At 39.3% G+C, this 72,089-nt stretch overlaps 3 protein-coding genes across 3 annotated transcripts; all 3 read right to left on the bottom strand.

Moving 5' to 3' along the window:
* Positions 1-4,672: 4,672 nt before the first annotated feature.
* On the bottom strand, positions 4,673-5,395 carry LOC132904205 (uncharacterized). Its single transcript, XM_060954120.1, has one exon. It carries the CDS (start codon positions 5,393-5,395, stop codon positions 4,673-4,675), a length of 723 nt encoding a protein of 240 aa, XP_060810103.1.
* Positions 5,396-21,334: 15,939 nt separating this feature from the next.
* LOC132904206 (uncharacterized) lies at positions 21,335-21,748 on the bottom strand. The gene has a single exon (XM_060954121.1). The coding sequence runs from the start codon at positions 21,746-21,748 to the stop codon at positions 21,335-21,337; it is 414 nt and encodes a 137-aa protein (XP_060810104.1).
* A 13,763-nt stretch (positions 21,749-35,511) lies between these two features.
* LOC132904207 (uncharacterized) lies at positions 35,512-36,975 on the bottom strand. The gene has a single exon (XM_060954123.1). The coding sequence runs from the start codon at positions 36,973-36,975 to the stop codon at positions 35,512-35,514; it is 1,464 nt and encodes a 487-aa protein (XP_060810106.1).
* Positions 36,976-72,089: the final 35,114 nt, after the last annotated feature.

The raw sequence follows: 72,089 nt of genomic DNA on the forward strand, positions 1-72,089 counted from the left end.
ATCTTCAAAATCAATATATGAAATTTCTCTTTCCTTGTCAATCAATGAATTTTCTGTTGTGGTCTATAATAGTTCTGGTGGATTCAGTCACACGAGTACAGTATTTTTTACTTATTTTATTAAGAACTTTTAAGTTATTTTCTTTGAGTGTGTCTTTATATTTTCGGGTGTCATTATCTGGTGTAAGAAGATCAAAATTGAAGTCGCCAAAAACAATTGCTCTCCTCCTTTTCTGTAGCTGAAGAGAGTACGTCTCAAGGAAACTATTCACATTCTTTTTGTTGGGATTATAAATGGCACCAATATCTAAGGAGAATTTTTCAAGATGTATCCAAAGGAAATGTCTATCATTATCTGTGCAATGTTCTTCGATGAAACTGTGTTTTAAATTGTTGTGGATAAAGATCGAAACTCCTCCTCCCTTACGATTTTGTCTAAAGTTATTGTAGTGTGTGTAACATGGAATGTTGAGTTTTAAGATGACGTGTACTGTCTCTTGAAATGACGCAATTATGCATTTCAGCTCGTCAAACTTGCCTGACTTGAGGATACTGCATGTATTAGCGTAGAAAAATTTTAATGATTTTTTTGTACTACTTAGGTATATCATTATAGTTATTTGCGATTTTGTAACTTATTTTTGATGATTGATTGGGGATATTTAGTTTTTTGACCCTGCTGCATTTTCTTTTTGTTTTTCGTCAACTTTCTCAACAATTTTGGGTAAGCCTTTCAAATATTTGATGATCAAATTAGTTTCTCCGTTTTCGGTACGTCTCTTCAACTCTTCTATTAGGTTTTGCATATGTTTTCTTTGACAGGGAGTTTGATCAGAGTAAATCTTGATGCTATCTATTTTGACATTATTCTTGTTTTTAAGAATAGATTTGGCTGTATCATTAGACTCGAAACACACCTTAATAGGGCGATTTTTACCAGGTTTGTATTTTCCAAGGCGAAAGATTTTTTCAGGTTCCGGGCAATCGGCACAGATCATTTTTGGGATTTTTGTAACTTCATGTTTATTGTAGGTGTGTAGATCGCCTGCATTCTTCATTTCTGGAATGCCTATTATAATAATATTTTTTGTTCTCATATTACGGTCTTGGATCTCATTAACCATTTCATCATAGTTTGCAGGTAGTCGAGCAGAAGAAGTTGCTGGTGAATTACTTTTAAGTAGATTTATATCTGATTCCAGCACCTGAATTCTTTTCTCCACGCTATCTATCGTAGTTTCAAGATAACTCAAATTAGTTGTGAAATTACGTTGTTCCATTATTAATTTATTTTTTATTTCATTTTTATTTCAAGCATCTGGACTCATACAAATTTTGTTAGTATACATATTACAGTAGTTTAAAATCTAGGGTTAGTAATTACAATATCTCACTGTACCCACATGTAGTCCACAGCAGTGGTTAATGTAGGTACAGTCCAGCCGGCTCGCTATCATGGCCAGGATGCTGTTGGAGCTGGCTCGGACGCGACGCATCAGGCTGGCGCCCCGCTTGCGCATGGTTGCATAAAAGCAGTCAATCCGCGCCCCCACAAACATGCCTGACGCGCTGCAAAATCGAGGCAGCCCAAACAACACTCGAAACGCATTATTATATTGGATGCGAAAAGAGTCGTACGATTTTTTCGAATAATCAGCCCACAGTGTGCTTGTGTAGAATGATGTGCAGAATGCTCTGAACAACGTTTTCTTTACATCCTCTGAACATCGCGAAAATCTGCGAGCTATCATATTCGATCTAACCGACAACGCTCTTCGCTCCCTATCTATATCGACATCGTCCTTGAGGTCATGCGTCAAGACATGTCCTAGATATTTAAATTGAGATACTCTTTTCAGTGAGACACCATTTAATGAAATAGAGGGTACGGACATATCTTTCCCCCCGGCTCCAAAGACCATGACCTCGCTCTTTTTTACATTATATATAAGACCATGTGTAGCCGCAAATGCCTCACAGATACCGAGGAGCCTTCTGATCCCGCAGACCGACGCGCTCAGCAGGGCCATGTCATCCGCGTAGCTAATATTGTTGACGCACACTCCGTCTATGTGACATCCGACACGCTCCCTGCTGAGCGCCTCGATCAACGCATTCACATACAGGTTAAATAGAGACGGAGAGCTTAGCCCCCCCTGTCTTACACCACATTCCATCTTGTACGGCTCAGAAAAGGTAGACATCCATTTAACAGTGTTAATTTGATTTGCGTACCAAAACTTAAATAAGTTTGTAAGTTCCTTAGGGGCTTTTGTGTCCTCCAGTTTCTGCCATAGCAGGTCATAAGACACCAAATCAAAAGCCTTGGACAGATCAAGGAAACACCCAAACACTGCAGTTCTGCGACGCGTGTAGTACGACACGGTATGCTTTAGACTCAGTATTGCACTTTCTGTGGACAGGTGTGGTCGAAATCCGAACTGATTGTCGTGCAATTTCAGATATTTATTAAGCTGAGCATTAAGCAGGCCGTCCAATACCTTCGCCGCAATAGTTGCCACCGAAATGGGTCTGTAGTTTGCCCTATCTGCTAGATCACCGGTCTTATTTTTCACAATTGGTATTACAATCGTACGCATAAGACCCCCCGGCAAGTATGAGTGGCTAACACACAGCGAAAACAAAAGAGACAGCACTCTGCAAATGTGGGAGCCCGCGTGTTGAAGATGCTCAATGCTGAGCCCATCGTGACCTGGTGACTTTCCACGTGACATTGACCCTAACACATAGTTTACGTCTTTTGCACTAAACTGTATGTCTACTTTCTCACCGATAGGCACAGCACTGCGCTCATTCTGCGAGGGGCCCAACTGACGTAACAGGAAAAGATTCTCTGAAAAGATCAGCAATCTCTTTCGGGTCGCTCACCCCCTCTACACTGACTGGTTGGCCAGGCCACGGCGACAATTTTTTGGTTTCCTTCCAAAAAGAACCAAAGTCTTTCTTATTATGTTGAGTCGCGAGTTTCTCCATATTTATTAAATCCTGATGGTTCTGACACCACTTAAGACGCGATTTAAAAATTTTTCGGGTCACATACATGTCATTATAAATTTTTCCTGATTCCGGTTTGCCATTAAGTAGCCAAATTTGAAACCGCAGTCTGGCCTCCCGGTGCGCCGGCTTAACATGTTTGTTCCACCCTGTTACTGACTGACGTCCCTTACCCTTACACTGATAACTACGAGTCACTGCGGCCGCCCTACTTAGAGAGCCTACGATTTCGCTGTACAAGTTATCGATAGCCTGTTTATGACTATGTTCATCACAATAACAGCCCGCGCAATGTATAAATATGTCAGGAAAATTGACTAACTTAAGCATTTTATTACATTCATTTTGGTACAATATTTTTTCATTATCGGTTCTATGACCCCATCCAACTTTATTCTTCACAGTGTTTGTTTGTGAAAGGCTCAGTTTTTTGGTAACTATATTGAGATTACATTGTAATATTAGGGGGAAATGATCTGACCATAAGACATCATACCTGACATACACATTTAGAATAGAACTACGGACCGATTCCGAAACTAAACAATGATCGAGCCAGCGCTTAGACCCGTTGGCCTCACTAATAAACGTGTAAGTGCCTGAAGTCAAACTCAACTTATCAATATCTACATATGTCCATTGTTGATCAGAACAAAAATTTAGGAGTTCGTAGTAAAATAACTCGTTTGGATGAGCGTTAAAATCCCCCAAAATGTAAACACAATCCACACCATATTCATCTACAATAGCACTCACCGTACTCAAACAATCCGTAAACTCGGGCAAGTTTTCCTTCGAGTCGGTAGGCATGTACACACACACAACGATTATAGGCCGATCACTTGTTATTATTTTAATGGCACACACTCGCGGACTATCACACAGTAACACTGACACATTGTCGAACACGCTGCTCCGCCACAGCAGGGCCACCCCTCCATAGGGCCGCCCGCGCAGCATTCCAGCTGACAAATCCACCGCCGACGTCCCTGTGTACCCGAAGTTGGGGTCAATGTTACTAAGATATATGATTTCATTCGGCAACAACCATGTCTCCTGAAGCGCTACTATGTCTTAGTTAGCACACAAATCTTTGATGTATTCAACCGACCTTTTAACATTTTTACAATTGAATGTTGTCATTGTATAAACACATTTATCCATTAACTGACATTGATACGGCCGACATTCAAATTAGGGTTATTTGTATTATGGCGATTCTTATAATGAACAAAGCGCCTAAAAATAATACCTCGCGGCCATAATTTGTCATCTAAAAATAATGACAACTTATTTTGCGGCACTATGAACTTCTAAGCCAAGTGATGCGTATGTTTCTTAATGGTAATCTTCTCTAACGAAACCTTTTCATGAGTTTTCTTGTAAATGTACTCAGTGATATCCGTCTCAGTTGTCTCATTATGTATGTTGCTGATAAAAAGGTAGAAACCTTTCAGCCGCCTTGAATTTGTCATCATCACAAGCTTGCCCAGTCATTCCCGAGAAGCGCATTGTTTTATTCTTTTTCTGTCTCGTAACAGTTTGCCAATCGGCCGCCTCGTCCCTGTTATCACTCTCGCTTTGCACTATCGTCTCGATCAGCTGTTCAGAGCGCATACCCCGTTGCGGGTCGTTAGCTGCCGCCGGCGCATGAGTCATCATATCGGTCTCCTCGTTTTGAATCGGCACTCGTCACAGCGCTTGTTGCACTTTGCAGACAATTTTTTATTTAAGTGATCCGTGCTACCCTCATTAATACTTCGATATTGCCGAATATCATTATTAGCATCACATCTAGATGTATTTAAGCTATGAGATTCATTCAATGTTGAGTTCTGAAATTGCGATAAACCCATAGGACCACTATTTCTTCCCCAAGCACCGCGTTTCATATTTACATTGAAACACGGAGTGGCGGGTATAGACATCGACTTAAAACGATTGACATCTAGCTTCATTTCCTCTAACTGGCTTAACGTTGCATATCTACTTTTAATGTTTTCAATCTCCGCTGACATTCGTGTAAGATCTTTCAACAGTTTAGTGCAGTCCAGATGATCAAATGTGACCGGCGGGAGTTTTTCCAGTTGTCTCGCAACAAACACCGGCAGATTTTCAGGATCTGTTGACTTGAACAGCATAATTATGTCATCCATATCACGGGATTCTTTTCCTTTTCTTTTTCGCTGTATTTTGCGTCGCTCCGTAGGTATTGCACTAAATAGCAACGACTTTGAGTTTTTTATTTCTTCTCCCGTAAAAGCCGACACACAAATTCTCACTAGAGACTCCTCATCTATTACCGATATTTTATTTTGAATATACGATAACATTTCGTCAATCACTATATTACAAACGTTACACTTAACTATGTCCGTCATTTTTACGTAAATTACGATAGCTCCGTACAAAAACACGACACACACCGAAGCGCGCGCGCGTGCGACTGATGTTTCGATATCAGCACTAGTATTATTAACTTGTTTTTTAATATCACTTACATCTTGGCTGATCCTAGAAAAAATTTCCGTTTGAGCACTGCAATTGCATTTCATTACTGACATCATTTCTGACATTTTATTTTTTAAGTCAGATAGTTCGTTTCTTATCCAAGCGTTATCATCTCGGTCTCTCTCTCATCAATCATCTGTGTCCTTTCGCTTATTGCGAAGGCTTATATTAGGTGTTATGTCGGAATCCATTTCTGTCAGGTTTGGCTGGGATCCGCCAAGTTTAACCCTTAACTGGTATCGTGGGGGCCGCGCAGACCCCACGCGTTATATTTTTTTGAATTTCTTTAAAACTATGCATAGTACGCGGCTGCCATTTTGAGTAATCTCATTACGTCTCGACACGCGGCGGGTACCGGACATTCGGCGCTGAAGCTTTTACCAGAGCGGAGCTACGGGGGCCGTGCGGACCTCACTATATATATAATTTTGTGTTATTTTTTTTATAATAATAAAGAACTTGTCTCTTTTACCCGAGGTGGTGAGGGGCTGTCACTGCTTTGACACTCAGATGATATTGGTCGTAATTGATGCACTCCACTTTATGAGATCTCGCTTTTATGTTTGAGGTAGTTAAGTTCAAATTTAAATAGACACTATTTATGGGATTTAAAAATAAAATTGCAACACGTCTGTCCGCACGCGCACCGCACAGATCTCCAAATAATACTGTCTGCAATTCCTCATAAGTGAGTAATTGAGTACCTATCACTCTATATAAATGAGTTTTCAAGCTTTTTATGTTACTTTCCCATTATCCTCCATAATGGGGGCTTTTAGGTGCTAACATTTTCCACTCAATACGACGGGTGGAAAGCTCTGCCTTTAATGCATTTTGGAAATTAGAATTTAATAAAAAAAGTGTATAAATTGTCCAATTGAGCTTTAGCTCCAATAAAGTTAGTGCCATTGTCTGAGTATAGATAGGACACTGGACCGCGACGGGAAATAAAACGCTTGAAAGCGGATAAAAATGATTCTGACGTCAAATCAGAAACGAGTTAGTCAAGTGGTGGCCAGTGGGTTGGTTTAAAAAAAACCAACTTTAACTTCGACCGGCAGAGTAACTGCACTGTTTATTGATTAACACAATATTCAACTTATTCTATCTTAATACTACTTATATATGAAAATTCTGCTGATTTAGTTACCTACTTTATTGTTTCGCAACATTATTTAATAACGCCGACTATTTTATTTATTATTGCATAGTAATCTAAATTGAGGGGGTTTACTACCCTTAACTCCTCCCTCCCTAAGAGCGAAATCATCTGAGGTTTTTACAGCAGGTGATTGGGGATGATTTCGTTTTGAGACGATGAAGTCGTTGAATATTTTTAAAGAAACAATAATTCCTATTAAAATTAATACAGCTATTACGGTTAATGTCCATACACTTATATTTGTTGTAATGTCTATCTGTCCACTATCATTATTACTTTCAATGGTATACTTTGCACTATTTAGTAAACTTTTGATATCCGTTAAGTCTATGTTGCGAAGATCTGATTGTTTTATTTCTTTCTTGATTTCAGCGTGGCTTTCAGGAATCTGGATCGCTCTCATTCTTAAAACATCTAATGTGGGTGTTTTAGTTTGAAATGGTTTTATAATTTCTTCTCTGATGCGAGTAGTACAGTTTCGACTTGGTGTGACGATGTAAGTTCCTTTTACGAAGTGTTGTTGGATTTCTGCTCCACAGCTCTCAGTCAAGGGAATGTCAATCGTAGAGTATAACAACCAGGTATCATCAGCTACTTTTTGTATCTTCGTGCTTTCCAGTATGATTGGCTTCTTGAAGCATTCTGAATAGTCGTCTTTTGTTAGCATTATTTGTTCAATGCATGTTGTAGGAGAATAGGGTACCGTGCTTGTATCTTTGCAGAGGTATTGGTTATCTTGTATTTCTTCACAGGAGCTAGCTACGGGTATGTATTTTAATCCATTCACTAAAAGGTATGGGTATTGTGGAATAATAGCATAGGTATGGTGGTTAACTGGATCTAGGACAGGTATTGGGATTATATGTAATATATATATGTGTCTGTATCTATTAAAGGAATTTCTAAAACAAAAATTAATCTATTATTATCTAAGTAGGATTTTAAAACTATATTTCTCTCAAGCTTAACTAAATTATCTCTACTAACTGGGTATATTAAACGTTCTTGTTTTTCTACTTCAGTTAAAATGTGAACTAACTCCGTAGAGTTTATTATTGATGCATGTAATGTGTGAAGTTTGCTAAAAGAAATTGCTGTTTCTAATTCTTGTACAACATTATAGATGGTTCGAAAGTTATTTAGAATTTAATACAGAGTGTTCATTTGACTTAGAACTATATGAGTTTTATTCTCTAAACTATCTATATGTAAAGTTTTATAATTTAAATGGATGGTGTTATACTTTAAATCATCAGATATATTTACTAATTTATCAAAAGCTTTTTGCATTAATGATATTTTTCTTTCCATTGAATGTTCTCTATTTTTGAGATAACTTATTTCAGCGTTATATCTTATAACATCTTCATGATCTAAATTACCAGAAATGGTTTTAATAAGCGAACCTAACGGGTTTAGTAATCCTCTCTTTATCCGCCTATTCGGTACTAATTGATGTAACCTATCTTCAGTTAGTTCCATAAATGATTCTATTTGTATTAATAACCCAGCGAACTCATTATTTAAAGACCTATCTGAACTAAGTATATTTTTAAGTTTAAAGTACTCATTACTATTATTATATAAATGGCTTACTATAGTATCTAAATCTATTGTCTTAATTATGGTCCAGTGATTATTCTGAATCACTGCTGATCCCATCCGAATTGGTGCTATCTATTTATTTATTCTTTATTGTAACAATTACAATTTGTAAAGTATAATAGGCGGACTTAATGCTAATAGCATTATTTAACAGTCTACCATTGGGTTAAGCGGAGAACCTTTGTGTGGGTGATAATAATAATGTATAACAAACACACTTACTATACGATATACATATACTAAAAACCTATACATAATATATACCTATATACTACACTAAACATACATATATATATATATTTGCAGCAGATTACATACAGAGATTATTTACTCTCTCACGACTGGGTCAGAAACAACTGGACCACGTGCGACTTAAAACTGGCGCGGCTCGGAGAAGCTTGAACGGAATCGGGAAGTGCATTCCAAAGTCTAACAGCTGTAGCAGCGAAAGAATTCGAATAAAAACCTGTACGGTGAAAAGGTGTTGCAAGGGTCAACCTGTTAGAGGAACGTAGGATTCTTTCATGAGTGGAACTTAAAAGTTGAAATTCAGATCTAAGATAACCTGGAGCTAGGGGATTATTAAGAATATTATAAAGTTGGCAAAGAATATGAAGATTCCTACGTTGTCGGATGGGCAGCCACTTAAGCTGAGAACGGAATTCAGAGACATGGTCATACTTACGAAGACAGAAAATAAATCTGATACAATTATTGAGAAGACGTTCAAGCTTATTAAGTTGTTCCTCAGTTAGATCCAGACAACACACATCAGCATAATCAATAATGGGTATAACAAGTGCTTGAGCCAACATAACTTTAGTTTTGATGGGAAGAAAATGTTTCAGACGTTGCAGGTAATGTAGAGACCCGTAGACCTTTCGACTGAGCTCAACGACATATGGGTTCCAACAAAGGTTTGAATCGATGAGAAGACCGAGGTCTTTGACAGTAGGACTAAAAGGTATTAGAATCCCGTCGAACATCAGAGGCAGCGTACTATTGAGGTCTAAATTATTAATTTGATACGTACTTCCAACCACAACCGCCTGACACTTTTTAACATTAACCTGGATCCCAAAGTTTTTAAACCACCCAATATCCCCAATATCCGTAATAAATAACAATATTTAAATTGTTATTTATTACGGATATTGATTTATCTATGACGTCTATATTAGTATGTGTATAAAGCTGCAAGTCGTCTGCATAAAAGTGATAAGAGCATGTAATATGAGACGAGAGAAGATTAATAAAAATAGAAAAAAGGATAGGAGATAAAATGCCGCCTTGCGGTACGCCGGCTTTCAGATCACACCAGTCGGATGACTCCGCGCCGTTGCGAACCTGCTGCCGACGACCGCGAAGATAACTCGAGAACCAATCAATCACCGAAGGGGAGACGTTGCAACGGGTTAGGATAGTTAATAAAATATCGATATCGACAGTATTAAACGAGTTACTAAAATCAATTAACACCAATATGGTAACTTTTTGGTTTTCCATGCCCTTTCTTAAGTCATCAGTAACACGAAGCAGAGCAGTAGTTGTGCTGTGACCGGGCCTAAAACCAGACTGATATTGATTGAGAAGATTGTTGTCAATCAAGTGTTTTAAAAACTGATTAAAGGCAGAGGCTTCGAGGATTTTAGACAGGAAGGAAAGGATGGAAATAGGACGCACATCATTTAAACGGATAGGATCAGGAATTTTAGGGAGAGGACGAACAAAAGCATTAAGCCATGAGGTAGGAAAACGATGTTCTATAAAACTGGTATTTATAATGTGCGTGATGACAGGGAGAATAAAACTGAGAATTGGGATCAGCATCCCGCGACTGATTTCATCCGGCCCGACAGCATTAGAAGTTATGGATCGGATGGTTTTTGAAACGTCGTCCTCGGTGACTGTGGAAAATTCGAATAAACTACCATCAGGAACAGGCAAATCAAAAATATAAGAAATAGTACAGTTTTTAACTGTGTGATCCAAGAGTGGGACAGTTGTAAAATGATTGTTGAGGGCATTTAAGGAAAAAGGTATTTTTAAAGATTCATTTTTTATTTTGCCTATGCCCTGAGAATTGAGAAATTTCCAGAGATTGGCAGAAGAAACATTTTCAATGTTGTCAGTGAAATAGCGGCGTTTAGCGTTACGACAAAATTGGTTGCATCGATTCCTTGCAGCTTTATACAATGACTAATTTTCATCACTACGCTGCCGTTTAAACCTACGAAAAGCATTGTTCCGTCGTCTCATGGCTATACGAACTGCATTAGTTATCCACGGTGCGGGAGGACGCTTTATTTTGACTGCTCTCACTGGAGCATGCGCATCATACAGAGCCAAGATTTTATTGTTAAACAGAGAAATTTTCTCGTCGACTGTATTCGCTGCTGCCACCGGAGACCAGTCAATATTAGAGGCGTCAGTTATTAAGGCCTTGTGGTCTATTTTTGAGAAGCAGCGCAGTTGGAGGATTGTAGGCTTTATTTTGGGAACTCTATGCTTGTAAGAGACATAAATTAAGTCATGATGAGAAAATCCCGGGGCCGGTATTTGACCATGACTGGCGACAAGCTTTTCTGAGGAGGTGATAATCAAGTCAAGCAAGGTAGGTCCATGTTCTGTGAAGTGTGTTGGCCCAGATGGGAGAATAAAGAAATTAACCGACTTGACAATATTTAGTAATTTAGAAGTTTTAGAATTTCCCTTCAAAAGGCACGTGTTAAAATCCCCAAGGATCAGATGATGAGCATAGTCTGAACAAACCGATTCCAGAAGCGACTCAAAGGTAGAAAAATAATCTATACTTAAAGAAGGGGAATAAAAGATGCCAAGAATAGATTTACAACCTTTAACTGTGACCTCTAACAAGATATACTCCATTGAAGCTGAATATTCAGAAGGTGACATGGAGATTACGCGGTAAGGAATGTCACTACGCAAATATATAGCAACACCTCCCGACCCCTTATCAACTCGATCATTTCGTATCAGTACGAAACCAGGCAGCGAGTACTAGCTACTCGCTGCCTAGAAGGAAGACTGGGCTTAAACCAACTTTTCAGAGACAAGAACTGCACTCAATACATCAAAAGAAAATGCTTCAAAGAGGTCAGAGTAATGAGCGGGAATGCTTTGTGCATTTATGTGGCACACATTGAAATTTTGTGGAAAGTGGTGGAAAGCGTCCCTGACAAATTCTCCCAATGTCCCTGAAGAGCCATGAGAGACAAAACTGGAGGCACCGGAGTCCTCTACTGTGCATAAGGAATCATTACTGTTATTAAATGAATGTTGCTGTTGCTGCATAATTAATAAACACAATATATATATATGGTTCTTACAAACCAACTAATAATATATGGGTGTATTCAATTTGACGAACTAAAGTAGAAGTTCTCGCCAAACCCGCCAGCTGGACCTTACAACCGAAGAAAAAAACAAAAAAAAAAAAATTAAATAAAAACACAACATATCACAAACCGAAGAAAAACATCATGGCTGTATGCAATAAACAACCAAGCCTACAATTAAATGAAATTGACAGTTAAATCTTGACGTAGAATAAAGTTGATTGACACTGACATTCACGAAATGAACTGAATGCAAACAAAAAAAAACACTCAATTATCGCCTGCCTGCAAAGTGCTATTACAAAACAAACTTTCAAATTATTAAACTCTCTACCCGTTAGTGAATAAAATAAACTAAGCATAAAATAGTTCTGCATATAATACCTACGGTTTACAATTAAAAATAGCCTACAAAGCACTCGATACTAAATAGTATATAATGAGACACAAATACATCTTCACTTGAACTTGCCTGCTTGTATCTGACGACGAGTCATATTTTTAGTAGCCACGGTGGCAGTCTTTTTGGAAGGCTGCGTTTGCGACGAGGTGCTCCGCGGTCCATCGGGACGCTGCTTGTTTTCCAGTGGCGAGACTCGTTTGTTACCAGCATCTACAGCAGGGAACCTCTTCGTCAAAACATCCAACTCAGCAGCTGTGGTCAACTTCACACGGTCACCCGCCGGAGTTCTGACACAAATAACGCCATCCACAGTCCAACACCGCCTCATACCAAAGTGCAATCGAGCAGCCATGAACACCTCCTGCCTGGTACGAGTGAGGAACTCCGAGACACTTATTGGAGATCCTTTTAAAATAGTTTTCTTATTCCACACAGTGGTTCTGGCATCTATTGATTTGAATCGGACAAGAACTGGTCTTGCACGATCCGGCTTAGTATTTCCTAAGCGGTGACATACCTTGATATGACTACTTACATCAGTGAAACCGAATTGATCAGAAAGAATGCTACTGAGTGTATGTGTGATATTTTCATGAGAGTCCTCCTGTATGCCATTAAACAGCAAAATCTTCCTACGAGCCCTCATCTCAACTGAGTCAATTCTGCTGCTCAAATTATGGATTTGCTGTTGTAGCAGAAGGAAGATTGAATGCACAATATTCTTGAAATCGGAGTACTCTTCCTGCAACTGACTAACCTCCGCTGCAGGAGTGATGGTGAGCCGCTTCTCAAAATTGGCCATGCGATCAGCTAGTGACTTCTCCAATTGCTTCTGTGTCATCTGTATTTGCTCCAATTCAAAATTATTTGATGTCTCCATTATGATAAGTTGTGTTGTAATGCGGGAGTCCAGATACGCAGGCTAGCGCAGAATTAATTATATGTACATAAACTCAAAGTTATTGATTATATGTAAATGTCAAAATTATATATTATTATTATTGTTTATTATTTTTAATCTTTTTAATAAACGGAACAGCTGATTTTTAGGTCTGTTATTTGCAACTACCCCCTAGAGCTACTATCCCTGGATTGTGGCTGAGATTTTGCAGATTTAGGCTGCATACTCTTCCCGCTAGTCCCACAAGTATTCCGACTGCAACCTGCCACCTGCGGAGTCGTTTAATATTCTTAATAGCTACTTTAGTTTTTCTTTTCTTAAAATCTACTGGTACTATATTCCTAGTAACTTTTCCTGAAACTTTAGCTTTTTCGTAACGCGGTAATTCTTTTGCTTTTCTAGTTCTAGTGGTTTTCATATAAACGTCATCTTCGTCCTTTATTTCTAGTATTGGTATTTCTCCACCTTTCTTTTCTCTAACTTTAATTTTGTCCGTTTCTAATTTTTCGCTTATATACTCGTATAAAACTTTTAACCTTTTTCTATGATCTTGTACTAGTTTTTGTAAGAAATGTTTATCTCTGTCTATATTAAATACGTTTCCTGAGTCTGTATGACCAAAGATTATTTCGAATTTGTGTTTGGGTTAATTGTATGTGTGGTTTTATAGGTTTTCTTTCATACTTCATCTTTCGGCACGGTTCGCAACCATTAATTATATCTGAAACAGTTTCTTTCATATTTGGCCACCAATATTCTCGCTTAAGCCTAGTAAGAGTTTCCCTAATTCCTCTGTGGCAAGTTTTACCTTCATGATATTTTAAAATAGCTTCCCTCTGATCGTTTTCGTCTGTAATATTTACTATTCTTTCTGTACATTCTACCAAATTTTGTGTACCCTTTTTATATAGGTTAGTGACTACTTTGCTAAATGACTGTCTAAAAATGGGTGATTCGTAATAAATGAAATATTTGTGTTTAAAATCAACATATTCTTTTAAGAATTTCTTCACTAAATGTTCATTGTTAGTTGCTGGCATGTGGACTTCTAATATTCTTTGTTTATTATTAGATATGTCTTTGACACAAATATCATTTTTAAACCAAGTGTAAACTAATATTTGTTTAGGCTTTGTATCCACAGCTTCGTTTAATATTGGGATACCTTCATGTTCTCTATTGGAAATGGAATGAGCTGTAGCTCCATCATCCGAATCTGAAATGTCTATCGGTTCTGGTGATAAGTCTTGTCCTAAATTAATTGTTTTGTATGATGATTCAGAATCTGAAAGTTCTATTATTTCTATTTCTTCCTCATTTTCATGATCTACTTACTAATATTTCCCTATTATTATTTCCTAACAATTCTTCTGCTACGTTTCGAACGAATTCATCTAACTCTTCTTTATTTCTGTCTACGTTAACTATCATAGATACATCGTCGTTATCAGTTAATTCTAATCTTTTTTAATATTTTTCCGTTAGATTTAAATATAATGGATTTATTTATTTCATCTATACAATTTATTTTTATCCTTGATAGTGCATCTGCGTTGGTATTTTGTGCTCCTTTTTTATAGTATATTTCAAAGTCATACTCTTCTAATCTTAACCTCCACCTTGTTAATTTGCTATTTGGCTCATTAAGTGAATATAACCAAGCAAGTGGACGATGGTCAGTATAGATATAAAATTTATTTCCCCATATACTGCCCATATTACTGCTAGCAACTCTTTTTCAATAGTGCTGTATCTAGTTTCCGTGTCACTTAATGTACGGCTAGCATAGGCTATTGGTTTGTCAGAACCTATTGTTCCTTGTGACAAAACTGCACCAATTGCATGATTTGATGCATCGGTTGTTAAAATAAATGGTTTTTTAAAGTCTGGAAATTGTAACAATGGAGCATTGGTTAGTAATTTTTTACACGTTTCAAAACTATTTACGTATTCTTCATCTAAAATTATCTTTTTGCCTTTCTTTAGACATGACGTAAGGGGTTTTGTTATCTTAGCAAAATCTTTAATAAATTATCTATAATAGCCTATTAAACCTAAAAAACTTTTGATTTCTGTAGTTGTTTTTGGTATTGGGTACTTAAGTACAGCATCTATCTTGTCATTATTAGGTTTTAATCCTTCGTCTGTTATTGTATGACCTAAGTAAAGTACTTCTTTTCTTAAAAAATTAGATTTATCGAGTTGTACTTTTAAATTTGTTTCTCGAAATCTGTCAAAAACTGCTCTAAGTTTATCTGCATGTTCCTGAAGGCTTTTTGAAAATATAATGACGTCATCAAGATACACAAGGCAGTGTATACCTTGCAGACCTCTCAAGACATTGTCCATGGCTCGCTGAAATGTTGCAGGAGCTGTCTTGAGACCAAAGGGCATACGGTTAAACTGATAATGTCCAAAAGGTGTACTGAACGCTGTTTTCATTTTATCAGCTTCTTCTACTTCTAGTTGGTGGTACCCACTAGCTAAATCAAGAGTGGTAAAGTACATGCTGTTACCTAACATATCAAATAAATCATTAATATTCGGTAATGGATATTTGTCATCAACTGTTATATCATTTAACCGCCTATAGTCAATGACCATACGCCATTTTTGCTTTCCTGAGTTATCTATTTTCTTGGGTACTAAATGTACTGGTGCACTCCAAGGTGAGAATGATTTTTCAATAACATTATCTTTTAACAATTTTTCTACTTGATTTCTAATTTCGGCTGTTTGAGCAGGAGGTGCTCTTCGTGCTTTTATGTGAATAGGATTTTCGTTTTTAGTTCTAATTTGGTGTTTAACCTCGTTTGTGAATGACAGTGGAATATCCTCACAATAAAATATATCTTTATACATACATACATACATAAAATCACGCCTCTTTCCCGGAGGGGTAGGCAGAGACTACCTCTTTCCACTTGCCACGATCTCTGCATACTTCTTTCGCTTCGTCCACATACCTTTATACTCTTTATACTCCACGTATCTTTATACTCTTTGCAAATACTACCTATAATTTCTTTTTCTTCCTGATTCATATGATCTAAATTTTGTTTATTTAAATTTTTTGTTAATAGTTCATTTATCTGTTTATTACTAAAGCTACTGATATTATTTATTTTAATTGTATTATCATTATACAGCTGAACATTAAAAGGTGCTGTAATAACTAATTCCATTTTTTCTGGTCTAGTGTTTTGTATGACTGTTGTAGCAAAATTATTTACTACACTACGCGGGGGTAATTCATATATTTTTTTCATTGGTGGTGTATACTTAATTGGAATACGAGTGTTTCTTGTAAATAATATTTGATTTTTCATATCTATTTTCGCATCTAATTGTTTTAGTAGGTCACTACCAATCAATCCATCGTAACGCTCATCCACACTATAGACGTAAAATTTACGTTTTCTGGACTTTTAAATATTATTGGGAGTGGTATATTCACGACTTCCCCGTGTGTACTGCTAACGTGAGTACTTACAACTTCAAATTTTTCAGGCCTTGTAAACTTGGAAAAATGTCTATTTGCTAAATCTGGACTAACAAATGAGCGTGTACTTCCTGTATCTATCATAAAGATTGAATTTAATTCTGGTATAAAAATATGTGGTAAATTTAATTTGTCACAATTTAATACTATTTGTTCTGGTGTGTAGGCACCCTTATGTAAAAATGTTGTACATTGTTGTTATCAGAAGTACTAGGTGTAGGTTGAATATCGGTAAAATCTGATTCATTAAAATTACAATTATTTTCCGTGTAATTTACGCGTCTAGAACTGGCGGTGCGCATTGTGACATCGGTGTTGCAACCCGACGCGCTTGGCGACGGCGGCGCCTGTGATGCGTCATTTGATCCGCGCTGTACATTATTAGCATAATTCTGATTGTAATTATTTTGTCGTGGTTGATAGTTATTAAAAGAATTTTGCGATCTATAATTAGAATTAAAATTTCGCATCTGGAATGAATTATTAGTCGAATGATGATTACTATTAAAATTAATATTATTCCTAAATCTAGGTTGCATAGGTAAATTAGGTAGGTTGCAACTGTAGATTTCCTGAAAATCCTGAACGTCCTGGTTCAAAAGAATTATGCATAGCCTGATTATTAATATTGTTGTTATTTTGAAAATTATTAGTACTCTGAAAATTGTTACTATTATGAAAATTATCGTTTGAGTTACTACTCGTAGTTTGGAAAGTTCGCATATTAAATCTATTTCCTGAATTTTGAAAATTGTTCCGTCCCTGGAATTTATAATTAGTATTAACTTGTATTGAATTTTTTTGATTATATACAGTTTGGAAATTCTGTTCTTCTAATACCACTCTAAGGGCTGCTTCCAAAGTCGCGACATTTCTCAATCGAATTAATCTTACTAAATATTGCGGTAAATTGAATAAGAAAACATTCAATGAAGTATTAGTATAAATGCTTTGTTTCGTTATTCTAAGCGATATGTCTGCTGTAGTTTCGTTGATTTTCGCTATAAGAATACTACGCATATGCTGCACTCTATGACAAAAATCATAATAACTTTCTCCCTTTTGAATTTTCATGGATTCTAACTCTAGAACTAGGCAGTCTTCTGTCCTGGGATCCCCGAAATGTTCTTGCAATAGAGTTTTTAATTCGTCCCATGACGTAATATGCTCTCTCTCTCCATAAATTGCCGCTGCTTCCCCTTTTAATCTACTTGTGATAGCGTGAAATAAGTACTCATTTTGCAATTCATTTCCCTGAAACTGTCTAATGATATACTCAGCTTTTTGAATGAAGAATGGCAAGGTTCTTGCCTCTCCTTCGAAAACAGGGATGAGTTTTAGCATCCCGGTTGGTAAGGTCACTACCCTATTGTTAAGTTCAACCCTATCTTGACCTTGACCTGTCATTTTAATTTTAATTTGATACAATTTAAAATAAAAATCTAAAAGCTATTATTTTAGTAAGAATTTAACTAATTATTGTATAACGAGTAAAATAAGGCTTTGTTAATCCCTATTAAGACACGAAACACATATAAATATCACCAGGACGAGAAAGGAAAACAACAAGGAAAGTGAAAAAGATCTACTCACATGTCCCGTAGTACTCCGTAGTCCTTCTGTGACACTGGAATATTGACAGCACTTAGTCTCTGCGATATCGTGTTTCACACTTGACGAATTTATAAGATTTGTAGGTTCGGTACCCTGTTAAATCGGTAAGACGAACGTCGAGTCCAGGAACCACGAAAAAGTCTATTCGCGAACACACAGTAGCCCGACGACAGGACACAAAGAGGCTGCGCCAGTCAAGTGGTGGCCAGTGGGTTGGTGGTGGCCAGTGGGTTGGTTTAAAAAAAAACCAACTTTAACTTCGACCGGCAGAGTAACTGCACTGTTTATTGATTAACACAATATTCAACTTATTCTATCTTAATACTACTTATATATAAAAATTCTGCTGCTAAATCAGCCTACTTACCTATCCTACTTCATCACCTACTTTATTGTTTCGCAACATTATTTAATAACGCCGACTATTTTATTTATTATTGCATAGTAATCTAGGGGTTTACTACCCTTAACTAGTTCGATATGAACTGCCTTCACAACAAGACATACGAAACGGATAGGACCGGCATAGTCCACTCCGGTATGCACGAAAGCTTTCGCTTCAGTGATGCGAAAAGGCGGCAAATCTGCCATTTTAGGAGTTGGATGAATAGGATTCGACCTGAAACAGGTATTACATTCTCTAAGTCTAGATCTTACGACAGTTCTAGCGTCTAATATCCAAAACTTTTGTCGTACAATAGAAATAAGTAAACCAGGACCAGTATGACAATTGGTCTGATGGTAGTGGGTGATAATAAGATCAACCACATGATCCTTTTTAGGCAAAAGCGCAGGATGCTTCACCTTAAAAGACAGATCAGAATTCTTGAGTCTTCCTCCAATACGAAGGACATTTTCCTCGTCAAGAAAAACTGATAAGTTTTGTAATTTTTTACAAGGACGTTTATTAGATTTGACTAACTTTATATCGTCATGAAAATGAACACGGCACGTAATAAAAATGTTTCAGAAACTAAATATGCCTCAATATTTATAACTGGGATTTTCTTTATAAAACGCAATACATAAATCGTAGTACCTACTCAAAAGTTTCTCCCAGGAAGAAAAACGTTTCGTCAACTCATACAGTACGGGTGACTCAATTTGATAAGTTTTATTAGTTAAAACATTAACTTTGAGTTCAGGTTAAGAATCCATATTCATTAAAGAAAACGGTTTTATTGGCCATGTAGTTGGTGGGTTGATTAACCATGGAGGGCCATTCCATGATAGTAATGATGTGCTGGCAAATTCTCTTGGCACTGAGCGATACGATTACTGACAAAAACCGACCACCTGTGCGGTGAGGAATGTATCCAAGAAAGAGCAATAGTCGAATCTGAGTGAGCATAAATACCGTTGAGATGTATTCGAAGACTATAAGCATCGTGTACAATTTTTACCAGTTTAGACATCAAAACAGCAGTACATAATTCTAAAAAACGAGCCAATGTAGTGACTTTGACAGGAGACCTTTTTTTTTTTTTTTTTGTTACCAACGAAGGGGAAATCCATTTACGGACGACCCCCCGGGTCTTCACCCGGGAGAGTGTGGGACTCCTGGCACCAAGTGTGCTAGACTACCGCACTAAAACCCCTCCGGCGCTTCCTTCCTGCCATTTCGAAGGCATCATGGGATCGGCTATGCATTCTACCATGATGCCCTCTAGCTCCTCGGTGCGGCTTTACCGAGGATCTTGCTTTATTGGGCGACTAGTAAGTTGCTAGTCGCCCATTCTGCCCAAGATTAGTGGTCCTGTTGGGGGAGTAGGTGAGCACGGTAACGTGCTCGCCTTCTGCCACCCCGTCCACGTCTATGTGAGGGCGCGTTTGGATCTTCCTCCCGCGCCCTCTCAGCAGCCTCCTTCTGCGAGATGACGGTCTCACAGAAGGAAGCAACCGCCACCCAGTTCCTCTCGCTGCATAACATCCTTGACAGGGGAGACCTTGGATTTCGGACATAGCAATCTAACCGTAATTAATTGATTTTGATCAGTGCAATGCAAATATATAACGCATCCATAACCATTCATACTTGCATCGCAGAAAGCCACAAGATTGACTTCATATACATCGGAAGCTCCAACATGACGTGGAATCTTCACGCCTCTCAATAAGGGAAGTTCCTGGGTGAGCAAGGCAAAACGACGGATTATACTCTCAGGAGGAGTTTCATCCCAATCTACTTTACAGAGCCATAACTCTTTAATCAGTAATTTAGCATATAGTATGACTGGGGAAATTACACCCAGGACATCAAATAAGCGAGCTACAATAGAGAGGATGTTCCTCTTGGTACATTTATCATGTACATCGCAAATAGTAACAAACAACTTGTCATCAGTAGGCTCCCAGGCGAGACCTAACACCTTGGAAACATTACCTCCTTTGGAAATATCCACCGTGCTTCGGTGAGACTCGCGTAACTGTGACAACACCTCAGAATAATTGCTAGTCCACTTGACAAGATCGAGGGATCCCGCCTTAAACAGGGAAACCAATTGCTTGGACAAAGAAACTGCAATTTTCGCATTAGGCACTGAATAAACTAAATCGTCCATATAAAGCCTACTCTTAGCGACAGCGGCTGCTTCAGGATACTCATGAGACATATCCTCAGCCAACTGCTTAACAGTTCAGGTAATCATGAATTACAGAATTGTAATTCTCCCTTAACCCGGGAGTATGTTTAAATTTTCGCTCTAAAGCCATAAATCGACGAAGAGCAAAAGCCCTTGAGTTACCTAATTCTGAAGGGGTGCGACAGAACGGCAGAGAAACGGAATAGCGACTAAACTCGTCACGTGACACTGAAGATGTGAATAAATTCTCACATTCTGTTTCTTCCGGACTTAAATATTTCATCTGCGGTATCTCCTCGAACTCCCAGAATTTCTGAAGGACATCGTTAAGAGCGAACCCAGTGAATGAAGGAACAGAGGATGTTTTGGGTACATCACCCATCAAAATATATCCAAATGTAGTCAATATAGCGGGTGGCGCGCTAGTACTTGATTCAACTCTGTCACCTTTTTTTTTTTTTTTGTTACGAAGGGGAAATCCATTTACGGACGACCCCCCGGGTCTTCACCCGGGAGAGTGTGGGACTCCTGGCACCGAGTGTGCCAGACTACCGCACTAAAACCCCTCCGGCGCTTCCTTCCTGCCATTTAGAAGGCATCATGGGATCGGCAATGCATTCTACCATGATGCCCTCTGGCTCCTCGGTGCGGCTTTACCGAGGATCTTGCTTTCTTGGACGACTAGTAAGTTGCTAGTCGCCCATACTGCCCAGGATTAGTGGTCCTGATGGGGGAGTAGGTGAGCACGGTAACGTGCTCGCCTTCTGCCACCCCGTCCACGTCTATTGAGGGCGCGTTTGGGTCTTCCTCCCGCACCCTCTCAGCAGCCTCCTTCTGCGAGATGACGGTCTCACAGAAGGAAGCAACCGCCGCCCAGTTCCTCTCGCTGCATAACATCCTGTCAACGACGTTATGCAGCGAGAGGTCGCCATCCCCCAAAACTTCCACCAGCTCTTGCCGCTGCGCCGACCACCTTGAGCAGTCTGCCAGAGTGTGTTGGGCCGTGTCGTCCGACTCTCCACACTCATGGCAGACCTCGCTCCCTTCTTTCCCAATACGGTACAGGTAATGACCGAAGCAGCCATGCCCGGTCATTACCAAAATTCAAATTCAAATTCAAAATTCAAAAATATTTATTGTGGTACACAGGTATAAAAGATATAAAAATGATAAACATGTAAGGTGTCACTGTGGCCTGTCTATAATAGACGTACAATAATTAAGGTACTTAGTCGCTAAATTAAAAAAAAAAAACAAAAAAATACCAATTGCTTCCAAACCATTAAAAAAGAAAGAAAAAAAAACACATACAAATATATCCCAAAGCAATTCGTCAAAGTGGCTAATTCCAGTCCTTTAAATCGTCATTTAGAAAGTCATTTATATTATAATAGCATCTGTCTGTCAAAAATGATTTCAATTTATTTTTAAATGTCACAAAATCGAGAATTTTAATGTTGTCGGGTATTTTATTAAAAATTATGGGAGCCATTCCGATAACATTTTTATTCATCATGGCAGTTTTAAATCCACCAGTTACCAACTTATATTTGTGTTGGGGTCTGATGTGATCTACCCTCATCCTAATGTCGGAAAGTTTTTTGAATAAATTCGAATTCAATTTCACAAATATACATAATTCTAATATAAAAATACATGGAAGTGTCAATAATTTCAGTGATTTAAATATCGGTACACAACTGACTGTACTTTGCAAATTGTACATCGATCTTAAACACCTTTTTTGTGCCTTAAAAACTTTGTCATTACCACTCGAGATACCCCAAAAAATAACGCCGTATCGTAAATGAGGTGTAACTAAACCATGGTAAGCAGTTAATACCACTTCAATGTTAACTTTTTTTGACAATTTGAACAAAGCATATACTGCTTTATAAAGTTTTTTGCATACTTGCTCAGTGTGAGAGGACCATGTTAATTTGCTGTCAATCGAAAGTCCTAGAAATTTTGTTGATTGTACCTCCTCCAGCCTGTAGCCATTATAATTTATATTCAGATTAGGTGGTAATTTTCTTTGATGAAACTGCATTAATTTAGTTTTTTGCAAATTAATTTTCAGATTGTTTGAGTCTAACCACATTATAATATCATTTAAAACTGTATTTATGTCACATTCGTATTCATTCGTATCGTCACATTTGATTATGGCCGTACTGTCGTCAGCAAATAAAACCATTTTATGTCGTATATATTTTGGAAGATCATTGATATAAATTAGAAACAGCAGTGGCCCCAGTACACTTCCTTGAGGTACTCCGAATCTATTTATTCTAGATTCAGATCTGTGAACCTCTTCATTCTTTGATTTTGAACATAAACTTTTTACTTCTACATATTGACTCCTATTTAGAAGGTATGATTCAATTAAATTTAAAACATTTCCTCTAATACCATAAATACTCATTTTATTCAATAATCTTTTGTGATTGACATAATCAAATGCTTGTGTCATATCTGTATATAGTGCACACACGGGTGTCTTATTATCTACGTTTCTCATAACAATATCAAATAAATCATAAATTGCCATATTAATTGTTCTATTTTTCCTAAATCCCTGTTGTTCGTCACATAAAATGTTATATTTTGTCAAGTAATTAAAAATACATTCAAATAAATACTTTTCAAAAATTTTTGTGAAAATTGAACCCAAAGCTATTGGTCTAAAATTAGACATGTCTTTTTTGTCTCCTTTTTTATGTAGTGGTTTTATAACCGTAGTTTTCAAGCTATTTGGGTAGATTCCAGCAGTGATGCACAAATTTATTAAATGACATAAATGGCCCGATATATCATCAGAAACAAATTTTATAACTTTTGTAGAAATATTATCATAACCTGTGCTAGTTTTATTTTTAAGTGATTTTATAATTTTAACAACATCCTCAGTCAGTATAGGCATCAGAAACATAGTTTGTGGCTGTAACGGTAAATCCACTCTGTCACTTAACATGTTTGATGATTTTTCTATTTTATCAATAAAATGTGTATTAAAAGCATTTGCAATTGTTTTTGGGTCTGAAATTACTTCTCCATTTTTTTCAATTTTTGTAATATATTCATTATTTTTATTTCTGTCGTTTATAATTTGCCAAGCTGCTTTTGATTTATTTTGTGATTTGGTGATATTGTAAAGGTGGTGTGTTAGGAGACTAATTGATAGACCGAATGATGAGTTAATACTGAATTATATTTCATACAAATCACTTATAAATAGGGTTACATTGTCTTACCTCTACATCTCCCTCGCAGGAGAAATTAAAATAAAATACAGTTTTATTTTAATTTTATCGAAATATGAATTAATAGAAGTTTACAATCCACTGTATTAAAACTACTTATTTGTAGGTACCGTGCACGGTTTGGTACAAGAATTAAAATTAGTTAATATTAATTATTGACATATTTTTTTTTTTTTTTTTTTTTTTTTTTACATAATATTTTGTTATAGTTACTTATTTATTTTATTAATGGAACTCTTTTTTTTTTTTTTTTTTTTTTTAAAAAAAAAAACAACACTAATGTTACAAGTGCAGGCTAAAAATAGATTAAGCTTATACGACATTACAGTATACAATGCAATTGCAAATATTTCTAAGTACTTGTTAAATCATATGGTTGATTTTCTATAACAAAGAAAATAAAATAAAAATGTTACTTATGTTCTTTTAATTATAATACTAATAAAAGTATAAATGGGTAATATTTCCTTTTATTTTTACTTAAAGTTATATCTTACTACACGTACCCAATACACAAACTATGCTCTACAATACAAGTACAGGCTAAAAATAACTTTCGCTGACCTGACACATTCTTTATACAATGCAATCACTAAGTATTTTATGAATCATTCTGACTGTTACTCATCTCTGTAGGCTCATGATAAAGTTTAGTTCTATTTTTATGTACTATATCTATTTTATTATTTTTTATAATTTCAACATTTGGAGGAATTTCCTTTACAACCTTATAAGGGCCAGAATAAATACTTTGGAGTTTATTACCTGTTTCGTTCTTTAATAAAATAAGATCGTTTTCTTTATAAATAATAGAATTGCTATTTCGATCATATTTTTCCTTCCTTCTATTTTTACTTAATATTAAATTATCCCGCGCTTCTTTCTGAGAAGTTTGTATCCTGTATCTTAATTCTAAGGGATAGCTATCTACATTATACAATGGGTCTACGTAATCCTTTGTGAGGTTTGACGGTAAAACACATCTCTTACCGAATACGAGCTCAAACGGTGTAAATTTAGTCTCACTGTGAACGGAAGTGTTGTGTGAAAAACACCAAAATGGTAACCATGTACTCCAAATCTCAGGATGTTTTTCACATTGGATACGTAGATAATTACCTAAACCCTTGTGAGTGTTTTCCAAGCTACCCAGTGTCTGATGATGATAGGCTGTTGACTGCAACTGGTCTATATTCATAAGTTTACAAACCTCTTTGAATATTGATGATAAAAACTCTGTTCCTCTATCTGTGGCTATCACCTTGGGAATGCCATACCTCAATATAAAATTATTTACGAACTTTTGAGCTATTTCAACACTACTTTTTGTTACCATAGGATACGCTTCAACATATTTTGTTAATTCACACTGAATCGTGATTATATATGAATAATTGTTTTCATCCCTATCTATAGGTCCTACAGTATCAAGGAAAATTTTTTCGAACGCTGAATTAGCAGTTGTCGTCACTACCATGGGCTCTTTTATATAATGTGAAGAATGCTTCATTCTCTGACACTTATCACAACGTTTTACGAATTCCTTTACGTCATTTTCAAGCCCTGGCCAATAGTAATATTTTTTAATATTTGTGAACATCCTTCTAACGCCTGCATGGCCACTTGTAGGCAAAAGGTGGAAATCATTTAAAATAATTCGTTTTTCATCTTTATCTTCTATCCTTTTTATATCATTTAAAACACACAAACGTGGTCCGGACCAATTCTTTATGTCTTTTATAGCGCTTACTAATTTCTCAATAAATAAACAATAATTCTTCTTCTTAATAAAACATACTTCACTTATGTCATTACTTTTACATAAAACACACAGTTCTCTCGCAAATTCGCCTGACGAAATTTGTGATTGAGAATCTGGATTAATAAAAATACATTTTTTCTCTTCAACATATAATAATGTGTTCGTTTTACTACTCTTATATCTCATTCTTCTTAAAAATTGCATGTCTGTAACACTCGCAAATCTTAACTCTATAGATCTCTTGGGTTTAATATGTGTTTCTATGACTCTCGGGTGATCAGTCCAATCGTCAGTAGGTACCATATTATTCCCAGTATCTTTATTTTTCTCATTCTCACGTCTTTTCTGTGCCCGTGTCATAACATTCACCATTTGTTCATTCATCTCCTTCAATTCATCCGATGATATACATAAGCGAGACAATGCATCTGCAGCTGCATTATCAGCTCCTCTTATATACTCTATCACAAAATCATACTCTTCCAAAGCCATTCTGAACTTCATCAATCTACTAGACGGATCCTTCATATTAAACAGATAGACAAGCGGTTTATGATCTGTTTGTATAATAAATTTCCGACCGTATAAGTATGGGCGAAAATGTTTTACGGCCCAAACTATTGCTAATAACTCTTTTTCAATAGTTGGATAGTTCTTTTCCGCTTTGTTAAGACTCCTACTTGCATAGGCTACTGGCCTGCCATCGTTGTTATTTAAAACTGCACCTATAGCATATCCCGATGCGTCTGTCTGAATTATAAATGTATTTTCCTGAGATAAATTGGGATATTGTAATACAGGGTGAGAAATTATTGCATTTTTAAGAGTTTCAAATGATTTTTGACAAGCATCATCCCACACAAATGTTACATTTTTCCTGCATAATTGATTTAATGGATGAGCCTTTTCAGCAAAATTTGGAACAAATCGCCGATAATAGTTAACAAATGCTACAAATCTTTTTGCCTCATCTGTTGTTTTTGGAACATGATAATTTTGAACTATTTTAATTTTTTCTGGGTCTGGTAAAACACCAGCTGCCGAAACTACATGACCTAAATATAAAATATCTTTTTTCAAAAATTCACATTTATTTGGATTCAATTTAAGGTTCACTTCTCGGAGTCGCTGAAAAATGTCCTGTAAGTTTTTATTGTGACTTTCTAAATCTCGTCCCATACATATTAAATCATCTTGATACACCATACATTTTTCATACGTAAGACCTGCCATAGCTATATTCATCATCCTGGAAAATGAGCTAGGACTAGTTTTTAGACCCATAGGCATCCTAGTCATTTGAAACTGACCTGAACAGAACGCAGTATATTTTCGGCTACTTTTTTCTAAGCTTACATTGTAATATCCTTGGTGAAGATCTAAATGTGTATAATATACACAACCCGATAACGAATCTAATATTTCATGAATATTTGGAAGGGGAAACTTATCTTCCTTAATAACATTATTAATTTTCCTATAATCTACTACCAACCTCCACTTTTTCTCACCTGTGGAATCTAATTTTTTAGGAACCAATAATATTGGACTAGACCACTCACTTTGACAGGGTTCTATAATACCTTCACTAAGCATTTTATCTATTTGTTTTTTAATTTCATCTTTTTGTGAATGTGGTAATCTGTACGGTTTCACGAAAATCGGTTCAGTATTTTGTTTAAGGTGTATGCTATGTTCATAAATATTAGTTGTTGATAATTTATCAGAAGGTAAATAAAATATGTCTGCATATTTCACACATATATTTTCAATAGACTTTTGCTCTTCCATATTAAGATAATCCAACTTTAATTCCATTAATAACCTTCGGGCCCGATCAGCATTTTTATTACATTTTCCAAAAGCACAACTTTGATAATCACTAGCTTTGTGAACTATAGGTTTTATTTCACTTAATGTCAAGTTCTTTTCTGTGGTATTTAAAATTTGTATAGGGATTTTACCGTTCTCAGGTTTTACTAATGCACTAGCTATGTAAATGCCATCACAAATTTCAGAAGAACATACAACACTTTCTTCCGTCAACTCTGTATCAATATAATGTATAGTCTCACATCTGGAAGGAATATTAAACGAACACTGATTAGTTGTTAAGGGCATGACTATCTGTTTATTTTCGTTTGAATATAATTGTAGCGATTTATTTTTAAAATCCAGTGTCGCTCTATATTTATTCAAAAAGTCTTGTCCAATTATTCCATTCGCCCTACAAGGTAAAGAATCGAATACATAAAATTTCTGAGTAACACTGTTCTTCATAGATGGTATGAATAACTGTAAACAAACGTATCCAATTGCTCTAACTCTACCACCTATGCCGTCTATCTCTATATGCTCTTTTTGGAGTGGAATATTTTGCTCTCTGACATGTTTATACTTTATAGCCGATATAGAAGCGCCGGTGTCGACTAACCAAGAATATGCGCAGTTGTTAGACAAATGTAATGTTACATGACAAGTATTGTTACTAGCCAATATTTGATGTTTAGTCACGAAAAAACTGAATATTAGAATTCGTATCAACCTTTCCTTCTACGTCATCACGTGAAATCATATGAACTTGATGATTATAGTTGTTTGTCCTACCTCGATAGTTTCGTCCAAAATTTCGGCGAGGAGTCGAACCTCTATAACTATTATCACGACCACCTCTATTGCGCCACACTCTCGCACCTTGGTTTCCTCCTCGTTGACCGCTAGACCCCTGTTGCATATGATTATACTGGGTGTACTTACCTCGATATACTCTCGGACCTCTATTGTAGTTACCACGGCCTCTAAAATTACGATTACCATTATTACGATAATTCCTCATTGTCATAATATTGTTGGAAGTCGATGGTGATGCGACATCCTCCTCTACCGCTGCTTGAACTGCATCCTTTAAGGATGTAAATTTCTGTGCTAAAATAATAGTGGAAATCCTACGATTTCGCAATCCTTCAGCAAACTGTCGAATAGCTTGATTTTCGTTTATACTTTTTAAAGCTTTATACTTTTCCGAATCTCCTTGTGATTGCGAAATTGTAAGATTGACAAACATCTCTGAAAGTTCTTTTCCATAATCTACAATCGACATCTCATTCTGTTTTAACGATAATAATTGTTTCTGTATCGCTGTTGCTGATTTTTTAGCTAACAAGCACGATCTCATCGCAAGTACTAAATCGGCAATAGTGTCATATTTATCATTTAAAAGTAATTTTGCACTTTCTGACAACCTACTCCTCAATACAAAAGTTATTAATTTTTTCTGTGATTCACTATCTAGTGTTTCTGCATAATACTCAATAGTGTCAATGAGGTGTTTTGTGTTATTTTCATCATCATTCATAACAGGTAATAAACCCAAAGCAACTTTATGGTTAAATTTCTCCATTGTAACTATCTTTCTATCAATTTTACACAAACTTTCTATTTCTTTAAATAAATCTTCAAATAAAGTACAATGTTTACACAATAATTCGTAATCCTCACTTGTTAAATCATTCAACTTCTCATTTATCTCCTCTAATACCTGCTCATATTTTAATTTTATCTGTTCAGCTTCTCTTAATTTCTTTTCAATAGTTTCTCCTATTCGTTTAGAAGGTCCTATTTTTATTAAATAAGTACGTATACATAATAATTCCTTATATATATCATGAATCAATTGAGCCATAACAATCAAATATAAGAGCTTACCCTTAACTAGTGTTTACTTATCGTCCATCCATACACGGAGCCTCATCGCATTACCCTCTACACTGCACTTTATTTTGTTAGATATTTATTATAAGTAATGTTCTTTCTCTTCTTTTATGATTGAATTCATTTCTTAAAAGGTCCTTATTTATTTATTTTTTATTTATTTTTATCACTTCACTTTCACTTTTTATGCCGACACTTGTATTGTATTGCACTATTTCCGCATTTTGCGTCTTAGACCTGCTCGACCTTATCTGCCTCACGTCGTCCACGCCATGACCTCATCAGGAATGACTCTCTCTTATTTGTTTGCCTTATCTCCTCTCTAATCCACTTTCTGTGGCATCTTTTGTAAAAATGGTATATGACCATGCACACTCCGACAAATAGTATAACAAAAATTACACTGAGCATAATATTTGTTAAGCCCATATGTCGCTCTATCGTGGCTTGATTTAAAGCTCCACCACCAGCTGCATTTTGCGCCAAAATTATTTCCTCTTTAGTTTGAGATGCGCCCATTATGACGATTTTTAATATCCACTTCACACGTCGACAGATAGAGAACAAAATTTGCACTGCCCATTCTGTACTTAGTAGCCTTGCACTGTAGCACCGAGACGAAATCCGAAACTACACGTGCCAAACCGACACCAAATATGGCAGGGTCGCCATGTAAAGGTGGTGTGTTAGGAGACTAATTGATAGACCGAATGATGAGTTAATACTGAATTATATTTCATACAAATCACTTATAAATAGGGTTACATTGTCTTACCTCTACAATATAATGTGAATTTTGAGATTTTTGAGTTAAATTTATAATTTTATTCAATTTTTTAGAATAATTTGATAGTGTCTGTTTAGTTTCTACTGATGGCGATTTTCTATATTTCCACAAAAGTAGTCTTTTTTTCCTACAACAAGTTTTTATACCTTTAGAGATCCACTTTAATTTCTTTTTATTTCTTAAAGTAATACGTTTAAAAGGAAAACAGAGATTATACAACATTTGGAAATTTTCTAGAAAAAAATCAAAAGCAATATTTGGATCATCGGTGTTATAAATGCCTGAAAATGGGAAGTCATTAATGTATTTTTTAAAAATACATAAGTGTTCCAGAGATAAAACTCGTTTTTTAACGTACCAATAACTTAATTTATTAATTTTACTAACCGGGATATGAATAATTTGAGCTGTATGATCAGATAATGCTAGCTCAATTACTGTAGTTCTACATGACAAATTTAAATTGTGTGCATAATTATCCAGACAGGTTTTTGTCATTGGTCTAGTGATTTCACGTATTTGTAATTTAAGATTGTAACAACTAAGGAAATTTTCAAAATCTTGAGATAAGTCGGATTTTATTAAAATGTTAATGTTAAAATCCCCACACATTACTATTTGTTTATTCGAATTCATACTTAATGTCTTTAATATTAGATCTAATTGAGCGTAAAAAGTATTATAATCTTTTGAAGTTGCTGGTCTATAAACACATAATATAATTAATCGATACTGAGTTAATTCTATTGCGCAATATTCAACAACACCAATTACCGAATGTTCTGATACCCATTTTAACTCTTTAAAATGAATACAATTTTTTACCAAAATACATGAACCACCACGTTTTATACCATTCCTACAATAGTGTGCCGCAAGACGAAAGTTTGAGATGTTCAAAATATCTTCAAAGCCTGACTCCATAAAATGTTCAGTCACACAAACAATATCTACATCGATTTTTTTATCAATTAATTCTTCTAAATGAACAGCTAACAAGTTTGACTTATTTAAAAGCCCTGCAATGTTTTGGTGTAAGATAGTTAAGATGTCATCATTGTTAGTAAAGTCGAAAAAAATCTGAATGCGTACCAATATTTATCTCGCCTGTTACATCACTATTGTCATAACTTAAAATATCTATAAATAATTGTTCTAAATCCAAAAATATTTGTCTCATGCCTACATTATTAATAGAACCTAAATGAGAAGAAAACATTTTATTGTCATAGGATAAATTTAAATTTGAATCCAATAAATAAGCATATTTATGTGTATGATTGTCCAAGTATAGTAAATTATTAAATAATTCTAATCTCCAATTAAAAATTGTTGAAAAATTGTTACATAAAAATGTCGGCAAGCATAAAACAATATTTGTGTGAGTAATTGATTGCAGTATCTCTCTTATATTTAATACTAAGTCAAAGTAATTGTCAGTTTTCTTGAAATCATCTTGACCAATAAAAATAATACAAAAGTCCCTTAGAGAGTACTCTTCAAGTTTTAAATGTAAGTTTTCTAATAACTTTTTAATTCCACAGTTAGGTTTTATGTAGTGACAAATTTTACAATTGCCGAAAGTGCTCTCTGCAATTGATAACATCTTATTGCTATTATTACTACTAATCATGCAAATTTTATTTATGTTTTTTGATGATTTTTCTAAATTTTCTGTCTGTACTGTATCTTGTGTATTTTTTTCCTTGTCACTAATTAGTTGATTCTTGTCCGTTGATTTATTTCCTACATTTGCCAATTTATTCTTCGAGGTTCTTTTATTTTTTGGTTTAATACCTATGTCAACTAATTTCTTCTTAGGAGTTTTGTTATTTTTTGTCAAGTTTTGTGATTCCAATATTTTTGTTTCATTTTTGGAACTTAAATCTGCTATAGTCGTTTTTAAAGTACAAATTTCTGTCTTTAATTCCTTTATTGTGTCATTTGCTGCCTTCAAATCTTCTGTTAATTTTAAAAATTGATTTTTAAGCTCTACTGTTTGATCTTCGTTTTCACTATCCGATGGTATTGTACTAGAGGTGCCATCTAGCGGAGAGTTGATTAACTTATCATCATTAGACATGGAAGACTGCGATTGTTGCGAGCAAGGTCGTCGTAATGTGATGTTATCAAGTAAATTATTCATTCTTGGCTGCTTTTACTTATTTCTTAAGCACCAAAAAACAAAACATAGACAGCTAAATCTGAGATGTCAGTGTCAATTATTTGTCAAAAGTCTATAGTCATACTCGTTTGCATGTGTGAAGTGAAATGTAAACTTTCTCTTCTAATTGGCCAAAAAAATCATGACTAAGAAATGGAAATTTCAAATTTATTGTCGTTACAGTGATTTTCAAAATTCTTTTGTCTTATTATATCAAGAATAAGTGCTGGAATAGGAAACCCTTTGTCATACCTTGATGTCCTGGATATATAGGTTAGTTTCCGTATAATTATATCACTTATAACTTGTTAAAACCAAATATAAATCACATTAATTTGAGAGCGATCAATTAAACGTCTTTTCTTAATGACAGTGACCTGTGCTAACCTGTACGACACCTGGCCGTGGCGTCGATCCAGCCATTTGTCCAGCGATGGAAGGAGTGCCCCGATGGTTCGAACTCCGAATTCGGAGTTTTCGAGGTCACTCCTCCATCGCTCCCGTAATCTAGCCACGACCAGGTCCCTACCTCTGCCGTCCGCTTCTCTCTCGGCGGCAGGCAGAGCTCGCCACCTAGCCCTCTCCTTATAGGCCTCCATTTGGGCCAGCGCGTCCAGTTCCCACGGTGGGGTGCCAGCTAAGGCGCAGGCTGCCGCCCATGCCACCGTTATGTAGGCCCTGCATATTCGGATGGCTACCACTCTTTGTGGCCGCCGAAGCAGGGCCTTGTTGGCAGCGGAGAGCCGATCCGCCCATATCGGCCCCGTATAGTGCCATGCTGCGAGTGACATTCGCATACAGGCGACGACACGGAGCACCCGGCCCTCCTACGTTGGATAGCAGTCGGCTGAGTGCCGAAGCTGCACCGATAATTCGGGGAGCCATGCGCCTGAAGTGCTCCCCGAAGTCCCACCGTGGGTCCAGTATGATGCCGAGATATTTGATATTCGGCATCATCCGGACTCTTTCTCCATTCACCAATATGGACGCGCCAGCTGGAGGCCTCCAACCTCTTCCGCCGAAGGCAATGGCCTCAGTTTTGTTGAGGGCCACCCTTAGTCCCAGCAGCCTGATGCGGTAAACCATCAGGTCTGCCGCAACTGCCGCTCTGCGTAGGGTCCCCTCCAGTTCTTCACCCCAGACAGCGACCAACGTGTCATCCGCATAGCAGATGACCGCCATCCGGGGCAAAAGGACCCCGCGGATGGCCCAGTCATAGCCGATGTTCCACAGCAGGGGTCCCAGCACCGACCCCTGGGGAACACCGCAGACCATTGCCCTCGACGTTATACTGCCATCTTTATTCTCGTAGAGCACTACCCTCGCCGTGAGGTAGTGCTCCACGATCCTCTGTAAATAAAGGGGCACCCCGTGGTACCGGAGTGCCTACTTTATGACCTCAAAGGGGATGGAGCCGAAGGCGTTGGCAATATCAAGGGATACTGCCACGGCCCCACCCCCCCTCTCAGTTGCCCTCTCCGAGAAGTTCCTCAATGCCCCGATCGCATCGATGGTAGACCGTCCAGTCCGGAATCCGAACTGACGGTCTGAGATGTCAGGCCCCCTGTCTTCAAGATGCCGGGTGATACGGGACGCTATTATACGTTCGAGCATCTTCCCGGATTCGTCCAGCATTACAAGGGGCCTCCATCCGCTGGGGGAGTCCTCTGGCCGACCCTCTTTCCTCAAAAGGCAGAGCCGGCCTTCCTTCCATACCCCTGGGAACCGCCCTGTCTGGAGACAATCTTCAAATAAGTCTCTCAGGCGATCCCCAAGGTGTACTAGCGCCACCGGTATGACTCGGCCCGGGACCCCATCAGGACCCGGCGCCTTTTTGCTTCGATGGAGATGGTCTATGACCCGCTCCATCTCTGCGTCAGTGACCGGCGGCACTTCCATCATATTGGAGGACTCCCGCTCCGGGGCAGCCATTCTCGGAGGGGCAAACTCTGGGACTTCGGGGAAAAGTCCCTCCACCACGTTGCGGAGGAGCTTCGGTTCCAGAGAGGCCATCGGGGCGGCGCACTGCAATTTGTTCCGTACAAGTTTGTACGGCCGCCCCCAAGGGTCCCGGTCCAACGCGGCCAAGAACTCTTTGTAGGATTCGTCCTTGGCCTTGGCAATCGCTTTGGACAGGGCCTCCTTAGCCTCTCTAAGTGCCGCACGCAGGAGCTCCTCCTCACCCTCCACTATCGTCCTTCGCCGCCTACACCGGGTATATGCCCGACGGGCACTATTGCTGGTGCGTCGGAGCTCGGCGATCTCCTCCGACCACCAGTTTTTTGTTAGGCGGCGGACCCGATCTTCTCATAGAGGCGTCGCAGACGGCGACAAGCGACGCCCGAAAGCGGCAGGTCCTCTCCTCCACGTCGAGGGACCGGTCTGGCGATGGTGTTCGCCAACGCTCGATCATGGCCGCCTCTTCAGCTGAGTCAGCGTCGAGGCTGGCCAGGCTCCACTTGCGGAACCGGTTCCTCAGGAGATTGCGACCTTGACTGGGCGGCCGCACCGAAGCCGGTCTGGAGACCGACATCCGCACATATAAATGGTCGGAGAGGGTCTCCACATCCTCCAGGACACGCCAACCTGTGACACGTGCAGCGGTGGAGGGGGTAGCGAACGAAACGTCCACTATAGAGCCCCCATTCCACCGTACACAAGTGTTGGCGGTGCCCAGGTTTAGGACACACAGCCCCGATGCCATCATCCAGTCGGAGAGGATCCTGCCGCGAAGGTCGGTGACGGGGGAACCCCATACCGGAGACTTGGCATTAAAGTCCCCCGCCACCACTACAGGCGTGGGCGCCGCTCCCGCAACAATCCGCCCCACCTCAAGAAGGAGACACTCAAACTCGCGACGTGGTCTAGATGGGGCTAAGTACACGGCGACAAGAACCATGTCACCCCATCTAGCCGCGACGTAGCCCCGGCCTGCACTCTGCTTGACCAGAGGAGGCCGGTCTCCCATCCGGGGGATGGTCATAGCGACCTCTCCCTCCGTGTCCCCCACCCATGTAGGGAGAGGGGGAACAAAATATGGCTCACACACAATGGCAGCACTAATGCCCCACTCCGCCAGGTGCTGGAGCAAGAGATCTTGCGCGCGGGCGGAGTGGTTAATGTTGCACTGCAGCAGCTCCAGTGGTTGATGCTGGTGCTGGTGTCTAGGCATTAGTGCTCCATTGTGCTGCCCGCTCTGTTAGGCCCAGTGGGCTCCAGCCGCCCCCTGGTGCGCGGGGGGTTGCACGCCTTCCCTCCCATAGTGTGCTTTGCCGGGAGCTTGGCGTGATGGCACACCGCACACCAGGGCTCCTTTTCTGCACATTGTTGTGTGAGGTGCCCCGTTTTCCCGCATCTGTGGCAGAGTTCTGATCTGTCCACCGGTGATGGACACAGCGCCCTCGTGTGGCCCAAACCCATGCACCTGAAGCAGCGCATAGGCAGGGGTTCCAGGCCAGTGATTTTGGCGGACGACCAACCAATCAAAATACGGCCGTCCGCCACGAGGGCGTTGGCCACGGCTACAGGGCAGGTCACGATGACGGCCCCGGTGAAGTCCGGGGTCATTCGGATCTGCCCCACCTTTATTTGTTCCGGTGGACATTTGCCGACCTGGGACACCTCCCTCTGCAGTATCTCCGGCGTGACCGATTCGTCAAAGCCGGAGATTTTAATTTGGGCCGTTTTGTACGGCCGCGTGACCTCGGCTACTTCCCCTACTAGTTCCCGGATTTTACTGGGGAGGTTGTCAGCGACAGCGCCGCTGTCACTTCCGGGGACCTCGATGATTCTGGCGCCTGTCGCCGTACTCCTCACTGCCACATGATCCACACCCATGGTCGCCAATTTTATTGTGGTGACCCTTCCCATCACCGTTTTATAATCTACCGTGGCACCCGACTTGAGAGTCACCACCACAGCCGTTGACTTGGGAAGGGCATACTGCCGCTTGACCGGCGCAGGGGCCGTAGGGCGAGGAGCCGCACTATCCACCCCAGGAGGGGATGATTTTTTTCCCTTCCCCTTATTTTTCCCCTTTTTAACTACCTCCGTCCAAGAGGAGGAGGGGGTGGGTTCCTCCTGGGGTGGGGCGCCAGAAGCATCCTGTGAGGGAGCTTGCAGAGCCTTTGCCGTTGTGGCTTTTGGCGCTTTGGGCGCCGGGCCAGGTCTTGCCGGGGGCATCAGGGTGGAACCTGCAACTGCCCCCACATTTTCGGGTTGTTTGGGTGCCTCATCTTGGGCCTTTCCAGCCTCCTTATTGCGACGGTCAGCCGCAAGCGGTGGACGCAGTACCTCCTGAGGGGCAACAATAGCCCTCTTTTCCAGTTCCTTAATGCGGTCGTTCATCATTCCCCCCAGGGAGAGGAATAGGTCCCTGGTGAGGGACTCTCCGAACGACCGCATGGAGCGGTCGACTTGGGCCATGATATCGGGCGTCGAGGCCAAGGGCTCCGTGTTGGGGGCCTTCCTCTCAGAGAATGCGATTCGGAGGGCTTTAGTCTCTTGCCTTAGCAGAACTAGTTCCTCCCGCATCCTCTTGTTATCCGCCGCCATTTTGCGGTTGACCTCAGACTCTTCACCTCGGTCCGCGATTTTGTCCGCCGCTTCGAGGATCTCGGTGCAGGCGGACTTCATTTTAGCCCAGGTCGTCCCTTTTAGATTAAATTTAAATTAAAAACTTGCACTTTAGCATTAAAAGACATCGAGGCGGCATCGGTAAACAAAGATGACGTTAACCCGCCCAGGGTTGATGGCGGTCGCACTAAAGAATTTACGTGCCAATTATAGTTACGCACTATATTTCAAAAGATTGACCTAAACCAGTTCGTATCCGTACTCGAATGGACCAAATAAATTAATGGATAGCCCGTGTAAATAGGGCCTATCCTGCGGGGAGCGTAACCGAAAAAAAAGTATGGGAAAAGGGAATGGAAAAATATGATATTGTTCAAGGCTAGACGACCGTATACTAGGCAGTTTAAAAGTATTCACCAACATCCACCGTGCAGAAGAAATCCTCGCAGTGAGGCTGACCAGGGCTTTGGGAGGCTTCTAGGTTTTGCCGGCCAGCTATTGTAAAGTCCGTGAATAACACTGACTACACCAATTGTCTGTATGTCCACTTCACAAATCGAAGTAATTTATTACTAACGACTAAAGAAAACTCATAAACTAACAGTTCCAGTCGAAAGTCAATTAAAATAACGGAGAGAGAAAAAAACTCGGAAGATTCCGACATTAAAGATTTTGACATAACGTTATTTTAAAAACAACACACAGCTCATGTGGCCAGTCAGACGATAACCAACGAGGCATTCCGCATTAGGTTTTAGTAGAGATACCTCGCCACTACCTAGATGGCGCTAGCCTTGAATGAAGATCCTAAAGATATGGGTAAATAGAATAATAATGAAAAGAAGGGACTTATCGGTCCAACCATAATGTGAGATTAGTCGTCGTGTCTCTAGTGAGCGGCGTAAAGTTAAGCATTTTATCAAAGTACCTACACGCCAGAGTTCTATTATCGTGATATTTGTCGATTAAACTTTGCCAAACTACCGCGTTATTAGCAGATGTAATAGGTAGTTGTTTAACTATATTTAAAGCTGAATCTTTAACGCATGACAGTAAATAATGAAATTTATCAATGTCAGTAAAGTTTCGGTTGTAAACTAATGATACAAACGTGTCATAAAAGGTTGTCCAATTTTTAAATTTGACCGTCAAATTGAAATAATTGTATTTTAGGTAATGCTGGAACCACTAAATCCTTTTTTACTGAATAATCTACTGGAGAATTATCTGTCTTGTATTTATTTACGATTAATTGACATGCATTGTACATCTCGTCGAAAGTTTCGAGTTCACGATTATTTAATTTTGCCTTCGGTTGTTTTTGTAATTCTAGTTCGTATAAATCAAAAATGGCCATTTCAAATCGCCTCCGAACTTTCCATATCGGAGAATTGGACCAAAAATGAAGGCAATCGATCTAAGTTACTCTCAATCTTTCCAGACATATCATATATACGTTGCATTTTAATGAAAAGATATTCTTTTTTTGCTAACAATGTATTTATTTTAATTTGCAAAGTTTCGCTTTCCGCCATGTTGATTACACTTCCTCAACAAAAAGCAAAAGTAGGTATGGCTCAAAATAATATTAATCTTGGCTCGAAGAACATGGATAAAGGAGATAAATTAGAGTAGGTATGTAACAAATCCCCAATGAAATTTGAGTACGACTCACCTTTTCTCTGCACGGCAGATTTCCCAGTTCCACACGGAGGCCTCCGTGTAATTGAAGATATACCACACACACAACTCTGTCCAAAATCACTTAAAACAAAATTTATTAAAAGTTTCGATGGTGATTGCGAGCGCGCTTGAAGCAGACTAAACTAGCGCCACTTTTTCTTTCGGTGGCTAAAAGTGATACTTTCTACCACACATTAGTCCGGTGGCGCCCTCAGCATTCAAAAAGGAAATTTACCACAGATTAAATACGAAACAACTACATATATTATTTATTTATTTTTAATTTATTTTTGTTACAGATCTGTGACGCGGACTTAAATATTTAAGTGTAGATGCAGCATTTGGAGGTGCATCACATATAGTAGATAGTTTTATCTGTCCTATGCTTCGGGTACAACAGCGGCAGAGGTGGAAGGCAGCTCTACGATAGATAATCCCAGATGTTGAAGGCAGGTCTATCATGGGTAAAACTGCATCAGACATGGATGGCAAGATGGAGGGGCTAGACTGTAACAGGAAAAAAAAATAAAGTTATTATAAAATCACTTACCTTAATTATTTCGATGAATGTCACTTTTATTTTTTAATTCACAGTTCAATTTTGTTAATTTTATTTTACTGATCATAGACTTAATTCATGTAATTTTAACTGTACACTATTATTTTATTAAGCGTGTTAGAATAATCTATAGCGAATGCTTAATATAATGTTTGTAAGTTAATTGACGTCGTTGTAGAAAATGCAGCACTGAAGTTTGTGACGTCACGGATTCGCGTGCGAGTGGATACCTCTGCAATTAGTGCTGTCTGTAAAAATAGTAAATAGTCTCTCTTCTCTGCATTATTACGTTCATACGTTAGTTCTGTGTGCTAAGCTGTAGAGTGAGTGTGCGCAGCCGTATTCCTGCCCTATAAAGTGTATTAGTGTGAGCAGTCTAGATTGCGGCAACTTATTGCACTAACAATTTATCGGAGGGTAACTTTTACATTTTGTTGGGTGAATAATTAAAACAATTTCAAGGGTAATTTTATTGGATAATTAACAAAAGGAGCAAACAGTGGATGCATTATGTACTAAATTCTCATAAATAAGTTAAAATTATACACGGTACATATACGGGACTCGCCAAACCAATAACGCCATCTATTGAGACCCTGAAGCACTACAATTATAAACATTAAGATTTGTGATAATTAAATGAATTTTGCAATGGCTAAGTGTGGAGCTTGTGGAAAATATCTATCCGCTACGGGTACTGTGGGATGTACACAATGCCCTCGCATGTACCACAAGGGATGCGTTGCGATACCAGAGGCAAATACACCCAAAGAATGGGTGTGCCCGGAATGTAAAAAGTAGCAGCGCAAGGGGGATAACAGCTCTACGCCTGTAAAGGGTGTTTGCGGGAGCCTGGACATTGGACTGGATGCCTCAGTTGCTGGTCCGAGCTTACCACTTCCTTCCGTGTCTCTCACGCCTACAGCTGATTTCGAGTCGCACAGCTTGCGGCTAGAATTAAAGAAGTTCATGGGGGAAATAGGGGAGATGCGCAGGGATATGGAGGGGATAAAGGAGACCAAAACCTACGTGTCCGGTATATATGACACCTTAAATTTAAACCTTTCCCGGCTCAACGATAGGTTGGATAGTTTTGATCAGCGGTTGGGGGCCCTTGAGGGAAGGGTGGATGGAGCGGGGAGTGAGAGGAGCTCTGAGCTAGAAGGAACAGTTGCTCAACTGAAGTCTGATCTTAACGACCGCGATCAGAATGCCTTGCTCTCCGATCTTGACATCGGACAACTCCCTGAGGTGAAGGGTGATGCCTTCTAAATGGCAGGAAGGAAGCGCCGGAGGGGTTTTAGTGCGGTAGTCTGGCACACTCGGTGCCAGGAGTCCCACACTCTCCCGGGTGAAGACCCGGGGGGTCGTCCGTAAATGGATTTCCCCTTCGTAACAAAAAAAAAAAAAAAAGGTGAAGGGTGAGAACATTTACCACACGGTGACGGTCCTGGCTGCCAAACTCGGAATACCCTTGAGGAGCGGGAAGTCGTGTTCGCCGAGCGGGTGGGGGCGGCGGTGCACGCGGGCGGGTCGCCGGCGGGCGGGCGGCGGCGAGAGGGCGCGCGGGCGGCGCGCCGGCAGACGCGCGACGCGCTGTTGCAGGCTGCGCGGGTACGGCGCAACATCACCACTGCAGACTTCGGACACGACGGGCCGCCTCGTAGGGTTTACATTAACGAGCGACTGACACGGGTTAACCGCCTTCTTTTCCACAATGTCAGGGAAGCATGTCGTAAGCAAATCTGGCGCTATTCCTGGACGAGGCGAGGTCGCATATATGCGCGGCAAGATGATGGTAAACAAGCTTACCTCATCCGCACCGATACCGACCTTACCCGTGTTTTTGGATGCCCTGTCGTTTGATGCGTCCCCTTATTTAAATTTTTGTAATAAGTCTTATAACTGTGTGATTAGAGTTTTGTGTGCTTGCTGTATGTGTGTTGGTGGGAACTCGACCGATCTGCATTTTAACTGTTCAATATGGGCCTTATGTCTATGTGTTTTTTTATGGGTCATAATATTACATATCTCAATCTATGAGCATCATTTTTTCCTCAATTATTTCTGCTTCTATAAAATTTCTATACATTTTTTATTATGTAACAATTATAGCGGGGCGAGATTGAGAAGTAAAAGCCAACTACGGGATAACAACTTTACTTCGGTAACTTATAAAAAGAAATACAAAACTCGCTCGCTAATAAGAGGTGCATACCGCACCGGTCCGCGCGTTGTTTAAAGACTGACTTGTTCAATGAGGCGCACGGGCGGTCCTTGACGTGGACGCTGGGAACGGCGTAGTATGGACGAGGGCGGCGGAGAGTGACGCGATGTCTCCCCGGAAGGGCCTACAATGTTGCCCGCTATATCTTGCCCACTATACAATTTAATTAAGTTGTGTGACATACAAAGTGTGATAATCTTTAGCCATGATTAATAAACATCTCAAAATTGGTTTGTTTAACCCGGGCTCATTGGGTGCAAACCATGATAATCTCATTACAGCTATTGATCGGTATGGTATGGATATTTTGGCAATTAATGAAACCTGGTTGTTTGATGGTGAGGATTCCCGTGCTCCTCAAATATCTGGATACAGGCTCCGTCACACTCCGAGGCTTGTTCCTCGGAACAACAACCGAGGTGGTGGTGTTGGCTTTTATATCAGGCGGAACGTAACAGCGCGCGCTTGTCCGCACCCGGTGGATCCCGCCCACTCCCTTGTTGAACAAATGTGGCTTAGAATGACTGTCAACGGCAGAAGGATTATTATTGGCACTGCTTATCGGCCTGAGTGGACAAATCTGGATACTTTTTTGGATGCCTTGACTGACTCCATTACCTCATTTCAAGGTTATGATAGCATAATTCTGTTGGGTGACTTTAATGTGGATCTGTTGAATGAAAAAGATTGGAAATCAGTTAAACTCAACATTTTCCTTAGATACAATAATTTGACTCAACTTGTGACCTTGCCTACGCATTTTACTGACCATTCACAAAAACTCTTAGATGTAATCTGCACAGACCTGCCGGCCAGGAACTTAGTTTTGGACAACATGGGACATGATAATGGCCATTGTATGCTAGTGTGCGAGTTTAACATAAAAAGCGAGAAACTTAAGCCCTTCATTCTTAAATACAGACCTAAAAGGAATATTTGTATGGACAATTTTAATAGGGATCTCAACAATCTGAACTGGAAACATTTGTTGAGCCTTGATAATGTGAATGATATGGTGTCTTATTTTAATACTTTGCTAGTTTCTTTATTTGACCTTCATGCGCCTGTATCAACGGTTATTATCAGGGATCGCACTCATCCATGGATCACTGAAACAGTTAAGTTGATGATGAAGCTGCGAGATGATGCATTAAATGCTTACCGTGAAACAGGATTAGAGAGTAAGAAAGTGTACTACAAAAACCTGAAATCTTTGGTGAAACAGGCTTTATATCATGAGAAATCTGCTTACTTTAACCATAACATCAATAATAAAATTCATGATTCGAAACTATTATGGCGAAATTTGCAAAATACATTAACTCCAAAAAGTAGATCTGACCTTCCGCCTAATTTCAATGACCTTAATATTATTAATAACTATTTCCTTAATGTACCTGGACCTTTGTTTGTTACTATCTCATTACTGAAATTTTTTGAATTCAATAGACATGATGATAAAATTCACTTTAAACTTCAAACCATTGACACTGAACACTTGATTAATATAATAAAAAGCTTAAAATCAAATGCTCAAGGTTATGATGGTATTACTATGGATATGATATATCTGACTTTACCTGAAACCATTGAAGTTGTTAGGGATATTGTAAATACATTCAGTCAGAAAAGTATCGGGAATGGATTATTTATTTATGGTTCCAAATTCAAATTTTTGTTTTTTTTGTTGTTGTTAGATTGGCACAACTGTTTTCCATTTTGGCGCGGAGTTTGAGTTGCATCTGTTGTTTACATTAAATACAGTGCTATTTTTAGTTATATCATATCTAGTGTGTATTGCTAATTTCATAATGGATAAAAACATCGAACAAAGAGTTTGTCTTAAATTTTGCATTGCCAATGGAATATCGTGTTCGGAGTCACTGAAAATGTTACAGAAGGCTTACGGTGAATCGACTTTATCAAAAACTCGTGCTTATGAGTGGTACAAAGCGTTCAAAAGCGGTCGAGATGTGATGGAAGATTTGCCTCGCTCTGGTAGGCCATCAACGTCTGCAACTGAAGTTAACATCGCAAAAGTGAATGAAATAGTGACTGAAAATCCTCATTCAACTTTGAGAGAGATAGCCACCGAACTTTCTGTATCTCACGAGTCGATCCGTACCATTTTAACTAATAATTTGGGTATGAAACATGTTGCCGCTCGGCTAGTCCCAAAAGACCTGAATTTTTTTCAAAAACTCAATCGCATGAGAGTCGCTGAGGACATGCTAGAACGAGTCAATTCCGACCCAACATTCATGAAACGCATTGTTACTGGTGACGAGACGTGGGTTTACGAGTTTGACATGCAAACTAGTCAACAAGCTTCGGAGTGGCGCCTTCCAACTGAACCGAAACCGAAAAAACCACGCCAAAGTCGTTCAAAAGTCAAAGTCATGTTGACTGTTTTCTTTGACTATCGCGGTGTTGTGCATTCGGAATTCTTGCCGGAAGGTCAAACGGTAAATAAGGAATATTATTTGAGTGTTATGCGGCGTTTAAGAGAGCAAATCCGACGAAAAAGGCCAGATTTGTGGAAAGAAAATTCTTGGATTTTGCACCATGATAATGCACCTTCGCACAAGGCCATCATTGTGAACGAATTTTTAACCAAACACTCAACAAATACCATCGAGCAACCACCATATTCACCAGATATGGCTCCAGCCGACTTTTTTCTTTTTCCTAAACTCAAATTACCACTTCGTGGCACCCGTTTTCAATCGGTAGAAGACATAAAAGAGAATTCGCGGCGAGAACTGACCTCAATTCCGGAAACAGCGTTTAAAAAATGTTTTGATGATTGGATTATTCGTTGGCGTAAGTGTATCGTTTCTAAAGGAGCATATTTTGAAGGTGATAAAATAAATTTGGATGAATAACAAACAGTTTGTGTATTATTGATCTTTTCCTGCTACTTTCTTGACAGAGTAGTAAGTCAATTGAATCCTCAACATTTCCTGATGTGTGGAAAATTGCATTAGTTCTTCCACTGCCCAAAGTAACTAATCCTTCTGGATTAAATGAGCTCAGACCCTTTAGCATCTTGCCATACTTGTCTAAAATACTAGAAAAGGTTGTTTGTATACAGTTGACTGAGTTCTTAGAAAAGAATAATGTTTTGCCTCAGTTTCAGTCGGGATTTAGAAAACAACGCAGTACTGTAACAGCTCTTTTAGATGTCACTGACAATATACTCCAGGCACAAGACCAGGGTAAGTGTACTGTGCTGGTGATGTTGGACTACTCCAGGGCTTTTGATTCCATAAGTGTAGATTTGTTGTTATCGAAGATGCGCTACTATGGTTTTGACTCTGGGACTATAAACTGGTTCCAGAGCTATCTCAGTGACCGTTTTCAGCAGGTAAAACTGGATAGTAGTGTTGACGGGTCCTCTGTGCTGTCAGAGAAGTTGGAAATAAAGAGAGGTGTTCCTCAGGGCTCTATTCTAGGTCCTATTTTATTCACATACAGCATACGCTATTCGTCGTATTAGGCATTTGACGGATGTGGCAACTGCTAAGCTAGTATATTTTAGTTATTTTCATAGTGTAATGTCATATGGTCTACTGCTTTGGGGATCAGCAGCAGACATACAAACTATTTTCATTTTACAAAAAAGGGCAATTCGATAAATCTGCGACAAGCTAATGAAGATTCCAGTTGCCTCTGCGTCTGTTGGACTTGCTCCAGTTGTAAATTTCGCTGTGTGTCCATTGTCACAAGGCAGGCAGGTGCAGGTATTTCTTTTATTATATCATTAACTTAATGATTTGTAGTATTATTTATTGTATAATAGTAATAAAAAGTATTAAAAATAAAATATTAAATAATTAAAATAGAGGATCAGCTGTTTTTTAATGTTTTGCCTGCAACTACCCACAGGAAAAAAAAAAACTTTTAAGACTAACCTAAAAAAATTCCTCATTAGGCACCAGCTTAGTGAGGAGATGCTTAAGCAGGACACTAATGTAATATAAAGTAATTATTAATGTATGTGCTTTTCGCGTAACTTACCTCCTTGTACATTCAGTCAGAAAAGTATCGGGAATGGATTATTTATTTATGGTTCCAAATTCAAATTTTTGTTTTTTTTGTTGTTGTTAGATTGGCACAACTGTTTTCCATTTTGGCGCGGAGTTTGAGTTGCATCTGTTGTTTACATTAAATACAGTGCTATTTTTAGTTATATCATATCTAGTGTGTATTGCTAATTTCATAATGGATAAAAACATCGAACAAAGAGTTTGTCTTAAATTTTGCATTGCCAATGGAATATCGTGTTCGGAGTCACTGAAAATGTTACAGAAGGCTTACGGTGAATCGACTTTATCAAAAACTCGTGCTTATGAGTGGTACAAAGCGTTCAAAAGCGGTCGAGATGTGATGGAAGATTTGCCTCGCTCTGGTAGGCCATCAACGTCTGCAACTGAAGTTAACATCGCAAAAGTGAAGGAAATAGTGACTGAAAATCCTCATTCAACTTTGAGAGAGATAGCCACCGAACTTTCTGTATCTCACGAGTCGATCCGTACCATTTTAACTAATAATTTGGGTATGAAACATGTTGCCGCTCGGCTAGTCCCAAAAGACCTGAATTTTTTTCAAAAACTCAATCGCATGAGAGTCGCTGTGGACATGCTAGAACGAGTCAATTCCGACCCAACATTCATGAAACGCATTGTTACTGGTGACGAGACGTGGGTTTACGAGTTTGACATGCAAACTAGTCAACAAGCTTCGGAGTGGCGCCTTCCAACTGAACCGAAACCGAAAAAACCACGCCAAAGTCGTTCAAAAGTCAAAGTCATGTTGACTGTTTTCTTTGACTATCGCGGTGTTGTGCACTCGGAATTCTTGCCGGAAGGTCAAACGGTAAATAAGGAATATTATTTGAGTGTTATGCGGCGTTTAAGAGAGCAAATCCGACGAAAAAGGCCAGATTTGTGGAAAGAAAATTCTTGGATTTTGCACCATGATAATGCACCTTCGCACAAGGCCATCATTGTGAACGAATTTTTAACCAAACACTCGACAAATACCATCGAGCAACCACCATATTCACCAGATATGGCTCTAGCCGACTTTTTTCTTTTTCCTAAACTCAAATTACCACTTCGTGGCACCCGTTTTCAATCGGTAGAAGACATAAAAGAGAATTCGCGGCGAGAACTGACCTCAATTCCGGAAACAGCGTTTAAAAAATGTTTTGATGATTGGATTATTCGTTGGCGTAAGTGTATCGTTTCTAAAGGAGCATATTTTGAAGGTGATAAAATAAATTTGGATGAATAACAAACAGTTTGTGTATTATTGATCTTTTCCCGCTACTTTCTTGACAGAGTAGTATTATGGTAATAAATTAAATTAAATATTGTGAATAAATTATTGAGACAGCCTCCTGGTTTGTTTGACATTTGATACTAATCAAACCAGTTGGCCAATGCTTTTCTTATTTTGTTTCGAAGTCACAACTGGTTTATTATATATATACTTTATATTTATTTATTTATTACACATGTATATGTTATATTTATACTAAATTATATCTCCAAAATTTAAAAATCCGCACTATCCGTAGTCAACGCGGTCCAGGATTCTATCCCTCATGGCTCGCAGCCTCGGGTATTCCGCTGATATCGCTTGATGCGTTACCGACACGTTAATTTTAAATTTATTGTTATGTGAAACACAATTAGTGAACCTGGGTTCTCCTTTTTTGGCCGCCGAGGGGCAGTCCTTGACCGTGTGACCGTTTAGGGTGCAATATGCGCATGGGGCTGGTTCGGTTGCGGTGCATTTCGCCTGGGTGTGTCCTAATTGCAGGCACTTGAAGCATTGCAAGAACGGGGAGAAGTCGCTGATGTTTACCCTAAGGTAGTCGATGCAGACTCTTTCGGCTGCAGTGGCCGCCCGCCACACCCTGGGGCTTGCCATGAACACTGCATTATACAGTTTCGGGTTGCGGTTATTTCGCAAGAAGCGTAGACGCAAATCCTGGGGGTTTTCAATGAGGGGAGTGAGGTCGCTGTTTTTCTCGGCGATTATGTCACTTAACTGATCGGATGGGATTTCCTTGGGGACACCCTTCAGGATGAGCATCGGTGACAGTTTCCGCGCCGGCTCCGCCGCGATTTTGTCCGAGGTCGACAGGCGCTGGATGGCGTCGTCCCTATCGCGATCACAGTCAAATTGGACGCGGAATCTGTTATTTGAAACAGCCTTGCTGTTCGTCGGGGCATATTTAGCCTTCCTGAAGTTTATCCCCTCTCTAAGAGCCTCTATTGTTTGTTGCCTGGATGAGGACTCCCGGAGAGAGAGAGAGGGAGTGGTCGGTGGTTGTGTTGGAGTCTCTTTTGTGACATTGAGATTGGGGACACATGTGCAACACCTGTTAATGGTACCCACGAAGGCGCTGGTTTGCACGCCGATGTCCGTCAGTATTTAGGTGACCTCCTGACGTTGCTTTTTGGTGACGCTTTTGGATGCACACAATAAGCCGATTGCCTCCTGAACGCCAGCCAGAATGCTCGCTTTGTGTCCCTCGACAGGATCTAGAGTGCGAGACTCAGTGGGATCAGTTGGTTTAGTGATGGAGGTGGTGGTTGAGGATGCGGTGGGCACTGGACGGGGATGTCCCTTATCAGACTGACTGTGCACATCAGCCAATGTCACAATGGCGGGGTTGTCAGGTTGCCTTAAGGGGTTGCTTTGAGTATCATAAGTTATTTCAGAGTAGGACATGTATCGGAGACGTGGCATGTCTGAATCGGAAGCTACCTGAGAGTCCTCGTCGTGGAAAAGGAGAAGAAGATCATCAACGTCACTAGACGATGGCTGGCTGTATGGAAAATCAAATTGCGGGCGATGGTTAGGTACCGGTGGAGAAGAAGGTGGAGGTGGTGTGGGGGGGTGGAGGAGGGGGGCGATTATTCGCCTCCTTCCGGGTGGGAGACTGGGTGAGCACCATGGTCTCGTCAGTAAGCGATTACAAATTTACCAATATGCGAAAAACTAAAACAAGCTATTGAATTAAAGCTTTTACTTCTAGAAGGATGAAAACAAATCAGAGATGGTTTTTCAAGAAGGTTCAAACAATATACACTAGTCAGAAAAAAGAAAAATATCAAGAGAAAAAAGTCGCTTTACGGTTTCAACTTACGTCGGCGAGCGCTGTTTACCTAGCTGAGAAAACAAGGTTGGGCGAGGGGGCGAATTTTTCCCGGATTTTTACGGGAAATGGGTGGTTAGGTTAAGTTCCCCCCCGTATTGCTAAGCGCGGGAAACCTCGAGTGCCCTGTCTCTTGAAGGCCTTGCTTCTGTTGCTTGATTCAAATGATTCCGGTGACAGCGGTGGGCTGACAAGGGACATGGAACGGTGCACCCCGGGCGACAGCAAATAACTCCCCGATTGACGGGGTCTTGTTTGTTGTTGGCCAATGTCCCGCAAAAGCGAGGTCCCCTGTGGGGTCTTCGCATGTGTTTTGGTGGGCGGGGTCTATTTTTTTTTTAGACCCTCGCGAGTCGGGCGCCGCTTCCTTCTGTCTGCTTTCAGATGAGAGTGGATGTGGCGCAACTCTTCGCGCGGCGTTCCGGTCGAGATGGCCAAAAAGGCGGAGACGCTGCAGGCGACATCGTCCGCAGACAAGGGTGCCCTTGAGGACAAGGCCGCAACGAGTATAAAAATAATTCGTGAAGTTAATGATGATATCAACGTGATTTTTTTTCCTGATAATCTTCGATATATGTACAATTAAATAACATGCATTTTATAATTGAAAGTTTATTAATAGTAGTAATAAAAAATGTAGAACAAAAATAAGTACATAATTTGTAAACTTACATCTATGTTACAAGAAATATGAATAGAAACAAAATTTCGTGGCATCAATACCTCTACCGCTTGACATAACCTGAAGTATTATATACAATCGTTTAATTAATTCCTCATCTATACCAGTGATTTCTGATGAACATTGGTAATTTTGAAAAAATCTCCTGGCCGTATTACCATCATTAGTGTTGCCAGTAATTTGCTTTGGTTTATCTATATTTAATCCAAGTTCTTCTCTGAACCTTCTTTGTACATAAGCCTTCTTTTCCTTTTTTAAATTTTTGTTCTCTGTAGTTGTGGCAGACCATTTTGCAAATCCTAAATTCTATGATAAGTGTAAAATAAGTTCCATAAATCTGATCCAACAATGCAAAGTTGAAAGTCCATATTGATAAGAAGCTTCGTCGACAGGTTTGTTTTGAACTTTTTCTAAATTGTTCATCTCTGTTGGTCTTGCACCGCAAATGGTACATACAGCACTCGATGAAGTTTCTGATAAAACCTGAGCCACTTTACCGTCAATCATAGTTAAAAATAACGTGTGTTTTATTTCAATACCTTCTCCATTATGATTGATTAGGGAAGGACTTAGACCTGAAATTTGAGCATTAATTTCATCGACTAGTTTCGTCTTCTCTGGAGTCTCTTTTGAAAATTCTATCAAAATAGGTCGGCAAAATCTGACTGATGATGGAGCAGGATTACACCACAAAACTTCATTAGTATTGGTATCAATAAGTCTCAGGGGCACAAGGGATGATATAAATAAATTAGAGTCTGAAATCAACTCACTCTCTTCAGGCAGGACTTGTTTGTATTCGCTTTGTGCACTTGATCCATCACAGCCCCATTTGAAATGTAATGTTAACTGAGTTAAACCAACTTTATAAACATCACTAATTTTTGAAAGCCTAGCTGAAGTGTGATCTAAAAGATCTTGCAATTTGATGTTTGCTTTGATGTTTGTTATTTCAATGCTCGATTTTAGCGGATAGCACATCCGTTTAGCTTCATGAATCAACTTGTATGAAGGAAATAATAAGCAGTTTTTTATGATCAAACAATTCCTCATATTTTCATACTGTGATTTACTCAGATTTAATTCTATGAAGATGCTGAGAGCTTCTTCTTTTGAATAAGCAGTTACCTGTTCGTTAAGGAGACTCTTGCGTATTTCACTCTTTTTTTCTGCCGGCAACATTCGTAAAACTTCAACAATGAAGGCTTCTTCTACTTCGCCTTGAGACCTTAAGCCTTGTATGTATGAGTTCAATATAAAATCGAGCCCACATGTATCAAGCAATTCCTTGTTTTTACGTTTCTTTGTACTTTCTGAACTATCTTCATACGTTTTAGAAGGCCTTCCCCTTTTTCCTGCTGATGTCGAAGGTTCCGATTGGCATGTAGGATCTTCTAGCTTCACAGTAAATTTACCATCCAGCCAACTACTGTTTTGACTTAAAAACTGATCTTTCTTTCGACCCGCTTTAGTATAGCGTTGTCGAAACTGAGTTATGAAAGACTTTTGAATACTAGCAATGATTTTTTCTATGTTTGCTTCTGAAGATTCGGTGAAATTGTTTCGTATATAATTTGATAAAGAATCAACATAATTTGTATCACTATCAATCAATATGAGACTTAAGTCGCGTCTGGTGCACGAAAATTCACTCATTATGGAGAGTAAGTATTAACAAACTTTTGCGTATGACAAAAAATAATGACGAACTGTAACGTTTCAAGAACAAGTCCCTATTTTATACTAAATAATGAAGGAAGACGTGTGCAAAAGTATTTGTTAAAAATTTATTTATCATAATGCGGTTATGCGGTTTTGAATGGTTCTGTTTGGGAACGGAACAAAATACTGTGAGAAATAGGTGATAAAAATACCGCAAAATATAAAAACATAATCTAATATTTGGGTCACATTCGTTTTTTGACTGTCCAGACTGAGAATCATAACGAAGGAAAACTCTAAGTAAACGTACTCTAAAAAAATCTTACCTGATCTTACATATCTTATGAGATTTGACTGTGTTACGCATTAAAACTGCAAAAAAAAACTTTTTGCCGTAAAATTATATAAAATTTACTAATATATAATACAAAAAATAGAACTTCGGCAAGCTTCGGCAACTGTCAAATTTCCAAGTAAAGTTTGAAGAAAGTAGCACAAATAATGTATACTATATGTATCACACTTATATGATTTCTAAAATTATAGTACTATAAAATCATACCAAACAAATCAGAGTTACACAGCCGTTTTTGTAGTCTTCTCATTCTTTAACTTTAGATGCTCTTTTCTATGAAATATGAATAGGCAGATATTAGAATCCTATATATAATGAAAGAGTAAGTATTTAGCTATAACCTAAGGTATAATACATGCATCCCCGCATACTTATGAAAAAACCATTTATGAGATGTGTCTCTTAGGGCGGTTCCCATAGTGCGGCGTCACGGCCACCCGTTGTGCCACCAGCTCCTCGGCCAAGTAAAGGGCCCTGGAAAAAGGTGCCGGAGAAGGGCACCAGGAGGAAGCCCGCCGCTGCCGCTGCCCCGCCCCGTGGTGACCAGGCTGCGGCCAAAAAAGAGAAGGGTCCACAACCGCTCAAACTCCGCCTACCGCGATCGGCTGCGGTTGTGATCAGGATGCAGCCGGACGCGGAAAAGCGGGGAGCGACCTATGATCAGATCATGGATCTGGCCATGGATAAGGTGGACCTCGGCGCCCTGGGTATACCCGGGGTCAAATTGAAAAAGGCGGCAACCGGTGCCCGCATCTTAGAGATAGCGGGCACTGAAAAGGATGATAAGGCCAAGCTCCTGGCGTCCAAATTGAAGGAGGTCCTGGATCCACAGGTAGCAGAGGTATCCAGGCCACTAAAGTGTGTGGATGTGTGCGTGCTGGAGCTGTGCGACTCCGCCACCCCAACCTTGGTGTGTAGCGCAATCGCTCGTGCGGGACAATGCCCCGAATCGGATATCCGAGTCGGGGACATTCGAGAGGACCGCGCGGGTGTTCGCACGGCCTGGGTCAGATGTCCCATCGCGGCGGCCAAACGGCTGACCGCCAACGGCACCAGGCTCCTAGTCGGATGGGTTTCGGCGCAGGTAAAACTGCTGCCGGCTAGGCCCATGCAGTGCTTCCGCTGCTTAGAGACGGGTCATGTCTCGCAGCGGTGCACTGCCGAGTCCGACAGGAGCCTGCTGTGCTACAGGTGCGGCGAGCCGGGCCACAAGGCCGCGGCGTGCAACTCCTCGGTTGCGCAGTATGCCGCCATATACTCCCCCCACACCTTCCCGTGTATCACACGTTGTGCGTCGAGGTCGTAAATTGCAGCCTCCGCTTCCTCTAACTTCACTTCGAGCGATTTTATGTCGCCACGCTTGTAAGTCCGCAATATAGCACTGCAGATATCTTCATTGACTTTGCGCGTGGCAACCGTTATCGCTATGAACTCTCGTAGAGCGTTCTCCATATGGGCCAGCTGATCGTTCGCCGGCTTCAGCCAGGGGGGGGTCACAAGTCCCATGTCCGCTCTGATTCGCTGGGTGGTCTGCGTAACCTCTTGGCGGGACGTCGATGGGGTTGTGAATTTTGCCACTGCCGTTTCCTGTAGTTACCGTTCTTCTGAGTTTGCTCATTTTCTCTCCCACTGGGCCTGCAATCGCCTGGGCCATTCGGTTTAGGAACGAGGTGATCGTGGACTTCTTCCTATCTTCGTCCTGGTCGGTGACTATCCGCTTCGACTGGCGACTCTCCTCCTCGAGCGCTCGTTGCAGCCTCTCCGATCCGCTGGAGTCCCGAGATTGACTCGGAAGTCCCCCGCGATTCGCAGCGGCCTCGCTTTCGCCCTGTCCGCGTCTCAAAAGAAAACCGAGATCTTTACCTCTGTTTTCGTATACCACTACCTCATGGTGTTGGGAGGCTGTAAGGGCACCCAGGTGGTCCCGGGTTTCGCCCGTGTGGTGAGACACTGCCATGACGTCCACGCTTAGCACTTTAGGAGTGTGAGTGTCTCCCGTTCTCCAGTTCCCTATGTCCTTCAGCACGCTGCATACCTTCTGGAAGGCTGTGGAGTTGTCGTCAGTGGCGAACAGTGCGATGGTTTTGTTCTTCCTCCGCACTATCCGACACCGCTGACCCCCCACTGATACCGTCGGTAAGGCGTCGTAGATTTTACGACGCATGGTGGTTTTGCTTGTGCTTCCGTTCAATAGGAGACCGAGTCCCGGTGAGATGTAGACGTTTGTCTTCGCCCTGTCGTTGCAGAAGGCCACTCCCACTCGTTCCGAGTTGTTGTTCATGAACATGGCAACTCCTCGGACCCTGAGCCTGGGCTTGTCGGCCTCGGCTGAGTGCAAGAGATTTGGCAATAGGTCTTCGCTGCCAAATGAGCACTGCTGCCCTTGTGTGTGTGTGGTTTGTGTTTGTGTTTGTGTGTCTGTGTTTGAGTTCGAGGAGGGTTGCGCCTCCGCAGCCGTGGCCTTATTGCGCTTTGTTGCGATTGCTGCGACTTCCTCGATGTATTTGAGGAAGTGGTCCTTTGTGATTTTGTTATGGAGCAGGTCGCTCAGCACTTCCCTTCCCAACTTTTGGTTGCAGACACACTCCAGGTTGTAGCGGGCAGTTTGAAACCTGGGGCAGTCGAGTATTATGTGCCATACCGATTCGCTGACGTTCGGGTCGCACTTGCATCCGGGACTGTCTTTCAACTTGAACCGGTACAAGTATTCTCCGAAGCCGCCGTGACCCGTCAGAATTTGAACGTGCAGGTGGTTTAGATTCGTTCCTCGCACAAAGCTGTAAGCTTCCCGCTTCCCGAATTGCTGTTGTGTAGGCATCTGTCAGGATATCCATTTCCTCTCCACACACTACCTCTTCTACTCCGGCGGGTGTGATGTTCCTCTCCGCTAGTAAGAGGGGGCTGCCGGCGGCTGCACTCCAGTGTGCACGTGATGGCGTTATGGTCTGATGTGGTCAGCGCTCTGTCGACTTTCCAATTCCTGATCTTCCCCAGCAGTGAAGAGCTGCACGCTGTCACGTCTACTATGCTGGTGCATAGCACGTCTCTTCGCCAGACTTCGAAGGTCGGAGTGTTTCCGGTGTTGAGGATGTGGTATTCCATTTCGTTGATAAAAGCGCAGTATTCCGTCCCTCTCTCGTTCTCGGATTCGCTGTGACTCCAGGCGTTTACATCTCCCGCCAGTAAAACGTTAGGCGTGTTGAGCGATTCGCATACTGCCTTGGTTCGCGCAATGTAAGGACCTATATCGGCTGTCCCGTCGAAGTATACTGAGATTACTCCAAGCCTGAAGCTGCGTGATTCCAGTACCGCTGCGGACTCCGTCTCGGACACCAGCTGTGGATCATGTGTTTTGCACTCTTGCCAAGAGTGGGCGCCGCCGCAGTAATTGCAATACTGCACCGACTCCCGGCAGAGTGCCTTGGGATGTCCGTATCCAAGGCATTTGGCGCACTGTATTAGCGGGGACTGGTCTTCCACGGTTCTCCTTTGGATCGCTATGTGGACCGCCTCCGCCTCTAGCATGCGCTTGTGGAGTAGAGGTGCAACCTCGAGTACTGCATGGCACTGTAGCGGGTTCCTCGTTCGCTTTCGGTACCTCAGACGGATGTGTTGGTGGTCGCCAGGCAAGTCTTCAAATAACTTTTTATTCTGTGCCTTTATGTGCTCGACCATCTCTTCGTTCTTGAGGTATGCCATCACGTTATTGACCTTTACAAGCGGGTTCTGCGGTTTCGCCTCCTGAACCTTTAACGCCGAGTTTGTCTTGATTTGTTGTTTTAGCCGGTTAACGTCTTCCCTATTCTCGCAGCTGAGCAAGACCTTGCTGTTTCGAGCCTTCCTCACTCGATCCACTACCACACCGGTGTTTTTAAAATCCAGTGTTTTCGTGATTGCCTCTAGAACCTTCTCGCCCGTGTTGTTGGGGTCGGCGCTAGAGACAATCAGTGTGTGATTCGGGTTTTTGGTCGGCTTGGGTGGTACGCTTCTCGCTACCGCAGCGTAGGTTCTGCTCAGCTGCGGGTTTTTGGCAGGAAGGGGGACATTTTTTAGGGTTGAATTGTACCACTCCATCGTTCGGCGACTGTTTGTGGCGATCTCGGACACTTCCGCCCTGATCGGGTTTAGAATCCCTTCCAGGTGTGCGGCGGTATCCGCCAGTGCCAGCTCAGTCCCCAAACCTTGGCGGACGTCTGTACCGTGTGCAGAGTTAGCCTGGGTTACGTCCTTCACCTCTTCAACCCCGTCCAGTATTTTATTGGCTTTGGTCATCAGGGGAGCTGTTACTTCGCGGATCTCCTCCCCAATCTCCTCCTTCGAGACAGGTCTGAGGCTGCGGACTTCTTGAAGCATACGCTCCATGTCCATCCGCAGCTCAATGACTTCCTCCTTAAGCTCTATAGGAGGGTTCTTCCTGTCTATGCTGCTCTGGAGATTGAGATTGGGGAGCAGTCTCTCCTTTTTCCCTGATGACGTCGCCTTTAAGGTAGTGGATTTCTGTTACCAGAGATCCGACGGTACTGGTGAGTCGTGCTAGGTGGTCCATGACTTTTTTGGACCCCACTGGTCTTGCAGGTACAATCCGGGTCCTCCTCAAGGGGCGGCGCTTATGTGTCTTAGCGCTGTTAGCTGGCTTCTTCGGCTGTTGTAAGGTGACTGATTTCAAGATGTGCGGTCTTCACCGATTTGGTGACCACTCCGTCCATCTCGAAATCGAGCCAGCTCTGAATTTTTTGGACTGATCCATAAGTCCCTTTGAGAGAATCGGCTATGTCCTTAATTCGCGCCTCGAATTTCGCCTGCTGGTCTTCCAGCGCTTTCCGGTGCAACCTCTCTACGCAGACGGATCTTTTCAATTCTCTTGTCCGTTCCATCTCCAAGTTCAGGCGATGCCTGTTCCTGGATTCGGCCAAAGAGAGGACGATCTCGTAGAGGTTGCCCATGCATTCGACAGAGTAGCAGATGTTGTATAGAGCGCTATAAGGCGAGTACTGGGTTAGGTTTTTTTTTTTAAGAAATAATAATACTACGGCGCGTGGCCTGTACTTTTTTTTGTTTAATTGATTTTTGTCAGTTTAATTTTATTGGTTTTACATCTGCTGTCCGGTGATAGTGACAGTTTCGTCGACAATATTTTAAAACTAAAAACTAAAGACAATTTTTTTTTTTTTTTTACTGGGTTAGGTTAGGTTAGGTTAGGTTGGGGTGCTAAGTGCGGAAAACCTCCTCGAGTGCCCTGTCTCTTGAAGGTCTTGCTTCTGTTGCTTGATTCCAATGAATCCGGTGACAGCGGTGGGCTGACAAGGGACACGGGACGGTGCACCCCGGGCGACAGCAAATAACTCCCCGATTGACTGGGTCTTGTTTGTTGTTGGCCAATGTCCCGCAAAAGCGGGGTCCCCTGTGGGGCCTTCGCGTGTGTTTTGGTGGGCGAGGTCTATTTATTAGACCCTCGCGTGTCGGGTGCCGCTCCCTCTTGTCTGCTTGCAGACGAGAGTGGGTGTGGCGCAACTCTTCGCGCGGCGTTCCGGTTTCGGTCGGCGTCGGGCAACTCGTTACCCCAACTGTTGGGGCGAGGGTGCTGTGCTTATGGCCAGCGCCGCGAGGAAGAAAACCTCAATAAAAAATAACCCTGCGTACTGGCTTCTAGCCCTTGTTTCAGGGCTAGAAGCCAGTACGCCCGATACCGGAGGAGAAGGCGCAGGGACGAGTCCGAAGAGGCCGCCTTGTACGCCAAGCTAGTGGAGGCAAAGAGATCGCTGAGGACAGCGATAGCGTCAGCCAAGGAGACAGCACGCGAGGAGCAGCTGGGTACCTTGGACCACGATCCTTGGGGGCATCCATATCGGCTGGTCCGGAATAAGCTCCGGCCGTATGCGGCCCCCCTGACGCGGACCTTGGATCCGCAGTTCCTCGGTGAGGTGGTAGCCGCTCTGTTTCCGCAGGGAGCGGCCTTTCAGCCCCCCAGTATGGCACCGCCACTGGCGGAAAGAAGCGAGGGCGTGGAGGCGATCCCTGAGGTGACCCGGGATGAGTTTGCTGCGGCCGTTACACGGCTGCGTGCGAAGTCGTCGCCCCGGGTCCTGATGAAGTTCCGGGTCGTGTCCTCGTTCTCGCTCTGGACGTTCTGGGAGAACGGCTGAGCCGGCTGGGCTGAGCCTGTTTCGAGCAGGGAAAGTTTCCCGCGGCGTGGAAAGTGGGCCGACTAATCCTACTGCAGAAGGAGGGACGTCCGGTGGATTCTCCGACCGGGTTCCGTCCCCTCGTCGTGCTCGATGAGGCCGGCAATTTATATTTATATTATGTTAAATTAAATTGTATTTTATGAAACATCTATTTTTTTTAAGAATTATTGAGGCAGCCTTCTGGTTTGTTTGCCATTTGATACAAATCAAACTAGTAGGCCAATGCTTTCCTTATTTTGTTTCGAAGTCACAACTATATACATATATATATTATTTTTATTTAATTTATTTATTTAAACTTCATAAAACAAAATACAAATGTATAGCACAATTGGCGGACTTAATGCTAGAAGCATTATCTACCAGTCAACCATTGGGTCTTACAGAGAACTTAATGTGGGGTTAAACTAAATAAATATATGTATTTATACCTACAAAAAATATAAAATAAAATAATTATAATATACATACAAAAAACTACAATAGATAAACAATATACATAAATAAATAGGTGCAGCGATTACCGAAATGAGTGAAAAGGCGATATTAAATACCCTCGCGACACAAGAAAAACCTGTATACCCGCGATTTGAAACTAGAACGACTTGGCGATGTCCTGATGGACTCAGGAAGTGAATTCCAGAGCCTAACAGCCATAACGGCGATAGAATTGGAGGCAATACCTGTACGGTGAAAAGGGATAGCTCTTAGTTAACTTATTTGAAGAACGTAGGACTTTTTCGTGAGTAGAACTTAATAGTTGGAAGTCTTTTTTAAGATAGTCTGGGGCAAGCTGATTATTGAGAATGGTATAGAGCTGACATAAAATGTGAAGATTTCTACGGTTACGGATAGGGAGCCATTTTATCTGAGAACGGTATTCAAAAATATGATCGTACTTCCGAAGGCAGAATACAAACCTAATACAATTGTTAAGAATACGTTCTAATTTGTTGAGATGCTCTTCAGTTAAATCCAGATAACACACATCAGCACAATCAATTATAGGCAGAAGAAGTGCATGGGCAAGCAAAATCTTCGTCTTTGTTGGAAGAAAATGTTTTAAGTGTTGCAGATAATGCAGAACACTGTAAACTTTCCGACTGGTTGCAACAACGTGTGAATCCCAATGTAAGTTGGTATCAATATGTATCTCCGAGACGTCCTGATCGTTACGAATTTGCGAGCCAATCACCACAGGGCGAGTGAGTCACGAATCCAAACGGGCAGAAATTTCCTGCACGTGCTCCGGAGGTAGGGAACGGGCATAACGTCCTCACGCCTCAAGAGTACGAACCGGAATGTGACTGGGGACCTTATTTATTCAAAAACCATTTTTGTTTGATAGCTTTAACAGCGAACAACCATAGCGAGTTCTTATACGGCACAGCGCCTTCTAGTGTCAGGAATCTAAACTAATGCTAACATTACCGGCCCCCAAGGACTAGCTGGCTAGTCCTTTAAACGGCTTGAAGTTATAACTATAAACCAAAACTAGAAATATAATTTAAACATAGAAAATAAAAGCATCGTCAGTCAACTCCACTGAATAAGAAATCTAAATAACAAAAAAAATTAACCTAATTATCAAAAGGAAGGGGACATATTTTAGTGATTGGTCGTTTAAAAATATTATTTTTATACTTGACAGTTACCACCCTGTTCAATCCATCCTTTCCGGGGTGTTTTTCAATAATACGAACCAATAACCACTTTCTGGGAGGAAGTCTCTCGTCCTTGACAAGTACCATTGTACCAACATCAGGTTCCAAAGTGCAATGCCACCATTTACGGCGATTTTGTAAAGTGGTTAAATATTCGATACTCCAGCGAGCCCATACAGATTGAACCATTTTTTGAATGAGCTGCCAACGATCCAGATGCGAAATTTTATCAGGGAGACTTACTTCCGGAACAGTCACGGTAGCTTCGTCAATCAGAAAATGGCTCGGCGTCAGTGGAGAAATGTCATCAATAGAGGCATAAAGGTCTGGAATTTACGCAAGCTTCAACTTGACTTAACATAGTGGTGTACTCCTCAAAGGTAAGATAAGTCTGGCCTATTACTCTCTTAATATGGGATTTAATGGATTTCACTCCCGCTTCCCATAACCCACCAAAATGGGGAGATCCAGGAGAAATAAAATGCCACTTAGTATTCTCATTAGCAAGAAGTTCTGAGATTTCTCCAACCACTGTGGATGACCTATTTTTAAACATAATATCCAATTCCTTTGAGGCCCCAACAAAATTAGTAGCGCAATCACTCCACAAATCACTACAGTGGCCACGCCTAGACGTGTGGAGAGATCGCTCACCAATTCTAAATGTATAGCCTTGGTAACAGTACATATAAACAAACAGATATAAGCTTTAGTAGTACGTTGACATCGTCCTGGATATAGTTTAAGTGTGACAGGTCCTGCGTAGTCTACTCCACTATTGTGGAAAGGTTTAGTAGGAGTAACTCTGCAGGTGGGTAATTGACCCATCAATTGGCTGATCGGAGTAGCAGAGTATTTAAAACAAGTTATACATTGACGTATAGTCTTTCTAACTAAATTCTTTCCTCCGATTATCCAATAATTTTGTCTTACAGTATAATGCGTCAATTGAGGTCCTCCGTGTAACGTCTTAAGATGGATATCTCTAACAATTAACAATGCTAAATGACATTTAGACGATAAAATATTAGGTGACTTTACATCAAATTCAATTTCAGCGTTGCGCCCTGTAGCTCTTAAAATCAGATCTTCATCAAAATAAGGAGTTAATGATCGTAATTTACTAGATTTAGAAAGCTTTTCTCCAGTCCTTTACCTTTGAATTTCATTGTGAAAACTATTTAATTGGGACAAACGAATACAAACATTCTTAGCCTTAATTAATTCGTCAACGGTTAAATAGTTAGGAAAAGATACAACGATAGTCTGATCAATCTCAGTCTGAAGGCGAGTTTTACATATTTGGTAAAACCTAAAAACGTAAGCAGTAACACGTATCAGTTTCTTAAAATTTGAAAACTTGGTTAAAAATTGCAATCCATCATTAATATCTACTACAGCCGAAACATGTACCTTTAACTTACTTTCTAGATTTGTTTCGGGAATATCAGGGTAACACAATGGAATATCATCGGATTCTTGCAAAAATTGTGGTCCATGCCACCACAAGTCACATAACTTTAAAGATTCAGGGTTCAATCCTCGCGTCGCACAATCTGCGGGATTGTCTTTTGATTTAATATGGTGCCACTGGTCAGTACTTAAAATATTTAATATCTCAGTAGTTCGGTTTGCCACATAAGTTTTCCAGTAGTTTGGGCTCTTTCTCAACCAAGATAACACAATAGTGGAATCCGTCCAAGCAAAAACGGAATCATTCGCAATCTTTAAACTAGTTTTAACATCCTTTAATAGTTTTGATAACAACACAGCTCCGCACAACTCTAATCTAGGTAGTGAAACTTGTTACACGGGAGCAACTTTGGTTTTTGCAAGAACAAGTGAAACATATGTTTTATTACTAGTAATAACTCTAACGTAAATGACTGCGGCGTACGCTAGACATGAAGCGTCACTGAACCCATGAATTTCCATCTTCTCTATGTCATTAAATTGTGTAAAAAACCAACGATTTATTTGTAGGGTTTCCATGTGCAATAATTGGTTTCGATATAATAATAATATAATAATATTTCTTTATTTACATAAACATGGTAAGTACAATTTGCTGTTACATTTTACAAGTATCACATGTTTGCCTTTGCGGCATGCAAAAAATATTTGTAAGACGCTGTATTTAGTCATAATTAAGGTTGCTATAATAATTCAAATTACATTGTCAGTATTCAATTATTACTACTAAATAAATCCATTTACAAAATATCATTTACACTATAGAATTGTTTAGTCAATAACCATTCTTTTAATTTATTTTTAAACTGTTTCAGTGGTAAAATTTTTAGGTCATTAGGAATTTTGTTAAAGATTTTGATGCACATATTATAGCTATTTTCCTGATATAATATTGTGTTCGGTATCCGATCCAGTATCAACCTGCTTGTGTTTCTTGTAACTCTCTTATAAACATCTGAAGCTTTTTTGAAGATTTCTGGGTGCATTTTAGTAAATACACAAATTTCATATATATATAAGCATGGTAGTGTGAGTATGTTAAGTTTTATAAAGAGTGGTTTGCAAGATTCATAGTATCTTTTACCACAAATTGCACGCACACACTTTTTTTGTGCTATGAATGCTATTTTTGCAAGTACACTATTTCCCCAAATCAACAAACCCTACCGCAGCACAGAACCAATGTAGCCATGATATGCCGTTAATGCTGTTTTTAGTGATGCCGTACGCCGTAATTTATTTAGTACATATACGAACCTATTCAATTTTGTACACACTTTTGATACATGTGCCTTCCAATTGCATTCTTTATCCATTGTTATTCCCAAGAAAGTATGTTCATTTACTTCTTGTAATTGTTTACCATTATAGTGTAGTTTAAGTGGTTGTGTTTTACTATTTTTTGTTGTAAATTGCATGAAACTAGTCTTTGTGAGATTAACTTGTGGATTATTCCTATCTAACCATAATATTATTTTATTTATTTCATTTTTTTTTTCGTATAAATGTATGTCATTTTTATTATCTTTTGTTACAATAAGAGATATATCGTCCGCAAATAATACACAAGAATAGTCTGTTACATCAGGTAAATCGTTAACATATAAAAGAAATAACAATGGCCCGAGGACGCTACCTTGGGGTACCCCACATTTGCTAAATAACCTCTTCGATTTATATGTTTTGGTTACGTTATTATTATCACAGATTTGAATCTCTACATATTGAACACGATTTTTTAGGTAAGATGTAATCCATTTCAGTGGTGGTCCTCTGATACCATATTTTTCTAATTTAACTAGTAGATTGTCATGGGAGACAAAATCGAATGCCTTGCTCATGTCAAAATATACAACTGTCACTTTTTGTTTACTATCTAGGCCACTTATGATTCTTTTAGAAAGGTCAAAGCATGCATGTGTGGTTGATTTACCTTTTTGAAATCCATACTGTTCATGTTTTAGTAAATCATTGCTTATTAAATATTGTAACATTTGTCTGTATAGAGCTTTTTCGAATATCTTTGAAAATATTGAGACTAGAGTGATAGGGTGAAAGTTGCCTATGTGCAATTTTGAACCATTTTTATGTATCGGCTTTATTACAGAATTTTTTAATTTTCAGGGAAATTACCACTTTCAAATGACAAGTTAATAATGTATGTCAAAACTGGCGCTATTTCCTCTTTACATTGTTTGATTATTTTAGTTGCAAATCCGTCATGGCCCTCTGTATTAGAATCATTTAGCGATGAAATTAAGCTAATTGTATCATTTATGCCTATAGGTTTTAGAAACATACTATTTTCTTTCGTTTTAATACTATCATCTTTCATCGGTTTTGTGTTACCAGGAGCTAGATTTGCGAAGCAATTATTAAATGCATCCGCGATTTTTTCAGGGCAGTATATGATCTCACCATTTATTTCCAATGCAGTTATGTCAGAAATATATGTTTTGTTTTCTGTTTTTATGATGTTCCATGATGCTTTGCCTTTGTTTTTACTATTTTTTATAAAATTTTCATTATCATTTTTTTTTTGACATTTCTATGCACTTCTTCAAAACTTTTGCGTATTTTTGATATTTTATCTTACTTTCAACTGTTTTATTCAGATAATATTTTTTCCTTAATTTTATTTTTGTCAAACAACTTCGCTTAATTCCTTTTGTTATCCATTTATTGATCGCTTTTTCGGTGTCATTTTTAATTTTTTTTAGTGGAAAACAAAGTTTGTAAAACATTGTATAGATTAATGAATTTGTCATAAGCTTTATTTACATCATTTTCGATAAAAATTTCATTAAATGTCAAGTTATTTATGTGTTGCCTAAACATGTCGATATTTTGTCTTGCATAGTCTCTTTTATAATACCATGATTTCGAGCAATTTTTTTTTACATGGTATCCATCAAATCGCATTATTTGAGCTGTGTCATGGTCAGATAAATACAATTGTTTTACTATTGTTTCAGTTGCGGCTATGTTAGGGGAAGAGGTACTTTTGTTGGCCCCCCTTCAATGATTGACCTTTTGAACTTTTTAGGTAAATAATAAAGATTACCAGCAGAAAAATAACTAACCAAATAAAGAAAATACTACTATCATTTCTTAGCTAGCAACACCAATCGGTAGTTTTTGATTTGGTGTGTAGCAACACTGTCAAAAAAAAAATATTTTGTTCGGGTGTCATGATCGCACCGAGATCCTGCAAATTCTTAAGAAAAACCGTTAAGATTGGGTAAGTTTATTGCTTTGTTTCTTGTTTATTATTAACCGGTAATGTAAATGAGTTGTGTTTTATCCTTCCATAGTTAATTAGGAGCTAGTTATAACTAAAATATAATCCGCCAACTGACTCAAAAAGGAAATATTATGAGGCCAATCATTGTATTGTGGATTTATATGGAAGTCCAACTGAATGACCTGACGGCCAATAAATAAAAAACGGTTTAACAATATTCGATACGATTTTAAACTTCATTTGTATTTATTTATATGTGCTATTATTAAATTTGTTGTGGGAACAGTCATAGGTAATATATAAACAAAAACTGGCAGGGCCAATCATTGTGTTTTTTAGTCGATTGACCATGCCAATAACTGCATGCAATGAGGGCCAATCACTAGATCGATTCAAAAGCGATGTAGTAGTGATGTGCGCGATTATTTAGGTAGGTACCTAGTAGGCGATGAAGGTACCTTTTTCTTTACTAAGTAATCCACACAAATTTTTAATTAACTTTTTAAAGTAAAAGTTTACTATTCATAGTACTAGTAAATTATTTTAATTATAAATTCTATATGCCTTTAGGAGTGATATAGGCTACTTTTTTTCCACTGTTAGTCCAACGGATGAAACCCGCGCAGAGTGGTAGTCTAATAGTATAATATAAAGTTAGCTAATATTTTATGTTATTGTATAGATCATGCCGAAACCACCATCCGGAAAACCTTATGAAAAAAAATATTCAGAAGAAGATTTAACGGCAGCAGTAGCTGCATATGAAAATGGGATGCCCAAAAGAGAAGCTGCTCGGAAATTTCATATTCCGAGAGCAACTTCACAGTATAGACTTAGTGGAAAACTTATAAAAACTAGACCAGGTCCACCAACCATTCTCACAGAAACCGAAGAGCAAAAGCTCGCCGAGTGGATAATCACCTCTAGCAAAAAAGGTTTTCCCAGAAGAAAGGAAGATGTTCTTTATAGTGTAGAGCAGTTCATGAAAAAAACACCAAGACCAAGTAAATTTAAAGACAACAAGCCTGGAGAAGGGTGGTATAAACTATATTTAAAGAGACATCCAGAAATTACCAAAAGAACTGCAGAAGCAGTTACCTCTGCAAGTTCCAATGTCTCTCAAGATAATATTAGAAATTGGTTCAAACAAATAGAAAAAACACTTACAGACGAAGAGCTTAAAATCCTTAAAGACCCAACTAGAATCTTTAATGGAGACGAGACGGGGTTTCAACTTTGTCCTAAACAAGGAAAAGTTTTGGCCGAAAAAGGATCCAGAGATGTCTACGAAATTGATATGGCAGCAGCTAAGTCAAGTATAACTGTCAACAACTTTTTCGGCTAGTGGGTCAGTTACACCACCCTTGGTAATATACCCATTGAAGCGGATGCGTGCAGATATAAGAGATTCTGTTCCCTCGCATTGGGGTATATCTCTATCTGATAACGGGTGGATGACCAAAGAAATATTTTCTCAATATATTACGAACATTTTATACCCTCACCTTAAAAGTAAAAATGTTGAATTTCCAATAATCTTTTTCGTCGATGGCCATAAAAGCCATATAAACTATGAATTGAGTCAGAAATGCAAAGAGTTAGGTATAGTATTAGTTGCGTTGTATCCAAATGCGACTAGAATCTTGCAACCAGCGGATGTGTCAGCCTTTAAACCCATTAAAAATAATTGGAGGAAAGCTTTGCTCGAATGGCGGCGGAACAATTTAAGGAAACAACTGACCAAAGTAGATTTTGGAGGAATCCTCACCACTGTAGTGGAACAGCACATAAAAAAAGAAACAATAATTAATGGGTTTAGAGTATGCGGATTATTAGACGGCCTCTGTGGCGCAGCGGTATTACGCTTGTCTGTGACACCGGGAGTCTCGGGTTCAAATCCCGACCAGGGCATGATGAGAAAAGAACTTTTTCTGATTGGCTTGGGTCTTGGATGTTTATCTATATAAGTATTTATTATAAAATATAGTATCGTTGAGTTAGTATCTCGTAACACAAGTCTCGAACTTACTTCGAGGCTAACTCAATCAGTGTAATTTGTCCGGTATATATTTATTTATTTATTATTATATCCCTGGAATCCTGACGCCATAAACTATGCCAAATGTCTAGGAAAACAAAGTTTTTGTTCTCCAGTTGAGACAGCGCCCAGAGAGGAAAAGAAACTGACTATGTCAGATTTTCAAAATCTTGTGAATCCAGATATTCTTACAATGCTTCAGAATGAAGTTTCGATCCAAAACAATATTTTTTACGAATCTTTAAAAAACATTTACAAATCACTGAAAGACGAAAAGATATCAGTCGAAGATTCAAACGATAAGGGATACTTATACATTGAAAATAATTGGGTATCAATCGAGGATCTCTCTATGGTTATAATTCCAGGTGCTAGTAAACCGGATGAAGTATTTTGCACTACCACAGAAGATAAAAGTAACAACAACATAAATAATATAGAAGAAATCAATATAGAAAGTTTTAATGAAGATAATTTAGGTAACATAATTATATATCAAGACAAAATGTATAGAAAACACTGAGAAAGTTATAATTCCAGGCGCTAGTAAACCGGATGAAAAATTTTGCACTACCCCAGAAGATGAAAGTAACAACATAAATAATATAGAAGAAATCAATATAGAAAGCTTTAATGAAGATAATTTAGATAACATATATATCAAGACAAAATGTATAGAAAACACTGAGAAAGTTATAATTCCAGGCGCTAGTAAACCGGATGAAAAATTTTGCACTACCCCAGAAGATGAAAGTAACAACATAAATAATATAGAAGAAATCAATATAGAAAGCTTTAATGAAGATAATTTAGATAACATATATATCAAGACAAAATGTATAGAAAACACTGAGAAAGTTATAATTCCAGGCGCTAGTAAACCGGATGAAAAATTTTGCACTACCCCAGAAGATGAAAGTAACAACATCTATACTAATATTATAAAGCTGAAGAGTTTGTTTTGTTTGTTTGTTTGTTTGTTTGTTTGTTTGTTTAAACGCGCTAATCTCAGAAACTACTGAACCGATTTGAATAATTCTTTCACTGTTAGATAGTCTATTTATCGAAGAAGGCTATAGGCTACATTTTATCCCGGATTTCCTACGGGAAACGTCAACAATGACGGTGAAAGTTGAATGAGTCGGCCATCTGCGAGCTTTCCACGCGAACGCTGCGCAAACCAACAAAGATATAGTAAAACAATGTACTAAAGATGTGAAGTACTCATTTTTTGCCACAAAAAAGTCCGCGAGAGCATATATCTATCTCTTAAGGTTTACTTACAATAACCACTTTTATGTTAATTTTTTAAGATTATGTTTTCATTATAAACATAAGTTATTTTGAAACCAATTTTCTTTAATTCAGTATTAATCTAAATAAATATGTTTATTACTTTCGGCTTTTCATGTAGACTAAAATTGCCATTTACAGTATATAAATCAGACGAATAGGTTTTGAGATATAGTCGTTATAAGCAATTTGCAGCGAAACATTTAATACGGCGAACCAGCGTTCTTTTAATACGCGTGACCGCCTGACCGCCCCCCCCCCCCCTCACCCCGCATCTTTCGATTGCCCTTATTACTATTTTAAAGTATCAGCCTGTAAGATCCCATTACTGGGCAAAGGCCTCTCATCTCACTATACGGTCTCCGTTCCGTCGCGGGTAATGATGTGGGCCAAGTCGCATAACAATTAGCAGCTATAATTGATAAAGCCGAGGAGGATGTTTGCAAAAATAAATATGATGCCCAAAATAACTATTCCACGCGGACGAAGTCGCGGGCACAGCTAGTAAATAATATAGAAGAAATCAATATACAAAGTTTTAATGAAGATAATTTAGATAACATATGTAATGAGACAAAATGTATAGAGAACACTGAGAAAGTTATAATTCCAGGCGCTAGTAAACCGGATGAAGAATTTTGCACTATCCCTACATTTATAGAAGACACTGAGAAAGTTACAGAAAACATGAAAAAATTGGATTTTCTTTTTGAAAAACTAGACGTCATTGAAGACTTTACCGAAATAACAACTGCGACGAAACTTGAGGATTTCCTTCCCAAAGCACCGACACCTAAGCGCAAAGGGAAAATGTTGTCTAAAAATTCTGGTGTGTATGTTTTAACCAGCGAAAAATGGTTCGAATATGAAAAGGCGAAACAAAACGAAAAAGAAAAAAATATAGCAGATAAAGAAGAGCGCAAAAAGGCCAGACAACTAGCCAAGCAAGCTAAAGAAATAAAGAAGGAAGAAAATAAAAGAAGTAATAAAAGGAAATGTACAGAGGAAAAGAAATTTAAGCCAATTGTGGGCAAAAAACGAAAAGTAGTAGTCAATAAAAATAAAGAGAAGAAAAACATTTCATATAAAAACGAGAATATCTTATGTACAAAAGAAGAAATAATTGCAGAAACTAAGAAAATAAATGTGAATGACATCGAAGTGAACAAAACACAACAACTGAATAATCTAAATATAGTTACTAAAAAGACTGATGACAAAGCGACTGATTACAATAAGACTGACAACAAAGAGATTGACAGCAGAGAAGAAAAAGAAATGAAGAAAATGGGTGTTACTGAAACATTTATACGTACTAAACCAGCTGAGAAAAAGAGTAAAATAAATATAATTTCAAATATTTCCATTCCAGCAAATCATAATGTGAGGCGAATACTTTTCGACAACGACTGTGCTGTCAAGCCAGATATCGTTTTAAGCAGAGCTAAAATACTCAATCGACGAACCACATTCAGGAATGAACAAGAACTGCAGGAGTATTTAAATAAATGCAGTCCCTAGTTCCCCTTGTTTTTTACTAGCTTTTCAAAGATAATTTGGTTTTTTTTTTAAGATATTTTTTTGTGCGTATAATTAAAGTGAATTTTAAGTTTGTTAAAGAATTTTTGATTTTAGAAGAACAAAATGTGCCTTATTGTTTTTATGTTAACTAGAAATGTAAAAGAATTTAACTTTTGTTTTTGTGACAGATATTCATAAGTGAATTTTTAATTTGTTTTAGATGAAAACAGTGTTCTTGTGATGTTAACTATAACTTGAGAATTTAATTCTTTTTGTATAAGATTTTAATTTTTTATTTTATAAAGATTATTTAAAACAATCAAGTAGGTACCTATTATTTTGCCTCCTAGGGACTTAATAAAACTCCCTTTTCCCATCACTATTCCTTATTCCGCTACAATAATCGGCACACCACGTATGCAATGATTGGCACGGCCATTCTTTGTCAGGTAACTAGGTCAATTACTGTGCTCAAGGGGGCCAATATTACTACTTTTGGGTGTTGATTTAAAAAAAACACTTAAAACTACACCATAACATTAAGGCATAAAGCCCAAACTGTATCAAATATTTTGTAAGTCCTTTCGGAATTGTGATATGTAAATTCAACAACAAGTTTCATGAAAATATTAAAAGAAACATCGGGTTAAACTGGGCACTATGCTTAAAAGGCCAATCATTGTACCTCTTCCCCTACTTGTTATATGGTCAATAGAATTGTTTTTGCGAGTTGGTTCCTTAACGTGTAGTTTTAAGTTAAAATTTTCCACCAACTCCACAAGGTCAATACTATCTTGTGTTTGTTCTAATATATTTATATTTAAATCACCCGCAAAGATAATCTTCTTTTTATCGTTTATAGTTAGATTTTCAATAATTAATTTTAATTTCTTAAAAAATATTTTAATGTCAGAAATTGGTGTTCTATATAAACAAACTATGAATAAATTTTGTGATGGAATTTCAACTCCACAACTCTCAAAATTCCTTGGTTCTGACAAATTGTTTACATAGGTAATCTCCTTACATTCAATGTCTTTTCTTATCATTATACAAACTCCGCCTCTTTTTTTATTTTCACGACAAAAAGACGATGCCAACTTAAATCCTGACAACGTTACATATTTTTCTTCGCCGCGAATCACAAAAGTTTCAGTGAAGCACATTGCATTTATAAAAAATTATCGGAATTAAAGAGCTCAGTTAGTATAATTTCTAAGGTATCTGTTTTTGAAAGTAAACTTTGTTTATTCTGATGGATGACAGTAAATTTACTGGCGAAAAAAATCATTTTTTGTTGTTTGATTTGTGGACTTTTTTATATATTGTTGTTTTTTTTTATTTATTTATTCTTTATTGTAACAATTACAATTTGTAAAGTACAATAGGCGGACTTAATGCCAATAGCATTATCTAACAGTCTACCATTGGGTTAAGCAGAGAACCTTTGTGTGGGTGATAATAAAAATTTATAATAAAAATACTTACTATACCATTTATACTATAAACCTATACTTAATATATACATATATATACCCATAAACTACACTACACATACATACATATATAAATATATATATATATATATATATATATATATATATATATATATATTTGCAGCAGATTACATACAGAGATTATTTACTCTCTCATGACTGAGTCAGAAACAACTGGACCACGTGCGACTTAAAACTGGCGCGGCTCAGAGAAGCTTGAACGGAATCGGGAAGTGCATTCCAAAGTCTGACAGCTGTAGCAGCGAAAGAATTTGAATAGAAACCTGTACGGTGAAAAGGTGTTGCAAGGGTCAACCTGTTAGAGGAACGTAGGATTCTTTCATGGGTGGAACTTAAAAGTTGAAATTCGGATCTAAGATAATCTGGAGCTAGGGGATTATTAAGAATATTATAAAGTTGACAAAGAATATGAAGATTCCTACGTTGTCGGATGGGCAGCCACTTAAGCTGAGAATGGAATTCAGAGACATGGTCATACTTACGAAGACAGAAAATAAATCTGATGCAGTTATTGAGAAGACGTTCAAGCTTATTAAGTTGTTCTTCAGTTAGATCCAAACAACACACATCAGCATAATCAATAATGGGTATAACAAGTGCTTGCGCCAGCATTACCTTAGTTTTGATGGGAAGAAAATGTTTAAGACGTTGCAGGTAATGTAGGGACCCGTAGACCTTTCGACTGAGCTCAACGACATATGGGTTCCAGCAAAGGTTTGAATCAATAAGAAGACCGAGGTCTTTGACAGTCGGACTAAAAGGTATCGGAGTGCTGTCGAACATCAGAGGCGGCGTACTATTGAGGTCTAAATTATTTATTTGATAGGCACTTCCCACTACAACCGCCTGACACTTTTTTACATTAACGTGAATCCCAAAGTTTTTAGACCACCCTAGTATAGTGTTTAAATTGTGATTTAATATGGAAATTGAACTATCTATGTCGTCTATATTAGTATGTGTATAAAGCTGCAAGTCATCTGCATAAAAATGATAAGAGCATGTTATATGAGACGAGAGAAGATTAATAAAAATAGAAAAAAGGATAGGAGATAAAATGCCGCCTTGCGGTACGCCGGCTTTCAGATCACACCAGTCGGATGTCTCCGCACCGTTGCGAACCCGCTGCCGACGACCGCGAAGATAACTCGAGAACCAATCAATCACCGAAGGGGATACGTTGCAACGGGTTAGAACAGTTAATAAAATATCAATATCGACAGTATTAAACGCGTTACTAAAATCAATTAACACCAATATGGTAACTTTTTGGTTTTCCATCCCCTTTCTTATGTCATCAGTAACACGAAGCAGTGCAGTAGTTGTACTGTGTCCGGGCCTAAAACCAGACTGATATCGATTGAGAAGATTGTTGTCAATCAAGTGTTTTAAACATACATACATACATACATACATATGATCACGTCTATATCCCTTGCGGGGTAGACAGAGCCAACAGTCTTGAAAAGACTGAATGGCCACGTTCAGCTATTTGGCTTAATGATAGAACCGAGATTCAAATAGTGACAGGTTGCTAGCCCATCGCCTAAAAGAGGAATCCTAAGTTAATAAGCCTATCCCTTAGTCGCCTTTTACGACATCCATGGGAAAGAGATGGAGTGGTCCTATTCTTTTTTGTAATAGTGCCGGGAACCACACGGCACAAGTGTTTTAAAAACTGATTAAAGACAGATGCTTCGAGGATTTTAGACAGAAAGGAAAGGATGGAAATGGGACGCACATCATTTAAACGGATAGGATCAGGAATCTTGGGGAGAACAAAAGCATTAAGCCATGAGGTAGGAAAACGATGTTTTATGAAGCTGGTATTTATAATGTGCGTGATGACAGGGAGAATAAAGCTGAGAATTGGGATCAACATCACGCGACTAATTTC

This window comes from Amyelois transitella, chromosome W (genome assembly GCF_032362555.1).
Source record: "Amyelois transitella isolate CPQ chromosome W, ilAmyTran1.1, whole genome shotgun sequence".
Classification (NCBI taxonomy): Eukaryota; Metazoa; Arthropoda; class Insecta; order Lepidoptera; family Pyralidae; genus Amyelois; species Amyelois transitella.

Bases quoted from the DNA above. Each gene is read 5' to 3' on its own strand.
- LOC132904205 (XM_060954120.1), bottom strand. From the start codon at position 5,395: ATGACGGACATAGTTAAGTGTAACGTTTGTAATATAGTGATTGACGAA.
- LOC132904206 (XM_060954121.1), bottom strand. From the start codon at position 21,748: ATGACCGGGCATGGCTGCTTCGGTCATTACCTGTACCGTATTGGGAAA.
- LOC132904207 (XM_060954123.1), bottom strand. From the start codon at position 36,975: ATGAAGTCCGCCTGCACCGAGATCCTCGAAGCGGCGGACAAAATCGCG.